The sequence below is a fragment of the Anomalospiza imberbis genome, chromosome 3 (genome assembly GCF_031753505.1).
Source record: "Anomalospiza imberbis isolate Cuckoo-Finch-1a 21T00152 chromosome 3, ASM3175350v1, whole genome shotgun sequence".
Classification (NCBI taxonomy): domain Eukaryota; kingdom Metazoa; phylum Chordata; class Aves; order Passeriformes; family Viduidae; genus Anomalospiza; species Anomalospiza imberbis.
The window spans coordinates 56,549,297-56,610,244 of record NC_089683.1 but is presented as its reverse complement, the minus strand read 5'-3'; the positions used below and the strand labels follow the sequence as shown (position 1 = coordinate 56,610,244).

Sequence of the window (60,948 nt, the reverse complement as noted above, 5' to 3'; positions counted from 1 at the left end):
CTCCCAGCCTTCCTCCTGTTGTTCCAAGCCAGCTATCTCATTAACATGTTCTGCAAATGGCAAACTATTTGTTCTGAGAGCAAATCTCAACAATCAAAGATGAAGGCAAAGTAACTTAAGCTGGTATGTCGATAAAATGCTCTCCATAGTTTGCTGAAAAGCTTTGTTTGTACATTTTAAAATCAATTAATTGGGAGACTTCCATTATCTTCTTTTTAATAATCATGAAATCGACAGAGAAATAAGATGACCTTCTTTACCCCAACTCTGATAAAAGTGGTCTGTGAAAACTGATTCAGAAAACTCTTCAACTCTTAATTAATTTCTATTGGCTTATCACCAACTTCCCTGTCTCTCCACAGTCCCAAATTTGAGTTATTAGATCACCAGAAATACAAATCACAACCAGAGATTTTAAAAGAAAACCCCACATCAGCCTCACAGATTTTCCAGACAGATTATTCAGCAATTTAATATTACTATCTTATCTTCTTTTTCTAGCCTAATTACGTTTCCAGTACTAAACTTTTTGGCTGATTTTGAAAGCAAGGAACTGAGAAAATAGGAGAAAAGGTGATTTCTTGCCAACGGCATGTGGATAAAACCAACAGGGGAATCTCATGAGAGTGTTGCACTCATACCCCTTGCCTGCCTCCTGACCCTCTCCTGCTTTGGGCTTTTAAATCTTTCCCACTCTTGTTTCCCACTCCTGCAGGGTGTGACCTTCTGCCCAGCCTCCCACAGCACAGCTAGGAAGCCAGGGCTCCTACTTTTTGGAGCATCATTAATCTGTTGCCCATCTCAGCATTTTGGATGCATTGTCTTCTGGCAACATTTCTCCCTGCTCTTTGGTTCCCTTCCTGGATGGCCATGAGAGGGGCAGAGCAGATGCAGTCCTGTCCTGGCCTGCCACCCTGGCAGGCTCCTGCCCCAGCTCCGAGGGACACCTTGCTCCTGGCACAGAGTCCAGGCAAGTGATTGTTTTGAGCATTGTGCACAGGCAAGGCAGTAACAGGAAGACAACAGAGAGCTGAAAAGCACCAAAGCACACTTCTTTTCCTTCCTCCTTATCCCAGTCATGTCTGTTGTACTGGAGTTTTTCTTGCTTGCTTGGCTGTTTGTTTCTGGTGGGAAGCAGAGGGGGTTGTGGGACCAGGACCCTGTGGCCACCAGCAAGGGTTTCAGTCGCTGCATTTCACACTATCCCTCTACAACTGGCTTGACTGCAGAACCAGCACAGGCTGATTGTTTTCTCTCTCTCTGTTTCTCTCTCTTTCATTGGCTGCAATCAGCTTTTTTACAGTTCTTTCATTTTCTGGGTTCCCAGTTAGCACTAGTAAACACCAATAACATCAATGCCTCAGATTTTTGCCACAGTTGTGATAAAACATTCTCACACCGGCTGAACTGTGGCTTTTCACTGTCAGCTGAAACTGATGACACTGCAGCCCATCCCTCATAACAACACCATGCAAACAGCAGATCTCAGACTAAAATATTTCATATTTCCACTTACTGGGAACAGTTTTTTTCAAAGACCATATTACACTGAAACAGTTTTTGCAGGCATAACTGAGGGAGCAGGTCAAAGCCCAGGGACCTTCCTGGCACTTCAGCAGCACCCAGAGCTCAGCATGGCAAGGGTGCACTGTCCTTTGGGCAGCCCAAACACAAGCCCTCAGAATGTGTTCCTTCGTATGTTCTCTGGCCACTGTGGTTTGTACTGTGTCTACTGGCTGCGTTACCCTCCGTGCAAGCTAGGTACATACCTTCTGAGATTACCCTAGGAGGCAAAGTTAAACCATTGCTGTGTTGCAGCTGGCATAGATACCATGAAATAAAGGCAGAACTAGAAAGGAAAAATGGATTATTTGACTGGATTTCTTAGTAACCAAGGAGGGTACTACTGTTGTCTAAAATACCTTTTTCTTCCTACTAAAAAAAAAAAAAGAAATTCACTATTGTATTCACTTAACATTCATTTCATTAAATCTATTCATCCTAAGATTTGAGAACTCAATGTAGCGCAGTCTTTTTATTACTTTTTCCTGGGGGTAGTATGGTTCTTGTTCAGGGGAAGGTGCAGTTCCTGACAAGTTTTTAAATCCTCCTAAAGCCTGTATGTGGCAGCAGCTGTGTATAATCAACATATTTAGTCGGAGGACTGCATTTAGTTTAGGGGTTTTTGAACAGTTGCATTACATCTCTTAACTTCCGTCAAAATCAGTGACACGCTATGGCTGATGAGTGATTCAGCAGGAGGAGTGAACCCCAAAGCATCCTCTAGGGCCTCATGTTTGGGACCAAAACTTTCCTTCCTGTCAAGTTGCCACAGGCACTTCTGGCATTCTCTGACACCTCCAGGACCATTACATGTCAAGGCACTTGGGATGTGGGAACAGCTGTGCACCTATGGAGTCAGCTCAGTTTCCAGAGAGCTTGCACTGACCTGAGCTGTGGGTTATATGAGGTGTGGGTTGTTAGAGGAGGTCGATTACACACCACATTATCACAGAGGAATCTTATCACAGCTGAGTTTGATCTATGAAAACATTTCCTTTCCTTCCCCAGCCTAAACAGCCTCTCTTTTTTTTTTTCCAAAACATACAAATAATTTCTATAAAAGCTAACATTACTTTTTGTATATAAACTATGAAGAAACAACACCTCTTTGGATGTGCCAAGAAATTGTTAACAGCACCGACAGCATCCTGTATGGACTCACATGTGGACATTTTACAAGGAAAGTATGTAATACGTGAGAGCAGAGTTAGGCTGACTCGTTTAACTACATGTAAAAGGCACTGCCAAAACCCAAACTCCCCAAGGAAGCAATGTCCCCGTGGCATCCCTGGTAGTCCAGTTTCTGAAGCTGACAGTGAGGCAGCTGTCAGATGGAGCAGTTACAATGTCTTTCATCACATTTTTCTTGCTAAGCAAACATCGATAAAGGGCTTATTATTATGCCTGTTCTACATAAGGAAAAAAATGTTTAGGAATTCTCCTGTCTGGAAATACTGCAAAGCTACCAAGTTTCTATGTCTACCTTTCCCTCCCATGCTATCTGCAGGCATTAGTGTATTACAACAAAAACAAACAAGCAAGCAAGCAATCAGAGAGCACAAACAAGAAGCCTGCAGCACTGCCAGATTATACAACAGTGATTCCCACTGGGGGTAACTTGGACAACTTGCCTTACGGAGGCAGCGGGTCTGCTGAGAGCACTTGGAGGCTCTCCCACCAGGACTGGGACAGAGCAGGGCAGGCAGCTTCCACAGGCAGCTCACCTGCACCCAGGGCAAACTTTCCCTCTTGCTGCCCTCCAGCCCCTGGCCACTGGTGCCACAGAAGCAAGTAAGGATGGAGTGACTCTCAGCAGCGATCAAAATCAAGTCTTTGACTCAATATAGCTGAGACAGTCTCCATTTTTCTACAAATAATTGTCATGGAAAAGAGGGAGGCTTGCCTTGCATTTGCCTGTAAATTATCACGTGCATCTTTGCCATGTAAAGTCCCGGTTCCTACTATCACAGGCTGCAAGGGGCTGTCATGGTTGTTTTCCTCTCCACTACTTCTCACCATAATTTGCTCCTAAGTTACAAGAACGCAGCGATGCCGTGTGTGTGTGCTCAGTGCCCTAACTTCAGCTGACAGAGCAAACCCTCCCCTTCAGAGTGCATTCTCTGCTACAAACCTGTGCGTATGAACACAGGGAGTGGAGGAAAACAGAGACGGGAAAGAGAGAGAGAGAGAGACCCTGTAAGTGAATGGGTAAGGAATGTGCATGGAGCTGTGCATGGGTAGATGTCTGATGTCTCAACTATTTGTTAAAAGGCAAAAGCAATACTTCCGACAGACGGCCCTCCCCTCGCCTGCAATAGGCTCCCCAGAATAGCAACAGCCTGTGTCACTGCAAAGGGCAAAGCATTCTGAAATAGCAACAAAGTTGTTCACGAACCACTTTGTGGTTTGCATTTGGTTTCAGCCAGCTTCAGGAACTTGTTGCCATGAGGAAAACAACCTGCCCTTTCCTGGCCGGCCGGGGAAGGAGCGCAGCACCGTGAAGTGCTCCCGCCCAAGGTGCGAAGGGGGCAGTGATGGGACCTGGGCAGAGCACGGAGGACCTCAGCCAGCAGAGCCAGACGATGAGAGCAGGGGAGGATGAGGAGCGCAGCCGGGGCTGCGGCCGCTCCCGGCTCCCGGCTGCAGCAGGTAAGCAGGCAGGAGCTGAGTGCCAGCTGTTGGCCAGCAGCAGCTGCCCGCATAGCTAACGGGGAGAACGGCCCCACAAAGCCAAGGGACTCTTGGGACGTGCCTTCTCAGTTTCTAAAAGTGCAAGAGGGGAACATATGAGTAAGGAAGGGGACTGCCAGCTTGAATTTTGAATGAAGGTTTGCGTGTTACTTTCCCTAAAAGGCCTCGGTTCTACTGCTCGTGTAGGTGCTGGCTGTTGTGTAAATCCTTTTCCTTCATGAAGATCAGCCATCTGAAAGGTAGGAGAACCTGCTGCCCTCTAACAACAGTGATCTGGTCCTTGTACACTCGGGGGCAGTTCAGCCCTTTCACCAGAGTGAGTGGAGGGAGTCCAGGCAAGCACTGCACCTGTCCATGCAGGGTGTTCAGGGTGGGGGGACAGGGTCTCCCTCCCATTTTTACTTCCCTAGCATTTCAGGAAGAAACAGGGTTTCTGTGCTGGTACCCTCAAAAATCAGCTGTAACACTTATTCTTCAATAAGTTTTTAAGTGCAGAAACTGAATTTCATAGCTCTTCATCTTTGCTGTCCTACCCAGCCAGTTTTTGTCAGTTGCAGCATAGTTTTGCATTTTCAAACTCTTTCCCAGATGATAAGATGAAGGGGATTATGCCCCACAGTCATGATATTTCTCAGCCACAGGGCTTATTATGCCTTATTTAAAGCTGTACCCAAACAGGACATCATGGCCATAAGCCAGAAATGACAATGTCCCAGTCAGATTTTGTTCACTTTGAGCTGAATGAACTGATTAATGCAGGAATATTCAGAAACCATAGGCACAAATGCTTTGTTGGAGTGTAATAGTCCTCTGTCAAGCGATGCCTCCTGATACTGGAATCAGAGGTTAGTCAAGAACAGAAAGTCAGTAGATGTGCTGACACATTTAACATTGCCTTAGGGACTGAGGAGAGCAGTGCAGATGGTTATGGGATAGCAATAAACAGATAGCAAAGTTTCTGCAGCACATGGGTTAAGGTTAGAAGACTATATGCAAATTACACATCTGTCCTTATCCTCAAAAATTAAAGCAGTAACCTGAGGAATATGTAATTACATAGTTAGAAAATAAAAGAACTTGTTGATTCTTACTAGAAACTAACAAAACAAAACCCATATGCCATTTCATGTCATGAGGGGATAGACTACCTGTTGACAAAATGCAATTATGTAGCAGAGGAGTAAGAGAGGACACGGCTATGATGGGTCTTTCTGGGATCTGCATTCCCTGTCTTTCCATCTTTGTCGGGGGGCTTTTGGTCATGAAATTTGAATATTGTTTACAAAGTACAATAATTTGGCTTATACTGTACGAAGTATTCAGTGCTTCCCACCACTGGAGGAGTTTAGATGAGAGGTACATTTCTTTCCTTCCACTTTCTCTTTTAGTCCAATTTACAAAGTATTTGTTTAGGGTTTGCCTTTCACACTTGGGTGGGAGGAGCTCCATTTGCCAAATGATTGTGATTCCACATGGCCCTGAAATTATTTTTGGTTAAGTTAGTATTTTCTGAGATTTTCTGTCTCTGTTTGCAATATAGCTTTCTCCCAAAGCTGTCATTTATTTCTTCCTGTAGGATCTTGTTGGGTGACTGTTTCAGATCCCATGCCAGACTCCTAGAGGGACAGGTAGATCAGATGCATCATAGCTAATCGGAGAAATGCACCTACTGAGCAGTTACTGGATCGAAAGAAACCTCAGGTGTTGGAATAGAGCAACTGGGTAACATATATCTCTTTATACCAGTTATCTCTTTATACCAGACAAGTGGATGAGATAGAGAAAGTGACTGTGGCAGCAAAGCAAAAACATGATTACATGAAAATGGGAGAATTACCTTTTATGAGAAGCAAAACCATGATTTAATTATGCAGCAGTTCCCAATACATGCCATTAAAAATTTATCCTAAAAAAAAGAAAAATCCTTATGTTATACACTTCAGCAAAATATTCCTTAATGACAATTTGGGAGATTTAAATACTATATCCCTTGAAAGACACACTTTTTGTATGTCAGCACTCAGATGGAGAAGAAATATGTTATTACAGTCTGCTTAATAAAATTTTCAAGTACAGATGCTGTAGTTTTAAAATCTATTGTAGATAAAAGTAGATATCATTCTAATGAAAAAAAGATAGATTCCATGCTGTGGATTTATATCTAGGCAATGTATTCAACTCATTTGGATTTTATAACCTGTGCTTATTAAGCAATGGTTGACAGAACTTGAATTCACTTTCCAAAGGTCTAAATAGATCAAAGAAATTGCAAGGATTTAAAGAACTTTCCTGAAAAGAAAATACTTCCCTTCCAAATGGAGACATTTCTCATCTCAGATTAAATCAAAGTAAACAGAAGAAAGTACCATGGTGGAAGAGATTGTCGAGTTCCCTCCTATCAAAATAGATATATTTGCACAGGTTACATAAAGTAATCTCCCTTCCCTCCTCCCAGTAGTTTTCTATATGCACCCTGAATGATCTCTTGGAAGAAAGCAAAGAAAAACTACATCACGGAAATCTCAGTGTCTGGACTAACATGGAGTGTGGTACTGCCAAACTGAGCTGGAAAGGGCCCCTTTCCCATATCTCTCCCTCCCATTAGGTGGGTGAAGAGTGGTGTTTCCCAAATCAGCCTGCTTGCAGATCTTCCCTGGCACTGATCATTTATCCATAATGCCTATAAAATACATGCACAGACCAAATACTGTGCCTTTGGACTGAATGTATTTTCCCAAATATGTGCTTGAAAATAAGTAAAAGGGCACATCCTTAGTACTTGGCCCCATCCAGCCTCATCGTCAGTACACTGTGCTGCTGTGCTACAACTGCAGTTGGTCTCCTTTTCAGGAACCAAGCATAAACAATTCCAACAAATGTTCTTAAAGATAGGTTTGTTTGCCAAGTAGGGCTGCTTTTGACTTGAACATCAGTTGTGAGAAACCACTTAGTTTACATGGGAAACTAGAGAATAGACTTTCCAATCACTTGTCACATACCAGCCCCACACTCATTAGCCATGGTGTTAGTGGCAGACAGAAGGAGAAAATTCTCTGGTAGCTATCATTAAAATATTTTATTCCTCTGGGCTGTACACTGCCATATGTTCTGTTGGCATCTCATAAAAATAAGAGAAATATATGTGTATATATACATATAAAGAAGCTTTTTGTAAAAAAAAAGGAATGCCTAAGAACTGCCAGCAGCATCATTAAAAGTGACACTTAAAAGGATTGTGAGTACAACTACTGCAACATTCTTTATCTGGAAATGTTAAAGCAAAACATATGTTGAAGTCAGAGGGAATTTTGCCTAGAGGAAGGTCATGAAGGGAAACTGAGTAGAGATTTCAAGGTTTAGCTCAGCAGGCAGTTGTGAGCAGGCAAGTTTCGGGTACACCAGTTAAAACAAAGCCTCATGGTGATATAACAATGTTTTTCAGTGGAATAGTGCCTGTGAGGGACAAAAGACACCATGTTAACTAGTGACTTTGTTGCTGCTAATGCAGAAGGACAATGTGTCTCCCTCTGCTTCATGTCAAGATCTGCTTTTCATTTTGGGGTGCTCTAGTTACAGCCCTCCACTATTTCTGTACAACTGTGGGTTTGTGTCACTGGACACATGAAGAAGGATGCCAGCTAACCCAGTAAAAAAACCAAAATAAACATGAAGATATTGATCAAGTTGCTCTACTTGGAGAAGCAAGAAATATATGGACTTAAATGCTTCCCAATCAATTCCCAGGTGTTCAATCTCTACATCCAGCTTGTACAGACTCTCTGACTAAAAATAAGTAACCATCTCAGTTTCTTTATCTAAGGACCACAGGCTGATGTGAACACAGTCTGGATTGTAAAGAACAGTGCTGGTGGTGGACTCTATCAAGATATTTGACTTGACACTCAACTTCAGAAACTGAAACCATACAAAAGTGACACTCCAACAGTTTAAGAATTAAGAACTATGTAGGACACAGACTTGAAAGTATCAATAGGGTACAGTGTTTTACCCTACTGCTGTGTTTCTGTTGGAGAGCCTTAAACTCAGTTTTTGCCCCTCTGTTACTTACTGTTCTCGGTTTCTTGGAAGAAAATAATAACAGATTATTTAACAGGGTGATAAAGGTGATGGGTAATCAAAAAATGTGATATGTCACTGGCTGAACAGAATTTGGATGCCTTGGCCTGCTGACTGCAAGTGGATGTGCTGTCTGGGGTTCCTCTCTGCTAACTTTAGACATCTGCATCTGAGCAAGCCGCAGTTTCCTTTTATAGGCAATGGAGGGAAGTAGACATCAGACCTAATTCAGACATCTAGAAGTGCCTATTTTTCTCAAGTGGTTACAAGAGAAATCTAGAGATGATGTAGATGTCTCAAAAGGTAAGTTGAACCCATCCTCTGTATTCTAATACAGAAAAATGTAATTTTGCATTCCTCATTAGGATGCAATGAGGCAGGCCATATTTCAAGTCAAGGCAGTGCCTTGGAAAGAATCCAGTCAGAGAAAAAGTAGGTTTTCCTGAAGGATAACCAGAAGATAAGCTTCTGTATGTGTCTGTGAGAATCCTTGGACAAATAGAGAGGAAAATGTCCACGAGGACTGGAAAAATTATGTCAAGTTTCTCTTTGGCACTGTGTAATCACTGCAGGAACACTGGGTCCAGATCACAATTTACTGAAGAAGTTGGTGGTCTGAAAAAGTTCAGAAAACAGAGGTTTGAATACTTCAGGGATTGGTAAACTTGTAAAGCTTCACAGGGTAAGTAGCTAAAAAAGGAGATGTCTGTTTGTGAGATGACCCAATGACAGGCTATAAGTTTGTACTTAGTGAACACAGTTAAGTGTGGGGAAATGGAGAATGGGATCTGATGGCTGGAAGCTGAAGTTGCAGAAATTAAGTAGAGAAATAATTTACTGATAACTTACAGTGAAAGCAATTAACCATTGGGATGACCTATGACTTAAAGTTATTGGTTTTCAATCACTAGCCATTTTTAAATCAAAGCTGAATGTTTTAAATTGCCCGGTTCAGATAAAACGTAATTGAAGTGTGTCTGAAGGATCATGTTGTGCTATTTGTGAGTGTCAGACTGGATGAATACAATGCTCTCTAGTTCATAATATATAAATTGAGGTAAAATCCTACGTTAAATATATGTGGCTCAATGATATAAAATACAGAGATACTCAAGAAAGCACAAACATCAGCATTGAACAGTAGTTTGGGCAGAGCACTGCAATCAAATTAGCAGTTTAGTTTCTGATATGCTCATTCCTTCAGCACAACACTGTGTTATCAGCCCAGATTTCCAGCCAGGATTTATTGGAATGGTATATTCTCCAGATATAATAATATACAGCAAGCAGGCAACTGAAAAGTATAAATGGCAAGGAGAAATTATGTTTTGCAATGATAAAACATATATTGCATATGTGCATTGCAGGATGCAGCACAAAGCAGCTTAGCTGTAGTCAGCAGTACTTCCACTGAAGTACTGTTCAATGGGTGAAGGAAGTACAGCAGGACCTAACCCAGACTTCTATTTAAAATAAGTGAAATGGTCTCAGGTACTGCAGATGTAAAGGAGGAAAAAGCTTTAGAAATATTAACAGGTATGGACAACAACAATATAAAAAAGATTGTTCCATCACTGGAGCATTTTGCATATTTGTTTCTTTTATTTTCTTCAAGATGTCCCATCTCCATTCCCAATAAATCTACCACCCGCCCCCAACTTCTGAAAGACTTTTCACAATTCCCCTGTGTCCTTATAGCCCATCAAGACAAAACCATGTACTTCTCCCCTATCTCTTATCTATCTCTGGTTTGCCAGCCACACCAGCTCAGCAGCTGAGTGAGTTGAGGTGCATTTGGTGCACACAGTATCTCAGAGCTGTTGCTGTTTGGCTCAAAGTTAGGAGAGCTAATAGGTGATACTTATCTTAATAGACTTAATGGGCTTACATATCTCCCCTGACCCCCGAGGCATGGCTTGTATTCACACTTGTACTGTGCTACCCTCCATAATAACCTTTCTGCCTATGGAGTGGCTGCAGGGTGGGATGGTGGAACTGTTTGATTCTGGGAGTTGTTAGGAGAACACAGGGTGGCTTGGGCTGCAAATGTGCCAGGGATCCTTCCAGCAATTTAGTGGGGTATGTGGCCACATGCCAAGGTCTGGGCCTGGGCTCTGTCACTGTTTACTTTAGCAGTGCACATGTACTGCTAGGGCTGCTCTCCTTCTCTCTATTCAAGATTTGCTTTTGAAATGTAATATCCTCTGTCAAATGGGACTGATCCTCACCAATGTGCTCAAAATTATTGGCAAGGAACTCTGAGCAGTCAGCATGATCAAAGAGCCTTAACACCTTAGAAAAATGAGCTGAAAATAAACAAACTGTATCATTTCCAATTAGACCATATACCACTCATTCCAGGAGAATTAACTAAACAGAGACTCTGTTATGCTGCAAAAGCCACCTCTCCTCCAACATGCCCCATCTCTCTAACTAACTGCAAAATCAGAAGTCAATTTACTCTTTTCCTAGCTGTGTGGCAGCCAACATTGTGATGCGAGGGAAATCATGCTGGGAGAAAGAACAAGACCAACAATAACAAATTGATATATTCCTCAAGGTTTAGGGTGCAAAAGGCTTCACAGTTAGTAGAATATGATCAGTCAAATCTATCTTGTAACAATAAACAATGAATCACAATTGTATAAAATGAGTTTGTTTTAAAGTGGATGTTCAAAGGCGTATAATCTGCATTGTTTTCATCATCTGTTCCTTGTTCCTGACACTATGGCTGTCAAAAGCGATGCAAAATATTTGATCAAGATATTCCAAAGAATCTGAGTTTAGATGTGAGCAAAGCCAGAAAGTTCATGAGTTTGCCTCAAAGATCAGTTTCCCTAGACTATCCCAGATATCTGCATCAGCCTGGTGCTCACTGAATAAATCTTCAATCTGGCAAAATAGAAACAATGGTACCAGCAGCCTTCATGTCATCCTCAGGCGAAACAAAGGAAATAATAAGTAGTGAGGGAAAACTTGTTACTTATTTGAGTCAAGGTTGAAGCAGTTTGGCTAAGAACGCTTTCCTTGCTCATGGTACTTTAGTTGGGTGGATGAGACTTTCTCAGTTTAGGAAAAACACAGAAAGATTTCAAGGCAAAAATTGCTTTCTCACCATTTCTTTTTGCAATAATATTCTGAAGCAGAAGGTTTAATTATTTAGGACCTGATCAAAACCTTATTGACTTGTGATCAGAAAGATAAGGAACACAAAAGCATTAAAACTAAAGATTTTTACTTTCTTTTTTTTTCAGAAATAGCTTTTTCTGTAAATAGCTTTTATGTCACCACTGCTGATGGATGTGTATTGCACCTAACTGCTCTGCCTAGAAGTTACAGAGAGATTTTTTTTTTACCTGGAAGATAAAATAAAGTTATTATTAATCATCAGAATGTTGCAGAAATCACTCTTTCAAGGTTTTTTGTTTTATCCTCTTATTTCAGGTTGTGGAGCATTCACCTTTCTATCTTCTGCCATTGCTGCCATAAGTGGACTTCTGATGGGCTACGAGTTGGGCCTTATCTCTGGAGCTCTTCTTCAGATGAGCAGCATTTTAAAACTCTCTTGCAAAGAGCAGGAAGTCATTGTAAGTTCCCTGCTTTTTGGGGCCTTATTTGCATCCCTTACTGGTGGATTTCTTATAGACAGATTTGGAAGGAGACTTGCTATTATTATTGCATCTTCTTTACTTGTGCTGGGGAGTCTGATTTTGCTGCCCTATGAATCATACGAGATACTCATTGTGGGCCGGATTGCCATAGGTATTTCCATATCATTATCATCAATTGCAACATGTGTGTATATCGCTGAGATCGCCCCACAGCACAGAAGAGGCCTCCTTGTATCATTAAATGAACTCATGATTGTGATAGGCATTCTCTTTGCCTATATTTCAAATTATGCATTTGCCAGCATATCTCATGGCTGGAAGTACATGTTTGGACTCGTGATTCCATTAGGTGCTTTGCAGGCTATTGCCATGTATTTCCTTCCTCCAAGCCCTCGGTTTCTTGTGATGAAAAATAACGATGAAGCGGCGAGAAAAGTACTGGAGAGGCTACGGGAAACATCAGATGCTACTAAAGAGCTTACTGTGATTAAGTCTTCCCTGAAAGATGAACATCAGTATAGTTTCTTGGACCTGTTTCGTTCAAAAAACAACATGAGGGCCCGAATGCTGGTAGGACTCACTCTAGTGTTTTTTGTGCAGACAACTGGGCAGCCCAACATTTTATTTTATGCATCAATTGTTTTGAAGTCAGTTGGGTTCCAGAGCAATGAAGCTGCCAGTTTGGCTTCCACTGGAGTTGGAGTGGTTAAAGTGATCAGCACAGTCCCAGCTACGTTTTTTGTGGATCAAGTTGGAAGTAAAACTTTTCTGTGTATTGGCTCTTCTGTTATGGCAATATCGTTGGTCACTATGGGCTTAGTGAACCGTAACATAAATGTGAATTTCACCAAGGTCTGCAGAAGCCAGTCTCCAGAGGATTTCTCTCTCCAGAGACCAGGAAACTTTACCATCACCAATGGGAGTCTCAAGGACCTCTTTTCTAGTGTGGCTTCAACAGAAAGATTGTCATTTGATGTACAAAGCCCAGATGTTGTCAGGACAAGAGAACTGAACAGGACTGCCCTGGCAGGAGGCAAAAGCACAACAGGGTCTCAGGTGGAAAGTGGGGAGGTTCCTGTTGTCCTGAAATGGCTCTCACTGGCCAGCCTGCTTGTCTATGTTGCTGCATTTTCCATAGGTCTTGGACCAAGTAAGTGTTTCATTTTTCTAACTGTTTGTAACTTACATTATCAAGTGCTGGGATGACATGCCCAGCTTGGCATTAGGCAGTTCGTAAGTTGGGCAAAGCAGTGTTGTCTGCCAATATGCACTGGTATTGTCTGCCAATATGCACTGGTATTGTCACACACCATCCTGGTAGGCCTGGCATGTACTTTTTAGGAAGAGGTCCTACCCTGTAAAGTCAATGACCTGATCTCCCTTCTGTTCAGTGCAATTAACTTGTCCCTCTTCAGTCAAGAACTGCTGTTAGCTTTGTATAGCAAAATTATGGAGCCCCTGGCAATCTTTCCTCTTTCTAATCTATTGTGTCATTACACTGGGAAGGTTAGGATGTAGGCATTTGCTGCTGCTAGCTCCTAAACCCAAGATGATGATAAGCTCTGGACCCCTGTATGGTATGACATCATCAAATCCACAAAATACCAACCTGCCTGAGTCCCACCGAGGATCTGTCCCTCTGACTGTGTAATAGTCTTCAGATGTAGAAAACACATTCAAGGGACCATAATTCATGAGCAAGCTGTAGTACCATTGCCACTGCTTGGGCAAAGTAAAATTCAACAATACAAGTAGGAGGACACAAAGGTGTGACACTGTACAGCTGACACTGTACTGCTGCATCTGCTATCACACTTGCACAGGTCTCATTCTCTCCTGAGGAGAACATGTCTGTCATTCCAAAGGACTAGAAATTAAATCTCTCAGTTTTCTTTTGTTTTGTTTCAATAGCACTTGCATAATGTTGTACTTTGAAGGGGTTGACTTTTTAAGTCACTCTGCAAAACCCACATGCCAAGTCCATTATTTATTAACAGACTTTATGTGCTTTTGCACTCTGGCTCAAACTTGCATTGCAAACAAACTGTACTCTCCTGTACTATTATGATAAAAAGCTTGCCACAAGGATACAACTCAACAATTGCACTAACAACAACTCCCCTGCAGTATTTATTTATTTTAAACATTGCTCACAGGGAGAGCAGTGTGAGATAAGCATACATTGCCAGGGTTGCAAGCTTGACGGTGTTATTACAGCGTTATTCCTTCTCTTGAAGATTGTCTTGGGGCTGGATTCTGCTTTCTGTGACATAGGTTCAAAAACAGGGGTGAAACCCTGAAAAGAAAATGTTACTTGAACTTTTATTTGGGCGTTTCAAACATATATTTAATGACCCTTAGAGTGGGGTCACATGTTCAGTCTTGGACTCCTGCTGAAATCTGCTTTCCTGGTGACCTGGCTGCAAATGGGTTCTTCATCATTTAAGTTAGCCTAATGTACAGTTAATGAGAGCAATGTCTATTTTCTTGAGGGCTACAAAAACTGATGTGTTTTCCAGGCTGATCTGAGAAGTCATTGAGGCCCGTGCTTGTTTTTTGATCTCTTTCCTGACTTGAGAGCTTAAATGCTTTCAAACAGAAAATGGGAAAGAACAAGCACCCTCTCAGCTCCATCATGGAGAAATCATGTATAAAGCCATTGTGAGAATTTATACTGACAGATGCATTTGCCTAGCAAGTGAAGGCCAGGCCTAGCAGAGATACAGGCATTAGAAATTGCAGCTAAGTCCTTTCAAGGCATTTTCCTGCCTTTAAAAGTGCACTGTACAGTTAAAATTTCAGTTAAAAAGTATAGAAAATGCAAGGGTTGGAGAACCAAAAGATTGTTGAAATCTGCAAAAGATCTATCATGCTTGAATAGTATGGATTGGGATGCAAGGTTATAAGTTGTGTCTCATATGCAGCCTACAACATCTCCTGTTTGGAGCCCTAATCCCTGAATGTGTTTTCAAAGCCTAGCTTTCTTACCCTCAGTGAACCTTTCTTAGTGTAAAGAAAAAAAATGAACCCCTTTGCTTATGTAAAGTAAATAGTTTTTACTTGTTTATGTTTTTCATCTCTAAATCTGGCCTGTGGTCTGGACCAGACTGTTCTCCATTGTCTACTCGTCAGTGGGAAGGAGGCATCGAGGCTGCACTTGCTGGCTGCTGTGTCCAGGCTGTGCCTGGGGCACCTAGGACAAAAGCACAGTAACACCTGCACCACTGTATTTTCAGTGGGAAGCTCTCATGCTCCATGCAATGCCTGCCTCCATGCAATGGCTGGCTAAGGTGAAGGTGGTGTTGAGGACTCCTCTCTTTGTAGATCAAATTGACATCCTTTGGACAAAGAGCAGAGAAGATCTTGCTCTTTTCCTTCCTCACCACAAGGCCATTTCTGGAATAAATTCACCCACTTTATTTTGAGTCCATGCTGCACTATGTTCTGTGGGGATAAAGGAGACTTTATGTACTACCATTAGGAGATGACACACTCTTCACAGGACAGATCACACATTCTGAGCTCTATCATCTTCTTTTGAACTCCTTTGTACTTTTTTTTTACCCTTTTTTTCTTTTTATTCTGGTCAAAGAGATAGTTACAATCCAGATTAGTGTAGCAGACATTTATAAATTATTTCTCTTTTGTTGCCAAATTACATAAAGTAGATTGATTTTTTTAATGAACAAAGTATATGCTAAATATATTTATTGCCTTTTATCAAAACACCCGGGCAGCACAGTGATGAGCATTGAAAAAAAGACAGTAAGAGATAAAAGTCATTTTTGCATTACAAAAGAATTCATAGACTAGCAAGCATCTGCTTAGTCAATTTTTTGATTCTGGGGTGCTCTGTATTTGTATCATCAACGCTTACACAAGATAAAAGGAATATTTTTGCTGCTGTGTTTCACTTTAATTATGTTTGATGACTGCAGTTCAAGTGCTTGTTCACACTCAATTTCACACAATTATGAGGATGTTTTGTAGATGCAACAAATCAGTGTTGCATCACACCACAGAACAGCACATGCCATTTCTCTTGGGGTGTTTGCAGAAGTGTTTCAAGACATTCAGTCATTAGCTAAGGGGGCTTGCTTGGCACCCATGTCTTGGGTTACCCTTTATCTGTGTGTCAGAAAGGACAAAGATCAGCCATTTTTATGAGGGAACGATGCCTGTGGAGCCCAAAAGAAACTACTCCTGGCTGCCATGTGAAGGGTGAGGAGTGTGAGAGTGGCTACTTGTTTGCAGCACTTGTTTGTGAAGAGAAGCATTGGGACCTGCTGTATGTGGACAGGGAAGGGGCAGGAGAAGTCTGAGCCTGGCAGAAGCACTGCTATGCCTTTCACAGGGGTCAGTGACTGCAGGTTCATGAGATGAGTGTGGTGTGGAGGTAGATCACGGATTCATTACCCAAGCTAAAATGTGATCACTCAATGTGACCTTGGAAATTAATTTTACAAAAAGGACACACAGAAGTAATCTAGTCAGGGCTTTGACTGTGCAGGACCACTTACTAAATGGCACAGAATTAACTGAAATAGTTTCAGGGCATCTCATTTGTCAATTGCTCGTTTCAAACCATTTGAGGGTGCAAAAGCTAGAGGTCCTTTCTCATAAAGAGGTGTCAGTTCCTTCATTCACCACTGTGTGTGGTGCAACATGTTGGGATGCCGGAATGAGGAAAGCCATGCTCCTGGGATATCAGACTTATTTTCCAAAATAAGGCTGTAAGTATAGGATTCCTATGTTTGGATAGAGAATGTGCAGGAGAATTCTCTTGGTTAGCAACTGTAGGGCAGCTATAGCCTCTCTGAAACAGTGTGGGTGCCCAGAGCTCTGCTGCTCTCCTCACAGACCTAATGAACAAAATTCAGATGTCAGATTGCACCCATTACCAAAGATCTGCTTTTCTGCCTTGACCATCTCCTTTTGCACCATTTATGATCAAATACTAAGTAGGGACAACTTCCCCCCATATTTCCTGCATATCCCTCTGAGTGAGATGATCTCATCAGTAAGAAGCTGGAAGAAATATTGTAGCACCATACACAGGTATGCAGGGATGCAATGGGGTCTAGAGGCAATGCTCTTTATCAGAAAGAAGTCAGAGTGGCTCCAAGAAATCCTAGGCTGAGAAGCAAGTAATGCAGACTGATTCTGGACCAAACAGAGCATCTGTTTTCCCAGTCTGAATTTGTTCTTGCAAATTAAATGCAAGTGAGCAAAACAGGACTTGGGCAGTACCTCTTTGCACATACTGTGAGAGTGAAGTTCAAGGGAATCCATTAACATCTCAGGGATTTTTTGGTGTGGAATGAGGGATCCCTTTAATGAGAGAGGGATGTCAAATGTATGCATTTGGACTGCATGTATGGCTTTGGTGCCTTGTACAAGAACTCTTCATCTGTGAATCTTTTAAACACATTTCTGTGTAACTGCAAAAGCATTTAGGCAGTTGGCCAATGAACTTTGGAATAATCTGCTGGAGCAAATCACATCAGCTCTGCTGGCTTCATGGCATTTCATGCTGAGCATGCAGATGAAAATCCACAAAAACACCTACAAATGAGACTGAGGGGCAATTTCATGACATGAATCATCCTCAAAACTCCATAATCTAGCTGTATAAAGTCCAAAGGTACATATGTCTCTGCCAGCTTGGGACAAGGATGTTCTATTACTTAATGTCCTGGAGCAGCTGCCAGTTTTGTGTGGCTCTTCAAAGCCAAGGGATAAACTCTAGAGCTATTTTCTTGGAGACAAACTCCTCTTTCTGGTGGCAACTGAGAGCTTGCAGGGATGCCTCAGACCCAAGCACTTAGAGCCTTCTTCATACACACATTGCAGTGGCCACAACACACCCAAGGCAAGTCAGTGTCTGCAGCTGGAGAAGTGTTTCCTGGGTTTCAGGGTTTGGCACAAAGAAATGCATTTGCCTATCCATGTAGATGTAAACCTCAAAATATATTTTAAATATACTTAAGAGTCAACATATGAAGTGCATAAGCAAGTCTTGGAGGAGGGGTTTAGAGCTTACTGCAAACCCTGATTTTCCATGTCGCTGTTGCAGTCCCTTTGAATTGTAGCTCCCAGGAGTGGGTGCTTGTAGGGTTGGCAGTACTTTGGTATTACTAAATACCTGTTAAAGAGTTAAATTAAATATCCATGGGAAGCCTTCTCAGGCTGGCGTATAATGGCCTCTGCAGCCATCTGCTAGCCTCAGCCACCAGGTGAATATTTCTGACTGGAAAACTGGAAAAAAATTACATGCTCATCACTCTTTCTTCTTAGCACCTGTAGCACATTACCTACAAAATGGGACACCAGCTGACTGCTGGGAGCAACACACCAGTGCCCAGGGCTGAGAGGTCCAGACTCTCAGTGGATGCAAAGCATGTCTGCAGGCCATGTACAAGGGGAGGGAGAGCACAAGGCCCACAAAATGGGGACATCGCAGTTTTGGGGACAGCGCTTTCCCCCAGGATGGCTCTCTGATGGACTCTTAGACGCTCACTCACAGCCACCTCAGACTAAAGTTCCTCCTGCATTTGGGGATCCCTAATATCTTCCTTCTCTCCTTGTGTGGATGCAGAGGCACTTAGAGCAGGCAGATTCAAAGTTATTGGAGCAAGCAGAAGAGAGGATAAACACAAGTGAACAAACCAGGGGCTTGTGGTCACTACAGTCACCTCCTTTATTCTAATGCAGGGAAGGCTGGCAGGCCACCAAGCCTGCCTTCCTGTTTTACTAGTTTCACACTGGTTAAATTCCTCCCACGTGAAAGACCCAGGATTGTGGCTTTGTGCCCCCCAGGCTGGGTTCCCCCAAGAAGGTGCAAGGACTGTGGTCTCCACCAAGCCTTACTGTGATGCACCATCTTGCTGCTGTGGGAGCACTCTGTGTGGATCATCAGCCCTGGGAGAAGCAAAACCTGTGCAGAGAAGTTGGTAAAGACAAGCCCCTAGAGAGGGCACACCTTAAGTGACAGGGCTCACCCCCAGATTGGGGTGACCCTGAAAGATGGAAAAGTCTCTCCTCCAACCCGTGCCTCCAAAGAAAGACTCAGTAGTCTTCAGTCGTCCGTTCTCAAGGTAGTTTATTGTGTGTTATCTAAAAGATTTACTTCCTGAGCTGCTGCGGTCCGTTCAGCAGGTCAGACAAAGGCACACACAGACACCCAGCGGGCTGGTGCCTTCTTTTATATCATACATTACGTGTCAAATGTTTATGGTTTTTCCCCAGTGCCTATCACCTATATTAAATGGTGACTTTGTACTCTAAACCAATCTGTGAGTGCCAACATCACCAAGAACATGGAGGTTAGGAAGAAGAAAGAAGGAGGACAGAGCACACCCAAATCCCTCCATCTTAGAACTTCTGACCCCCATGTACAAAACTCAGACCCCTCTGTACAAGGCCTAAAACCCCCCTGTACAGCACTCAAAAATTCTTTCTTTCACTTTGTGACTACTTCTACTATAATATCTAAACTTTTGTGATTTCTTGTTCCTCCTGCAAGGTTGGTAAATTGTTCCATGGGTCAGATTCAAAGCCACAGAGGTTTCCGGCTGCATGCCAGGGTTTCAAATGCTTCTGACCTGGGCCTGGAACATCCAAGATTGTCTGAGGGACATTCTGGGTTCCGACACTTAAGAGCAAATTTTTACTGATGAAAGTGTAGTTTAGGATGGTAGATGTCCATTTCTAGTTTAAATCTAGGCAGATTTGCCATATCGAGTATATCTGAGTTAAATTTATATCAGCTTGAATGAATATTTTAAAACTGAGATAATTTGTACCTAAAATGGAACAGATGTTTCAATGTGTTTGGGAATCCAACTGATGCAGGAGCCAGACTCACATTATCAACAAAGGCTAATATTTTCTCCACCAACGGGGGCTTTCAGATCCCTGCTCTCTTACTCAGGGCATGGTGTGAATAAAACCAAGGTTGTGGGTTCAGTCCCTGTTCAATCCTGGTATGGGCCACTCACTTAAAGAGTTGGACTCGATGATCCTTGTGGGTCTCTTCCAACTCAGCAAATTCTGTGAAACCTGTGAAATCTATGACCTTTCCTTTGGCACAACGCTGCTTTCCTTACTGTCTGTTAAAGGAACTTTAGGATGACCAGGAAACTAAATTAGACAGCATTCCAGACATAGTATGCTTTAATTTTTTGTAAACCCTGAAGTGGTCATGCAGTTGGACTAGATGACCATTTTATGTCCCTTTGTACTGAACTATTCTATTCTATTCTATTCTATTCTATTCTATTCTATTCCCATGTAAAAACCCACTTATTTTCTCTATATCTTATTGTGAGCTGTTGGACTAATTTAAATACAGCTTTAAATCAGTGTTGGAGAAAGTAGGGAAGAAGGAAGAAGGATCAGGCAAGAAAGATGAAGGAGGTTGGAAGAAAGCGGAAGGGTTCACAAGAAAAATGAAATCCATAGAGGTGAAGAAGGAAGTAAATCCATCCTCAGTCCATCACTGTATTTCTTATACAATCTTGAGTGTTTTGTGGTGGTCTGTCTATGTGTGTTTTGTTAGATTAATCAAGGCAAGACCTAGAGCTAGAACACTGCCATAAAGCCCAGAGAACTATACTGGTGGCAAATATAGTCCCTTTGACTTTGGTCCTGTGATTGTTAGATTAACTGGCTATCTGAGTTAAAGCAAGATTCACTAGCACAGTTAAAGGCTGAACCTTTTACGTGTCTTTCACCTCAGTCACTAAATGCATCTATAACAAAACCCAGAACAGCTCGTTTGACACATGATGCTGTACAGCCCAGGGACTTGATCACAGAGGTCATATCTCTTGCCATCCTGACAATCCAGATTGCATAGGATGCTTTTTCTCTGCCCCTTAATGCTCTTGGGCTTAATCTTGGCCACCAAATGCTTGACCTGAAACTGGAAAATCTTGTTGGAATGAGAATTGTTGGCGTGGGAATTCTGAACCCTCCATGAATTTATTTGGCTGTTCCTGTGTTTTGAAATATTGTAAGCTTAATGGTTTTATACTGTCTTGGAAAACACTGGTAAAAAAATCAGATACCTAGAATTCACCTCAATATCTCCTACATTAAAGCAGTATTTGGAGCTTCTAAAAGCAGGTGGTTGGCATATTAATTTGTAGTGCACAGGAATCTGATGTTAACAGACATTCATGCTCAACATTGCCTTGCATGACATTTGTTTACAAAGTTTTATTTTTGAATTTCTACATTTTCCCAGCAGCTGTGGCCTGACCTTAAAATTCACAGAAATTAGAAACATCAACTTTATGATTTTTTGTGTTTTACTCTAGAAAATGGGATAGTGGTGGGGACTAAATCAAGTATTCAAAATCAATCAAGTGCTTAAATGCTATGTTGGAATTTAATGAATATAATAAACCTTGGGAATATGCATGTTCCACTGAGAAACAGTACAGAAAGTCCTATTTCAGATAATAAAAAAAAAATTATCTTGGATTCTTTGTTTTATGACAAGATTCCTAGCACTGTTTATTTGTACTGAATAGTCTTTTAATGCATGCATCCATGTGGTTTGAATATGACACTCCACGTGCTTATCTAGATCATCATTTCTGTGCTATTCAAATGCTGCCTCACATGGCCTTTATTTCACACTGTGTCTGTATTACCAAGCTGCAGTAGAAAGACAAGGCATACCAAAATGAAAAATAAAACAAGGGTTGTAAATTGCCCACTTCTCCCTATTTCCTTGCCCGAGATAAAGTTTATCTGAAGCTTCTTGTTAACACATCAAGCTATCCCAGGAATAGGTTTACCTTTCCAAAGGCTGATTGGTAGTAGTGAAATGCAAGCAAATTTAAGATATTTTTGGATACCTGTATATTAATTCTAGGATTTCAAATTGCAGAAGGTGCTTTCTAAAATATCAGATGAATAGGTTTGTCTTATCTCACTTGATAAAACCTACAAATTTGGGGGGCTTTTGTAAGTGACAAAAAGGTCATAAGAAGGAAAAATTGCTTATGTGATAATGAGACATGGGAATGTCAGTGGGAGCTTCTTAATTGTTTTATTATGTTATTATATTTCAACCCCAAGACTGCATTTAAACTGTATATTGAAATGCACCTGAGATCAGAGTCTTGATTTTCACTGACATTTATGTTCCTTTTTATAACTCTGATATGTTAATGAGGGAAAGTCTTGGTGGATCAGGCCAAAGGCTTTCCCTGCTGAGAGACAGAGCCTTGGCTACTGTGAAAAGAGGGAGAGACCACACCATGCCCCAGCCACTCTTCCTATGTCTCTGCAGTGACAGTGGTTCAATCTGCTGTTGAAAAGGTAGGTGAGTTCCTGTGGTTTGGTGTATTATGCTCCACTTAAAAAGGGATTTAAGTTAGTATCCTGAGCTTGGTGCTCTGTGTATTGCAAATATCTCTTTACTAATAGCTCTGTGTTAGTAAACCCATTGACACAAAGGTATTGCTTAAAAGAAATGGAGACTGTGTTTAAAATTATGCACAGTTTTGAAGTTTAGCTCATATTGGTTTCTTTAACCATGTTCTAGGAGACAAGACCATTGTGATATTGAAATCTGTAAAATGTTTGCAGGTCATCTGTCAAGCTTCATAAAATCCAGTTTCCTTTAGGAAAGAGGGCTGGGGAAGAATTTTCTAGAGGCAAGCTGATCTTGGGCCAGCTTTGTGCAGAAAATAAAACTGTCAGTAGGACTTCAAGTGCAGAGTCAGTATTTTTTTTCACTTGTAAAGCTCATTGAACTCAAACAGGTATTATGAAGTATGAGAAAATACTTATGCCGAAAAGGTAAAAATGTGTAACGAATCACATAACTTACTGCCTCTGCTGAGGAAGGTGAGACTGTCAGCCAAAGCACAGAGAGCATGGTAAGTCAGTGCATGAAGTCAGGAGACTGTTTCTCTCGTGGCATCCAAGTTCCTGTGCCACACTGAGCTCTGGGAGGAAAGCCAGGAAGATTTTTGCAAAAGGGAAAGGGCATGCAGGAGGGCACCCAGCTTCTGCTGCCTTGGAAAATTAACCCTAAGTGCAGAAAACTCTTATGGAAGAAACAGAACTAAAAGACACTTTGTGGTGATTAAACCTTGAGCCTTCACACCTTCCTCCTCACTGCCTTCCTCCCGCAGCAAACAAAGCAAAGCATGAGCAGCCATTTCCAGTGAGGAACTTAAAAAAACCTGTATCACTACAGGCTTCTCACTAAATAAGTCACTGTTGTAAAATGTTGCTTATCCTTTCTACTGGGAGTTTTGTGAGGCATGCACACAAATAAAATCTGTTGCTCAAGAGCAAAGGCCTAAATTATCCCCAGTTGCTGTGTCACAACAGGTTTTTTTCTGCTGCGCAACCCCTCAAGGACCACCAGTAGCTCTTGGGTACCGGAAAAACAGGTTCACTTATCCCACCCACATGGGTTATTTCTTCTCTACATACTTTGTAGAAGAGAAATATGTGATAAGCCAAACTAATTCACATAGAACTTCCTCATTAGTTAGGACTTCTGGCTTCTGCAGTCATTCCTCTGCAAATGCCTCAAAGGATTATCCTGGATTCAATATTCTGAACAAATAAACACCCACAAACAGGAATACATATTTCAGGTTGTAATTAAAAGGTCTTTTCTTGGACTGCAGTATGTGTTTTATTATAGTAAGCATATTCTCCCTTGAAAGCTTATTTAATTTTTTTCCTTTTTCTCTCTTTTTTTTTCTTTTCTGCCACTCTGCACATTGTTCTGTCTTGATGGGAGAATTTGAGTGTCTACATAACAAAGGATGAGAGGAACTTTGACTGTGATATCCAGTTGCAAACAGAATTGCCATCTCGTACATCAGTTCAAAATAACTTTTCTTAGTCTACCTGAAAAGAGGTACAGACTATTACCATATCTGCCAACAGCAAGGCTATGATGCATTCTTCTTTTTTAACTCCAGCTGGTAACTAAGTACCTCATAGCTGCTTGCTCACGCTTTCCCCTGTCCCTTGCCCACTAGGGAGGAAAATTGGGAAAAAAAAGTTAAACCTCATGAGTTAAGAGCAGTTTAATTAAAATATACAAATAAAAAAAATCTAATTATAATAATTTTTATAATAATAATACCAATAATTGTGATGAAAAGGGAAGAGGCAGAGAGGCAGAGAGGGAGAGGAATAAAAACCAAGAGAAACAAGTGATGCCCAACACAATTGCTCACCTCCCACTGACTGATGGCCAGACTTTTCCTGAGCAGTGATCAGTGGTTCCCAGCCAGCTCTTCCCAGCTGATAATCTGGGCATGATGCTTTATAGTATAGAATATCCCTTTGGCCAGTTTCTTTCAACTGTCCTGACCATGCTCCCTCCCACTTTGTTGTGCACCTGCTCACTGGGAATGGAAAACTGGGCATGGGAAACTGAAAAGTCTTTGATTTGGGGTAAGCACTACTTAGCAGCACCTAAAACATCAGTGTGTTATCAACATTGTCCTCATACTAAATCCAAAACACAGCACTGTACCAGCTACTTAAAAGAAAATGGACTCTCTACCAGCTGAAACAGCATAATTCTACTGATAGATTTTCTGCTTTTATTGGGCACTTTTATTGGCCAAGATGGTCTGCAAATCACATAGACTAAGAAAATTCTACTATTTCTAGGTCCTTATGTATCTATCTCTACTTGCCCAGTAATCCTTTAGCTAGGGATAACCTCCTCTAAGAAAGCTCATTTGTGACTGTTTTTTCCAGATGAAAATGGACAGTAACTGAGGACCACTGACAACAGATTTAAGAATATATTGAACACCTTGCATTTAAAAGGAAAGCCCATATGATCCATAGCATTTCTTTTGAGTTCTTGCAGATGAAAATTTGAATAGTAAAAAAAAAAAAAATCATTAAAATGCAGGCCTACAGTGTTGAGAAGGTTAAGGGAGGAAGGATCACTAGGAAAATCAGATGTGAATTGCATCTCACTGCCCTCCTTCTCAAGTGGCCCAGAGCACAGATGATGGAGGTAATGCTTTGGAATCAATATCCTCCCTCATACCCTACCTGCTGCTGTAACATAAGCTGGAGGAGGCATGAGTGATTTCAATGGTCCACCGCGAGGTTCCTTAAAAACCACATGGGAGTGCTCAGCCTGTCTATTAGATAGTGATGCAAATAGTACAAACAGTGGACAACATTTTTTTTGTACTCTGATAGAGCCTCAGAGAAAAAAAGGATTAAATCCCACTTGTCCTAATAATGTTACTGCAAGGAGTCAGCCTAAAGGGTTAACCATTTGAAACAGAACTGTGGTGTACCAGAAGAAAAGAAAAAGAATTTAGATTTGCCACACCATGTCAGCTCCTTCTGGATCATCAGTGGCATCAGGTATCTTGCAACTAGTAGTCTGCTGCTTGGAGAGAAGCACCTTGGCAGCCATAGAATTAAAGTACATATTTATAGCCTTCATCTGCAGAGATCAGGATGCAGACAGAGGCATGAGATTAGCTGAGGCTTCTCCTGACCCATCTCTAAGCAATACAGCAATTCCACTCCTTTTAATGGGCACATGCAGGGTAGGACTTAACCCTGTCAGGCTGGCTCTCTGCTGGCAGCTTACATGCACTTCAAAGTGATTTCAGCTGCACATTTGCTCTATATTTGCCAGTTATTAATTTTGAGCAGCCACTTCAGTTTCATATTATGGGGCAGAGCCAGAGAGAAAGATGTCTCTTGTTAAGCAAAATCATAGATTTTTAATGCCAGTCACAATCATCTACTTTGTCCTCTTGCACAAAACTGTGGGCAGAGTTCAAGTCCACTTTTTGTGGACTTTATCTCCTTTATCTGCTTTGGAAGATGACCAACTCCCTCCCACCCTCTCCTCTTTACAGTTTAAGCATCCCTCACTTTTGCCAGCCCCCCAGATGACTTTCACTGGATCTTCTGTGAAAGCCTTTGCCAGAGTTACATATGTGGGTGCTTGGAGCCGTGCTGGGATAGTGCTGGTGTGTGACAGCAGCACGTGTCCCCCAGGCCCAGCTCTGTCCCAGTGTCCTGACAGGCACACACCTCACTGCCACTGCACACTCTGAAGGCTCCTGCCATCCCCTCTGATGGCACAACGTGCCCTTTGAAATCGAGATCAGCTACTGCTGAACCTGGACTTTAGTGGGAAGTGGTTGGCCACCTGCTATTTCTGGTTATACCCAGCAAAGCCAGAAGCCAGGAAAATGAAAAACCTGTTGGGTTTAATAAGCCTGGAATTAATGTCTGGTCTTGGCAAAGCCAGTCATTAGCCAAGTCCTGCCATCTCATGGCAGCTTTACAGTGACTTGTTTGCATCCTTCCCCAGCACTGATAATTTGTTAGATGGTCTGTCTATGTTACTTCATGGGGTAACCCCTTCCTTATCTTCTCTTGGACCTTGTTTTGTTAACAACCCAGTCCTCCTTTTCAAAATCTAAAGTACTTCTGTCCACTTCCCTCCTAGGCTGTAAATCCAATTAATTACTTTCCAGAGTTTATACCTCAGAAACATGAATTCTTTCAAGTATTGCAATGGCCATTTTCTGAATCTCACCATAAAGAATTTGCTCTCACACAATGCAGGTACAGGCAAAAAAAAATGCTAAGCAACAAATGAATACCAAGGGAATCTAATATTCCACTAATAAGAGCTGCTGAGCAGCTTCCAATTTGCTTCTACCTCCTAGCAGGAAAAGGTCAAAACAAGGACATTTTTCATTCTTTTACCTCACTTGAATGCTGAGCACCCTCAAGCTCACGGTATTTCTCAGTTATTCTCAGATTTTTCTGCTTCTCTGATGTATGTTAATTTCACTTTTAAAATTTTATTTACTGCATAGCAGTAAAGTAAGGAAGTAAAGAAGTAAGGAAGTAAGGAAGGAAGATGTCACATGAAGTTTGAGACATTTCTTTGCTTACAGCCCAGGTATAAAGTTAATTAGTTTGGCCATGTTGGCTGAAAAAAAAAGTCCACTTAATCAGTGTGTTACCTTGCCTCCAACCATATAACTTCCAGCCAATAACAAGTGCTGAGAAACAATGCAGAAGAAGAGGCCCATGCAGCACGCAGTTATCCTTCTGCGTATCTGTAGTTTAGAAAACTTCAAGAAAAATATTGAGGAATTTTTTTTACTATTGTGAACAATAGTTCTGGATGGATCTTTTTTCACACCTATGGAGAATAAAGTTTTGACACCCAGCATTTAATGATTTAACTGACCAATATTTTTCATATTGGAATTGTCTTGTGACAGTGAGTTCCATGGCTGAAATACACATTGTGTGAAAAAGCATATCCTTCTGCCTCACCTAACTGTCGTATCTAGTAATTTCACTTGGATTCTCTTGGTTTGTATCTTTTAGAATGTGACTAAACCCACTGATCTTCTATCCCACAGCAACCCACCTAAGCTCTTTGATACTGAAAAGCACAGTGTCTCATTTGTTTCTAACCCTGTGTTACTTAACTCTTTCAAAATGACATGGTTTTCCTCAGGACTCTTCTTTAAGACACTGTACCCATCCCTCTTTCCAGCTGATATTAGTCAGCTTTATCCTAGCTCCAGCTAGGAGCTCGATACAGTCTAGCAGGGTGATCCTTTCCTGCATCCCAGTGGAATGTTTTCTTTAATACTGGGATGTCACTGCCTCTGTCCCTGGCCTCTCATCCTCTCAGCCAGCACACTCAAAACACTTGGCTGCCTGATGACGATATTACAAGCAACATTTCAGCAATCATACTGTTTTATCTTTGTCTGGGCACAATGCACACCTTTTCTAAAGGCACTTTCCTATTTCTAACAGTTTTCTTCATTCAGTAGTTTATCTGTGCTGAGCTATTTCTCATTCATTTGGTTGTATGTGTATTTTAAGCCTTCAACCACATAGTTTAAACATCCTCTGGAGCACCCCTGAAGCCCTAACCCTGATCTTTATATAAAGGAGGCTTATGTTAATACTGTTCTCATTTCAAAACAAAATGTGGTAGGCTCTTGGCTTTTCCCTTTCTAAAAGAATATTGAATTTTAAATGTTATAACCAGTGTAACAGAGCATCTTGCTCATGGTTGCATCTTGAACTACCCAGGCTCAGCACTGAAGCATTATTTGCCTTTTTTTCTCTCATTAAATATCCAACAAAGTGCTTAAAAGAACCATCATCTCTGGTATGTAAAATGTACTCCCAGACCTGTGCTCAATTATGCATGATTTATTCAGTCTTAATGGGACTAGCTGAAATCTTCCATTACTATTCTGCTTCCTGCTTGTGCAGCCCCTGTGACTTTGTTTAGAGGTGGATGTCACCATCCTGGTCATGGGGCTGTTTATTATATCTGAATCCTCTGCTCTTTCCACTTGGGCAAGGAATATCCGGACATCTAGTTTCTGTGATATTTAATGAAACAGTTAAGTTTTCTAAGCCAATGCAATATTTCTGTCTGCATTTGCAGTGTGTGCTCTTTCCTCTATATTGTACCATAATAAAGGACCATTAAACTGCACAATTTTTCTTTACTGCTGTCAACACGCAGCACACTGCGGGTCAGCAAAGGTGAGTAACTGCCTGCATCAACAAATCCCCCAGTTGTTGAATTGAGCACAGAGAATCATGCTGCCCAGCCCTTAGCCTCGTCTCTTACCTACATCTCACTGGGGATCACCAGCTCTTTTCCCATCCATTCCACTGACACCAGCCGGGGTGGCTGGAGCAGACACTGAAACCTACAGAGTGTGTGCCGTGTGATTGCTATGGCAGCATCCTTTGGAAATACTGCTGGATTACACAGCAGATGGAGGGGTGGGGGGCGGAGGGTGGTATTTGGAGCCTCTTCTCAAGGACAGGTTGATTTCTCCTGTGGAATGCCACTGCTTAGGCTGGTGAAGGCAGTGACTTTGGGAGCATGAAGGTTAAATGTCTGCAGCGTTGTGTGCGCAGTGCAGAAGGCAGCAGCAGTCATTATGAATGGGAGCCTGAACCTAGCTGCTGGCTTCCCCAGAGCAAGTCACATCCCTGCCATACCTACAGCAGCTGCTCCTTTTTGGCAAAGGTACAAATAGTAAACACAATCCCAGAGAGGTGCTAAAAGCAAAGAATCGATAGTTATTGCTGCTTCAGCTTGGGGAAAGGAGTAAACAGACTGTAGTGTCAGATTTCTACAACTGCTCTTTCCCCCCGGGGGAATGAGCCTATCCACTCCTTGCCAGCTAAGCAGAGGTCAGGACCATGCCAGCGGGTGTAGCTACCATCAGCAGACATGAAAAACAGTCCTGGTGTTTTGGTGGCATCTGTCTAAACTAAATAAGTGGTTGCAATAAAAGCAGCTAACCACTATTACAGCTTGATGCAGATCCTCAAGTAGTTTGGTTTCTTAATAGGAAAACAACACAATTCAAACCTCCAGACAAATTATCAGTTAGGCTGAAAGGGCCAGTCTGTTGTTGGAGAACTGCATGGTATTGGAGGTGCCGCAGTGCCACACACTTCAGCGGCAGCATGAACCATCCTCCAGTGCCCAGAACACTGCTTTGTTCCTGGAGGTTGGTTGGTTTATGCCCAGCAGAAAGTGGATTTGGATTATTTCAATCTTTATTTTAATTCTAATGTGACGGTAAATATCCCTTTTGCCAGTTTTTGATGTGTAACACTTTTTGCAGCCAAGCTTGTGTGCTGGCTGGCAGGTCATCTCATGGAGATGAACTGCAGGGGCTGTGAATGCACACCTCAGAATGGCTCCTTTGCCTCTTGCTTACTTGCTGCTTTGCTTTTCAGGTCCTGAAGTGTTGTGACTAACGATACTAGTTTCAATAGCCCTGGTGTTGAGGCCATGCTAAATACAATCATGACATCCCCATGAATTTGCTCAGGTGCGGGGCTAGCTAGCTTGGCAGGGAAAGACACCTGCCTGAGAAGGCAGTTCGCTTCTTCTTTGCTCCTACCTTGTCTGTAGGCACACCACAGAACACACCAAAGATGCTTCTTTACATCAACGTTTGTCTTGTCAGCAGCAAGTGTGTTAAAGCTTGATGTGATCCAAATCATTAAAAAAAAAAAAAAAAAAAAAAGAAAAGCCTCTCTATGGTTGCTGTTAGACGTGGAGGCTGTGTTATGTCCACTTGACTATGCCCAACAGAGTTAGGCAATTGTGAAGTGTGGTCTTGATTCTCTGTTATAAAATTATCACTCTTCTGGGTCACTCCCATGGTGGGAGTGAAGCTTTTAAAATTTCTCTTTAAGAAATATAAAAAACTGGGCTAAGTCGACAAAAAAAATTTAATTCAAGTCTATGGTCCTAAGTAATCTAGAATTAGCCCAAATCTGCACTGTTGACTCTAAACTTGGGGGGATTTTTCCCATTTAAGCTAGTCCTTTTTAGTTTCCTTATGGAGCACCTTTTTTTCCCTACCTTTATCAATGAAACACACTTGGACATACAGGAGCTTGGTTTTAAAATGTATCTTTTAGACTGCCCAGTGCAAGTGTTCTGAGTAAACTCCTATCTGTCATTTTGCAGAAAAAACAGCATAGATGAGCAATTTATAATGGCCAAGGGTCTGAAGACACAGCTCATCTATGTGTACCTTGCTGCTCTTGTGCCAGTCATCTGCTAACCCACAACCTCTCCACACAGCAACCTCTTGCTAATGCATCTTTCTTGCCAACAAAAGGAGAGGGTGAAGGAGAGGGGTGGAGCAGGTTTTTGGCTGGGCCTTGGGTTTGTTTGTATATGGGTTTTTGTTCATTTGTTTTCTGATAATGAGAAACAGTAAAAAAATAGGTCTTTTTTTTTTTTTTTTTTTTTTGCTCTTGCTATCAAGGTTTGCTTTTGGGAGCTAGCAGCACCAGCATTTAGATCACCTGTGATGTGGTGTGGCGTGACATGAAGGAGTCAAAAATCAGTCACTCTCTCTTCATTTATACCTCAACAATCTCATTTATGTGGGGCAGAGAGCTGGAATAGCAAGAATAGTTCAGTGTGGCAGGTTGATTTATAAGGTGGCATAAACACACAGTGCCCCTCTGAGGCTGAAGATTGCTTTGGTTTGCTGCCCCACTTCCATTAGTGTTATGTCACTCGAGAGTTATTTAGTCAGAACTCGCTTTCATACCCAGATGTGTAGCCAGAGCTCACCTCCCCAGTCCACAGCCACCTGTCACTGGCTCAGGCACCCACTGGGCAGGGATGAAGGGATGGTGACCTGAGGTGATGCTGATTGCTGCACATGCTGCCTGTAGAGCATGGGCCCTCACAAACCTAACCCCCTATTCTTTCAGGTGGCCTCACCTGAATCCGTGGACTACCTAGATTTTCAGCAAGGAGAGCCATCCTTCCAAAAAATATTTTTTCTCCTTGTATTTCAGTGTCCTGGTTGGTCCTGAGTGAAATTTTCCCTGGTGGGATCAGAGGACGGGCCATGGCTTTGACATCTAGCATGAACTGGGGTATAAATCTCCTCATCTCCTTGACGTTTTTGACTGTAACTGGTAAGATTTCTCTGTGTCCTTCCAAGCTGATATTCTCCTAGTGGGCAAAATAAGTCTCTCTTATACAAAAGGATTGCTAAAATTGCTGCTGTGAAAGCCCAGGAGACAAGGTCTCTGTTACATCATCTACGTGATGTAACTTCACCGTTCCCACAACATCTTTCTTTGTGCCAGTAACTTCAGCCCCACAGTGCTGGCGGTCAGACCTTGCATATCCACTCCACAAGCTGTGAAACTCAGGTCTTAAAACACCATTTCCCTGGTAGGCTGAAAGTACATAATGTTTAGGATTAAGTCCTGCATCTTCTGAAATCAATGGAAGTTCTGTTCTAGATCAGATGACAGCTTTTCTGATCAGACATTTTTAAACACAATCCCATTTAATTAATTACTTTTCACAGGAATGTCTTAGCTTTCAGAAAAATTTCTTTAGAAAAAAATGTCTTTGTGAGGTAAAAGTCTTTCACATTTGAATGTAAGAAAGTAGAAGACTACCATATATGACTTCTAATTTGATGATAATCAAAGGGGAAAGTTAAATGCTGATGCTGAAATTTCTTGATTAGCAAATTTATTTTTCTAATTTTATATTATATGAGGCTTTGCAAATTTTAGTTTTCAGTCTTATTGTGAGGAAAATATGTGCTGAAAATCAAACTATATAAGAGAGCAGAAATTCCAGGTTTTCCTTACATCTACATTACTCTCCACCAGAGGCAGACAATCAACTCACAAAAAGTCAAGGTAGTTTTCACCCCATTAGATGTTTTTTGAGACAGATTTGAAAGTGAATGTGATCTATTATTAAAATGGGTTTCACATTTGCATTTTCTTTCCAAAAAAAAAAAAAAAAAAAAAAACCCAAAAAACCCCAAAAAAACCCAAAAACCCCAAAAAAAAAACAGGATAGAAAGAAAAAACACATCCTCCATCCTGAAAAATATCTTGATTTAAGCTAGGAAGAATATGACAGGTAAAGTTCACTGTGCTCACACTCTCACTTTAATTGGATCAAGGGTCTTCTTCAAAAGGAAACCATCCAGTTACTCCCACTCACTGCCCATCAGGTCCGGCTGCCAACACTTGCTCAGTCCTTGGACCAGACCCGAGTTATTCCTAAGGAAATGTCCCCAAAACCACCTAGTGCAGACCTCAGGTGCTCAGTGTCAGCTGTTTCACCCGGAGGTCCCCACTTGTCATGCAGCGTTACTTGCTAATGCACATCTTGCTGTTATCCTGGTCTCAGTTTCAAAGTCTGTAAAGCCCCAGTGACTCCCTTGGCTTAACTGGGTCTAATCTGGATTTATGCAAGTGTAAGTACAAGAAAATATGCATTCCTCGTCTATGGTGGAAAGGCAGGATTGGGAATTCTGTTGTCAAATGAATACATGTGGTGGTCAAAGTGGCCAGCAGCATCTGCACGTAGCTGCTGATGCACAGGTACCAGCTGGATCAGAAGCTTCAGCTGCAATTTTCAGCTCATGACACAACTGACAAATGTCTCAGCTGCCCAGGTTTATGTTAGCAGGGAAAAGGGCTAAGGGAGCCACAGCAGAGTGTTGGGTTTGTACACGCTTTACTTTCCAGGGACTGCAGAGTGCATCCCTCGGCCCGAGGATCTACCTGCCCCTAGGCTCAGAAAACCACTAGTTATTGGATGCTCCATTGAGAGTTCACTCTTGGATCACTTTCTGGCACAGCACCCGTGACTCACAGTGGAAATGACAGGTGGGGAGGATTAGCTGGAGACAACTGTAATAGTGTGAAAAATGCTTGGATTTACTCCAAGAAAGAATGTGCACCAAAACCAGACACAGGCAAAAATCCAAGGCACTCATGATCCCCAGTGCCTTCCCACAAACCAATAACAATGGCTACTCACGGTTTTCATCCAGAGTGATTGCAAATAAAATAAACCAATAGGTTCATGCTAAGTGGACCAATATGAACTCGTTAATTTTCTTTCATAAGGAGTATTAGAAAAAGCAAAGCCACACTTCTTTTTCAATATATGTGATCTAAGAATAGCAGCCTGGCTTCTTTCTAACTTCTCCTATGCATTAGGGGCTGTATCCTATAAAATACAGCAACAGGAAGAAAAATCACAGTATTTGAAAATAAAAAAGACATGTTTTCTTCCTTTGTAGAGCTCATTGGCTTGTCCTGGGTGTGCTTCATTTACACAGTAATGAGTCTGGCATCACTGGCTTTTGTTATCATGTTTATACCAGAGACAAAAGGATGCTCTTTGGAGCAAATATCCATGGAACTAGCTAAACAGTAAGTACCAAGTGTGTGACTGCATCCCCTAAGTGCCAGAGGGAGAAAGCCTTTCAGTGCCACATATTGGGAAAAAAAAAAAAAAAAAAAAAAAAAAAAAAAAAAAAAAAAAACCTATTGAAAAAAGAAAACTATTGGGGAAAAAAAAGGAAACTAAAGGAAAATTCTGATTCTCTCAAGGCTTGAGCTTGTACATGTTGATCTCAGCAGCCAACCAAACATTTTGTTGATGCTGAAGGACTGGCCCTAAAGGCAAAGTGTTCTTGGAGCACCCCTTTGAGGACCTGCAACCAAGCCTGGCTCCCCAGCACTTTTGCTGTCTGGCATTCCTGGATGGGGGGGTGACTCTGATCTTGCACTTAGACTGTATGTTTTGAGTTGCATGCAGAAAATGGGAGGGAGAGATCCTGTATTTCAAATTGACTTGTTCTGGGTGTCACTTCAAGGCTCCCTGTGGATTTTGACAGCTGTTGTAGATGAGCTTTTCTTGTGTCTTTACTGTATGCTGTAGACAGGTGAGGGTCAGTCTCTTCTCCCAAGCAACAAGTGACAGGTCAAGAAGAAACGGTCTCAAATTGCATCAGAGGAGTCTTAGATCGGATATTAGGAAAAAATTCTTTACTATAAGGGTGGTAAAGTGTTGGAAGAGGCTTCCCTGGGAAGTGGTGGAATCACCATCCCTGGAGATGTTCAAAAATTATCTAGATCTGGTGCTTGGGGACACGGTCTCATGGTGAAGATAGCAGTGTTCAGTTAACAGCTGGATTTGATGATTTTAGAGGCCTTTTTTGACCTCTATAATAAATAATAATAATAAATTAACCTACAAGTCTAGATACTTTATTTTGGCAGTTAAAGTAATTAATATGTGAACATCTTAGTATCATCCTGTATTTGTAATTTTTTTTGGATTCCAGGAGAATATTTGCAATTTAGCCAGGCTTGAAGGAGCTTGCTTATAGACTAAGTAGTTTACGGACTAAGCACTGTGCTGCTGCTGGCCCCCGGGCTGTCTCTTCCCCTCCTCTTAGGGAAAGGCGTCCATCCCTGCCGGAGCCGGCGGGGCGCGGGCGCTCCGGGCGGAGCGTGCGGCGGGGCCGCCCCCGCGCGGGCAGGCGGGGGAGCGCCGGCAGCCACCGGAGCGTCCCGGGGCATCCCGGGGCATCCCGGGGCATCCCGGGGCATCCCGGGCGCTGGGGTGGCTCTCCGGGGTGCGCGCTGCCGTCCTGCTGTCCTGCCGGGCCCCCATCCCTGCCCTCAGTGTGTGCCGCAGCGAGAGCGCGCTGCCGGCTGCCTGCGGCGGCCAACGTGTGCGGGGTTTTGTGCTTCTGCAGGAAATACGTGAGGACGCCCCTGTGCGGGGTGAGCCAGCGCAGAGAGAAACTGGTACCGGTGGAACTTGCCAAGAGAGAGAAAGAGCAACTCTACTAGACGCGGGGCAAGCAAAGCAGCCTTCACCAAAAGACTGATTAAATAAAAGGAAAATGTTTTGTGATGCTTACACTCTTATGGGACATGTGGTATCGTTATTATACACAAGCTATTCTCTCTTTTATTTCTTGGTAGAACTTCTTTCAATGGCAGTTTACAGCCAGCATTAAAGGATGTTATAGTTCATGACTAACTGGAAATCCAGACTCTGTTTTAAACCAGCATCCCTCACATCCCCTGAGGTTACTCACCTCTTGCATGCAGGAGATGAATGGAAATTGGAATATTGCACACAATTCTCCTATTCATAGTCAGTGACAGTTCAGTCTGGAAGAGTGCAAAGAAGAATAAGGGTGCCAGGGACAAGAAAGAGTCTCAACAGGAGAACCTACCAAAGACAGGTCTGTTTAGGCTAGCAAAAATGGGGCTGAAAAGGGTTAACTGTTGGCAAGTTAGGGAAAACAATGCTGTGGAAAAAATGCTATGTCCAATGCTATGTCCAAAAAATGGACAACTATGGAATGCAAAGGATGACATTAGTGCAGAACTACTGGCATAAACTTTTTATAAATTAATTTAGGATTCAGCTTGACAAGATTTGAAAAAGGATCTTGTTCGGCTGAACATCATTATTTGTAATGCAGAGCACAGTCAACTTGTAAGAGGAATTTTACATAAATTTTCTCAGTAGGGCCAGGATTCAGTGACCTCGGAAATACTCCTCAGGAAACATTGTCAGATTGTTTAATGCGGGACACTAAATGCATCACTCTCCACAAGTAGCTGAAAAGACATTATAGCCAGGTGGGGGTAGGCCTGTTCTTCCAGGCAATCAGCGACAGGTTGAGAGGAAATGGCTTCAAGTTGCACCAGGTGAGGTCCAGGCTAGGCATCTGGAAGAATTTTTTCACTGAATGGGCAGTTAAGCATTGGAATGGGCTGCCCAGGGAGGTGGTGGAGTCAACCTCTCTGGAAGTGTTCCAGAATCGACTGGACGTGGCACTTAGTGCCATGGTTTAGTTGACATGGTGGTGTTTAGTCAAAGACTGAACTCAATGATATTGAAGCTCATTTCCAAATTCATTGATTCTGTGATTTGTATAATAAACTGATATAAACTGACAATAGCCTTACAGAAGAGGAGAGAGGATTTCTTTGGCCTCTCATTTCCAGGAAATCTGGAAACTGAAGGTACCAGAGTTGATGTAAAATAAACAGGGCACACTAGACTTTCACTTTTGGACTCAGAAAGTGAGAATTGTGGTACATGGCAGCACACAGGGAGTTCAGGAAGGGACTGTAATCACTGCAGATCATAAATTATGTCCACTTCTTGGTTACTGCTTAGCAAGTGTATCCTAAAGTACTCAACAAGTCTCTACAAAAGGTTATCCATGTGGCTCCCATAAAAGAACATTGGTATTTTTTTCTTAGTGGGTTAATAGATGTTGTTAGAGTGATCAGTAGATAAATATATATTAGCAGATAAATAAATGGTTCTTTGTTTAAAGAAAAAAAACCAAAACATGCTTTAAAAGCACATTGGCTGTCTCTGTAGCCACTAAGTGGCATTTCTTCCAGCATTTCATTGAGGCAGCTGGAAGACAGACAGAGTCAGCTGGAGTGCAGATATTAGTTTGAACTAAGCACGTGATCCCAATTTATTTGCTGTCTCATAGCATTTAAACCACCTGACTACGTTCTGCACTGAAGGAAAAGTGACTTACTGACACAAATAAAGTTTTACTTCTGAGTAAAGCAGATCAGTTCTGATCAGATTCTCACATGGTTGCACTTCTAGATACTGACATCACAAATTTGTATGCACAAGTCTAGTCAAGACAGTGAGCTGACGTTCAAGACCTAAAAACAAACTATTGAAGCCAAGGCCATTATTTGCCTGAAGTCACAAAAAATTTAGCTACCTCAGGATGAGAGCCTTAATTTTATAGCACTGATATCTATGAAAATCTCTTCACCTGCTTCATTTTTATGCTGGAGGATGGTTATCAGTATCATGCATTCTACTGAGTCAACTTCAGAGTGAGAAATATTAAGGTGACTCTGGGTAGTCTTCCAAATATGCTGCCAACATCATTCTTATACTAACAAGTGCCTGGGATTAAATCTAGTAATATTTAGTGTCACTGTATTTTAAGACTATATTGCAGGAAATTAATCCATTTCCTGATCCTGGACTTTACCAGGTAGTGGACTATTTGCATTTCCTTTTATGTCCCCATATGCTCTGGCTGGTACTCTTTTCTGATAGCTGCCTCCGGATAGCAGATGTTTGGGATTATTGCAAGCTCTTCTAAACTTTTCCTATGCACACCTATTTTGTGCAGAAACAAATAGATAAAAATACCATATTCCTGAAGAAGGGATAGTTTCAATACTGGTTTTACTGATAAGACAGTGATAGACCTTCAGATAACTCCTACAAGTGATGATGCTGTAGTCAAGGATTTTTTAAATCATTATAGCTACAGTCTTAATTGTAGTCCTACAGACTTAGCCTTATATAGCCTATAAATATAGCCATAATTGTACAGTCTTTTATAACAAAGCCTGCACACCTGATGACACACAGCTGGTACTCACCATCTCATCAACTGTGAAAATACAAGGGATAAAAAGGATACATTTTACAATTCACATCCCTGGATCTCTGAAACACTTCACAAAGAAATTTGTCCCAGATCTATAATTATTCAGTATCTTCATCAATGGACTGGATTACAGAACAGAATATGCTTATTAAATATGCAGGCAACACTAACCTGGGAAAGACTGGGTTGGAATTCAAAACTTTGTAAATCCATGAAAAAAGCAGCATACAATTCTGAAAACAAAAGCACAGATTTCTCTGGTAACACTAACTGCAAGTCAGAGAATGATAAAATGGTGCTAGAAACTGCAGGAAAAGTTCCAGTAGCTGTGACAACCTACAAGCCAGCAATGAGTCAGAGTTATCAATCTACTGCCCTTAGTGGGGTGTATAAATAGAACCAACCCTTCTCTGTAAAGGATGTGAAATGAACTTTTTATGGCACTGCCAGTGCTACAGCTGAGCACTGTGGGGAATTTTGCATGGGATCCACATGGAGAAACCAGGGACAGATGAACAGTGCTCTAGGAAACTTGGTCACTGAGGAAGAGATGATTGACAGGTAAGTTTATCCAAAGCATTGCTTCCCACCCTGGAGGTGAGAGCCATCACGCTGGGACACACTGTCTGGCCTGGATCTCCTATTGAGCATGCAGGAGTTGGTAGTGAGAGCCTGGGTGGAGGCAGCACAACACAGCAAAGGAACAAATGCTAACTGGTGATGATGGGAAAGGGGGGCTGTGTGTGCACACAGGAGAAAGCATCAGCAGCAGGGCCTATTCCAAACTGAGGTGGGGACCTACCTATTTAGAGCAGTAGGAAGAGGAGTGATATCTCTGAGAATAAGCATACACCAGCAGATGCCTTCCATCATCAGATGTTTCAAAATGTAGTTTTCATAGTTTAAGGCTCCCTTAGAGCTAGAAGGACAGGTGGGCATACATTTCAAGGGATCTTTTATTTGCTATTATTCTCTTCAATATTACCCTGCAAATTTGGTAGTGTGCTTTTTGGCTCTGTTATGGATTGTTACAAAGGCTTCAAACTGCTAGCATGGATCTAGGCAGCACTTCAAAAGAACCAGTGCCCATTTTAATACATTGCAGCTCATTATTAGCTTTCATTTTTATTCTAAGAGACAGATTTCACACTACGTGACAGTACTAACAAAGCAAAATGTTCCTTTCTCCACAGATAAATTTAGGAGACACATATGCTTCATAAAAGCTCCAGCTATTCACTGGTAGCACTCAAGAGCTTTGTAATTTGATTTGAAGAGGCAAGCCTAATCTACGACAGCTATTGTAGTTGTAATGGCCAAATCCTCATTCATCAGTTTGGGACTACACTTTGTCCCTCAAAACCCATTACAATTTTGTTCATTGTTCAAATACCTTCTGATTTTCCCTTTTTAAAATTGTAATAATAATAACTAGTGTTCCCTAATGGTGGTTTATTCATTGCTCTTTGACTATGCACAAAATCTTTATTTACGTCAGGAGTGCCAAGGTCCACATTTTCTGACACAAACTGGAAAACTTAGGTGTAGCAAGCTTTCCTACACATAGTGTGCTATATTGAACTCAGCTTCATAATTTCATAGTTATAAGCCCTCTTAGAAGCTCAAGAAGTGGGCCCATGCAAATCTCATGCTGTTTAACAAGGCCAAGTGCAGGGTGCTGCACCTGGGTCCAGGCAACCCCTGGTGTCAACACAGGCTGGGAATGAACAGATCGAGAGCAGCCATGCCCAGAAGGACTTGGGAGTTCTGGTGGATGAGAGGCTGGACATGACCCAGCAATGTACACTTGGATCCCGAAGAGCCAATTGTATCCTGGGCTGCATCCAAAGCAGCGTGTTCAGCAGGGTGAGGGAGGGAATTCTGTCCCTCTGCTCTAGTGAGACCCCACCTGCAGTGCTGCATCCAGCTCTGGGGTCCCCAGCACATGACCTGCAGGACATGGACCTGCTGGAATGAGTCCAGAGGAGGCCACCAAGATGATGAGAGGGATGGAAAACCACATCCTTCGAGGAAAGGCTGATAAAATTGGAATTGTTCATCTGGAAACAAACAAAGAAAAGACCTAACTGTGACTCGCCACTACCTGAAGGTAACCTTTAAGAACCATGGAGAGAGCATGTAGTGACAGGACAAGGAGGAGGAGCTTTAAACTAAAAGAGGGTAAGTTTAGATTAGGTATAAGGAAGAAATTCTTTACTGTGAAAATGGTGAACACTGGAACAGGTTGCCCGGAGTTGTGGATGCCCCATCCTTGGATGTGTTAAAGGCCAGGTTGGATGAAACTCTGAGCAACCTGGTCTAGTGGAAGGTGTCCCTGCCTATGGCAGGGGGGCTGGAACTAGGTGATCTTGAAGGTCCCTTCTAACCCAAACCATTCTCTGACACCTACACAGAGTTCCAAAAGGCCTTTATGAACATACCACTTACAACTTAAGGCAAAGTTTTCTTTCTTTTTCTTCTGAGGGATTTGGTGAAGCATTTCCCATACTAGTCCTTCCTTCACATACTTTCTGCACGAAGTCACTATGGACAGCCTCAAGTTCTACACCACACCCTCAGGCAGATGAAATCCATCATGCCAGGCATTTGTTTCCTCCAGCTGTTCTTCCACCTTTCTTTGGAAGCTGTGATTTCTAGTACAGTAACAGCTCAGTTTACTATTTTTAGCACCCCCTAGGACTGAACATTACCTGCAGCAGGCAATAGCAGTGTTACATTTCTCTTCAGTGAGATAGGGAAAAAAGACATACATACATTTATACATATTTATTGTATCTTTTTAAAAGTAGCATTTGCAGTTACTTTTAAGCATTCACCTCTCTTCTGCTTCAAATGTGCACTTACTGAGAGAAACATCTACTGGCTTCCAAGTCCAAGATTAATACCAATAATAATATATGCCAGAATCAAGCTTCACTGCTTGTTGGCAACTCCTGTCATCAAAACAACATACAGTAAGAAGAGTGTAGAAAAGGTCTGTGTTAATCGTTCAGCAATAGGCTGGGGCTGGATCAGAGTGACCATAACATCTTCTCCAGTTGAAGCACAATTTTCCTGAAGTTCACATTTAAATTTTTTTCTTTTGCATTGAGTAGGTGGACAAGGCAGTTGTTTTTTCTACAGTAGCTTCATAAGTTGATAATGCAATTAAGCTATCAGAAAGTGTCCAAGGTAGGGCCACAAGGATGGTGAAAGGTCTGGAGGGGAAGCCTTATGAGGGGCTGAGGTCACTTGGTTTGTTCAGCTTGGAGAAGAGGACACTGAGGAGAGACCTCATTGTGGTCTTCAACATCCTCACGAGGGGAAGCAGAAGGGCAGGTACCGATCTCTTCACTCTCGTGACCAGTGAGAGGACTTGAGGAAACAGCGTGAAGCTGAGTCAGAGGAGGTTTAGGATAGGTATCAGGAAAAAGTTTTTCACCCGGAGGGTGGCTGGGCACTGGAACAGGCTCCCCAGGGAAGTGGTGACAGCACCAGCCTGACAGAGTTCAAGAAGCGTTTGGACAGTGCTCTCAGGCACAGGGTGTGACTCCTGGGGTGTCATGCACAGGGCCAGGAGTTGGACTCGGTGATCCTGATGGCTCCCTTCCAACTCAGCATATTCTACGATTCATCTACAGGAAAACACTTGCTGTAGACCTTTATATTTAGAAATGTCTTCTCTTCATGTAACAACAAGAAAATACTTGAAGTCTGGCATGTAGTTAAGAGAACTGGGAACAAACCAAATTTCATCCTCAGATAAACATACGTAACTACTATAGATTTCAATCTAGCCCAAGCACAAAGTTTTACACATACTACAAACAGAAACAGAAGGTATCAACAAAAGACTATTCTTACATTGTTTCAAATTAATTTGCAACTATACAATTGTAATTGTAATATAAAAAGGGAAGGAATATAACAGAACAGGTATGAAGAGAAATATTTTCCAAACTTTTATTTGTGCACATTCATCAGGTGAAAAAGATAACTTTTACAGCTTCTTTGGTGCCCAATATTCAGCATACAAAAATGTAAAAGACTATTCACAAATAAAACACAAGCTCAAGCTAAAAAAAAAAAAAAAAAGTCTTAAAGGTAGTGCACATCGTGACAGCTTTGCTTATGAATACACAGAAATTACTGCAAAAATAAATAGAATGTCTTTTTAAAAGCAGCAATTTCATATCTTGTAAACTTCCGTTTTTACAATACAGCACTATTAAGAGTAAAATCCGAAAGAACTGGAGTCTATACTGTGGCCATGAGCAAGTAGAAGAGTCTGTATTCCTCTGCTATGGTTGGTCCAGTTTTCCTTTTTTGCTTTTAGTCCAATGTGCAGCAGTCTTTGAAGGTGCTCGGTTAGCGAACCTAACCATCAAGTGGTGAATTACAAAATTTATTTCCTGCTTTCAAACACAAATGGATAAATCTGTTCCACAGCACTTGCAACAGCCTTTACGTTTGGCCCTGAGACATAGTTTAAAAAAAGAAAAAAAAAAGGCAGTAGGAAGAGAAAATTCAAGGAATCAGAAATTAGAACAACAACAGTACCTTTAAAAAAAGCTTAATATTATTAGCAATCACAACTTCATACCACAGACAATAACAAGTTCTCCCCCATTTCTCCTAACTTAATAGTTTTTCTCTGAACACTTTTCATGTCAAAGTCTTTTCTTGTAAATCTGCAAGATGTTCTACATTTGTCGATGGATAAATTACAATTAAATAATACTGTCATTTAATTTCATAACAACTTGGCTGATTTTCAATTGACTGGCTTAAACAGCCCAGAGAAGAGGCTGAGTGGCAGAGGTAAAATAAGTTCTTTTACTTATGTCAATCTTCTAGGAATTTATTACTTCAAGCCTAGCCACTTATCACTCTTGCTTTAAAAACCTACCAACAAAAGCTACTGTTAAATAATGCTGGATTTAACTGAAGTACATTTCAAGCAAGATTATTTTAGGTTTGAAAATTATAGACTTGTGAATAGCTTCATCGCTGATCTCAGGACAAAACCTGCAAGCCAGGGAATGGTTTGATCATCTCAGGAAGAAACATATGAAGGTTATCCAACATGATCTGTGAGCATCCAGGCAAAGAAAAGGAAAAATGACCTAACAGTGCTTGCTGGTGGTACTAGACCACTTTACGCAACGATAAACTAAGATTGCAAATCAGTGAGCAGTAATGTGGTGGAAGATATTAATTCTGGATATAAACTTGGTGATGTAGGTAAAGAACAGCAATTTCTCATATGCTTTGATGAGTAGGAACTCAGGGTTTTTGTAACTCCACTTTAGACTTCAAAAGTTTCTTCCAAGTATAGAGAACTGTTCAAAATTACTCCCAAAAACAGTAACTTAAGCATAAGTTACTTAAGTAATTATTGTTTTACATGCTCAGTCAGAAAGCAAATGGATGACTATAGGATTCTTCCTATATTTTCAAACTGGTTGAGTGAAGCACTCAGCTACAACAAGCCTGGTGAAAGATAGCTGTCTTCTGGGTGGATACTGTACCCTCTTTACATTTGGTTGCTATTAGAAAAGAAAGTTCTCAGGAAAGGAGAAGCCTTTGAAAAGTGAGAATATGAGTTGGCAAATAGTTCCAGCAAAAAAAACGCCACTCTCTCTAAGGGTGAAGAGATGTAAAAACTGGATCATCATTCTAGGGCATATAAGAGAAGGAAAAAACAAAACAAAATGACACACCCCCCCTAAACGACCCCCTTATTTTTCATTTCAGAGTCAAAAAAACAATACTTCTTTCTATTACATCCTAGTGATTTTTATTATCTTTTATGAAAGTAACAAAATCTTTTTATACTTGTCTCATGAAAAGAACTCACCTTCATGGGTTTTTTGTAACATTTCTAATTATGTATCTCAAAATTCTCTGAGGAAGAGGTATTACAAGTACTAGTACTACAAAAACATGAATCTTTAAAAGAAACTTCATCTGAACACACTTGAGAAGGAGTGCACTATGACTAAAAAGTAATTTAAACAATTTTTAGAATAAGAAGCATAAGACTCAGGACATTTTTTTCCTCTAGAAGAGAGGCAAAGCAGAAGCCTAGAAAATCAACAGAGGTCTGAGTTAATTTTTCAAACTCACTGCTACAACTAAACTAGAAGGATGCAAACCTTCTATGTTTACCATATTTACCTTCCTATTTGAAAGGAAAATTCTAAAAATATGGAAGTGATTTTTTAAGCAATGAAGTAATAAGAATCTTACAGAGAAGCTAAATCTCATTAGGAGGCTGAAAAGATATGCTGAGAGATTTTTATCACTGCAGTGATACTAAGGCTTCTTATTTATTTTAAATTTAGTTTCAAGTTTTGTCTAGACCAGTTGCACTGTTCTGAACATATACTGCAATCTTGAAATACTTTTTAGCTCTTCATTTTTAGATTACCGAATCTGATGGAAGTTTGTCTTCTTTAGAAAACACTGATTCCAATATCTTGTTGGAAATGTTCTGCATAAGCATAGGCATTTGTTGAGCAATTAAGATGTGAAAATAAAAAAAATCCTTATCCAGCTTCTGAACCAGTAGCTGAGCTCTAACAACTGCAAGACATAATTGTTGCTAAAGTGACACAAAATGATTTTTTTTGGTTTTGTAGCATTTTAACATGTATTCTCTGAAAAACTGACTTCTTGTACATGGACACTGGTGGTGGACATCTCACAAACAAACAGAAAAGAAAATGAAAAATGAAAATGATGAAGAGAGAAGAAAAAAATGGCTGGCCTCTCCAAGACCCAGGACAACCATGTCTCTGACTACATGGGAAAAATCACTGATGCCTGTGATTCAGTGGTGGTTCTCTTAGCTGAGCTTTAACAGAAGAGAGCACAAGTCTGTACAACTGCAAATATTGGTCAGGTTCATTTATGACAAAATGCTATACTATCCTATGAGTTTCAATAAATCTGAAGTTTGGAAATATGTATATATGAAAGGGATGTTAATGCTAAATGCAGTGTAGTTAACATCTCTACAAATGGAAGAAAAAAGGAAGAAAATTGAAATATTTAAATAAACAATAATTACCTGCATTCTTAAGTGCTATCTTACTTTTGGTTTCATTAAAAAAACAGACTGTGTACAACCAGTCTGTCATGGTTTGACATGGAAGTGATTTTTTCAGGAAGTTGGGTCAAACCAATCAGTGGTCAAGTTTGGATATTGGCACTTGAAGTGACCACTGAAGATAGGGATACGCCTCTGAGAACACAGGGGGTTAAAAGCAGGAACTCCCAAGAGCTCGCTCTCTTTGGTTCTGGTCAGGGTGCTGTGCAGATCTCCCCTGCCCAGCCATGGGGCTGGGTGGGGGAGAGGAAGCCATGAGGCCTGGTCGAGGTGAGCTGAGGGGTAGAAGGACTGGAACCGAGCCAGCTCCTGTGGACGGAAGGGTGGAGAGAAGCGGAGATGTCTTTGTCATTCTCGCCCCCAGAGGGAAGAGACAGAGAGTCCGGACGGCACCTGTAACTTTGCCGGCGCGGAGGAGAAGGAGCGGGGTGAAGGCGCCCAGCCTTGGCCTTGGGAATCGGCTGCTGGGCAGAAATTTCAGCCATCCAGGGAGTCTGAACTTTTAACCCTTTCCTGAGAAATGAAGGCTTTGTAAAATATTACTCCTCCTTGATTTGAAGTAGAAGCGAGACAGTCTGGGATCCAAGATGATGGAAGAAGAAATTCTTGAGTTGGAAGGAGATGATTGGAGTGGCTTGTGGCTGGACTTTTCTTGTTAGCCATAGATTGAACCAAATTCTCCTAACACAAGCTGCACTTAGGGGGGTGCGTTGGTGTGCCAGGAGACCCGTTTCAGTGATTACCATCAGAGGAGTAGAGAGAACAGAAGAGAGTTGGAGAAGGTGTGGAGAAGCCCCTCTATCTTCAAGGAAGAAGAAGAGGAGAAGAAGACCTCTGTTCTTGGACCCTCAGCCCCAGGGGAAAATGGGGGGGAATGTAGACCAAAAATGAGAAACTGAACTGTTGTCTCTTTTGGTCCATGGCAAAGCATCCTTAAAGGAGCCCTATGAGCAGTCTGTCCATGCACGGTGGTGAGAGCACTGTGACATGGAAAGGAGAGTGTCACCATGGCAGATTTTCTCCGGGCGGTTGCCATGTGTGACATGGAAACACAAGGGTGGCAATTGAGTTTCCTGGGGAGTCTGTGGCACAAGAGAGACTCCTGTCTCCCTTGAAAAATTGAGTATTTGAATATCTGAAGGGTAGCAACTTGATCAGGATCCTGGGTGGTGTCTCACTGTTGAGTTTGTTTGGAAATTAGGTGGGAGGAGGAGGGGTGTTTTGGAAAGTCTTCATCCAGGATTTAGTGTTTGTAGTTTTTTAGTAGTAGTAGTTTATTAAAGTTCTTTTCTTTGTTACTAACCTTGGGCCTGCTCTGCTCTGTTCCTGATCACATCTCACAGCAATTATTTAGAAAAGTACATTTTCATGGGGGCGATGGCATCGCGCCAGTGTCAAACCATGACACAGTCTAACTAATTTTTTGAACTGCCCAATAATAACACTTTCCCTACAACTCTTCTGGCACTTTCACTCAAAAACAAACTAGGTGCTAGCACAGGGAAACTAAATCCTTTCAACATTATCTTTTGACTGTTTTAAACATCTTGCTTTCCCAAACCTACTGGCTCTGAAGTTAATTATTCCCAACAAGTTAAATATTTATTTTTGACATTAAAATACCTGTAACTGTGATACTGCCTGTGGAAAAAATCTGTAAGGTAGCTCTGAGAGATTTTATTCTGTAACACACGGCAGGATGAAGTTCTGGTTCATAACTAGAAAACAAAATGAAAAGTAAAAAAGAGAGATCTAGAACTGAAAAATAAAAGCTTAAGAAGTATTCCAGGACTAAAATTCTTTAAAATCCTACGTACCTCGCATGAGGTCTGTTATTCTTTGTAAATTCTGGCAATCTGATCTCAAAGGGCATGTTGCACACTGCTAAAACATTCACAACTTTAAAATCTGTGAAAATTACCTTTTCAAAAGAGATGGAAAAAAAAAGACATTAGAAATTTACTTTACAACAAGTCAGATGCATGGGTTGCAAAAAAAAAAAAAAAAAAAGACAAGGCTACTACTTAGAATATTTTGATGAGTCAAAATTAGAATCTTGAGACTGATGCTTTTCTAATAGGCAACTAAAGAGTACTTAATGGACTCAAAATATTTACATTATCCTTCTGTGGTGGAGTAACTGCTGAACTGAGTTGTATCATGGTCACTACAGCAGTATGGTTATAGTACAGTTTAAGGATGAGACACAGAAACAACTCAAACTGCTGTACTAAACACCTCCCCACTGAAAATCAACTAAATTTAACAGCTCATGGAATAGCAAAGTAAGCAGAGAAAAAGATTAAATGTTGTTGTGAACTTCTTTAATGCCTTGTTGCTACATACTGTTTGTATTAAAGGTAAGAATAAGGAAAAAGGTGACAACTGTTTTGCTTTAAATGTCCAGTGGCCAGCAGAGCAAACTGTTTTTCTACTCTGTAACTTTCTGAAACCCAACTCAAACAGTTTGAATAACTTTCAGTTATTCTCTACTACAGACACTTTAGATTACAACAAAATAGCCAACAGACAACTGCTATACAAAGAAACCGCACTGCTGACAGGTCTGTGTTGGCAATGTCACTGGGGAAACTTTTGCTCATTTTCTGAGGTTGCCTAAACTTTATATGGCCGTTCTTCTTCAATCTACCCTTTTTAGAAAGATATTAGAAAGATAGTTGGAAAGATGGTTAGAAAGATAGCTAGAAATATAGCTAGAAAGAAGCAACTTAAGTCTTAAATCCACTTAATTTTCAAAATATAAACTGCTCATTTTTTGACAAAACTTGGTGTATTCCACCCTGGAAGTACTGTGCACCTCACTGACTTAACATTCCATTCCAACTTTAAAGGGCTGGGTCCAAAGTACACATTTGTGACAAGTAGGAGCGTCAAACTTCTGCTGGGCTGTGATGCAGCATTACCAGCATAGGCTGCCACCACTGCCTTTATATACTATAATCAAATTTATATACTTTTATTTTATATACTATAATCAAAATTAAGTCTTTCCCTGAAAATGACAGCTACTGTGTCTATTTAATTGTCTGTCTCTAAATTGAACCTGTGTGTAAACAGCACAACAGACTATTAGGAAGTTTTAGAGTACCAAATCATGTAATTTTAAGTGGTTCATGTTGCTGTTTTTCAACCCTTACTACAAAATGCAAGTGGTGTTTCTGACTGGTAATGTTAACCCAAAACCAGATAATAGAGGGTGTTTCCTGTCCTAAGTACTTTATTTGGCATATTTCCAGCTGTGCAACATGACAGTGCAGGAGCACTTTTCTTCCTTTTTCTTTAATTTAAGAAGCTCAAACCTGCCCTTATTCACATGGAAATGTATCTGCTATTCCATTAGAAATTAGTGAAAATTATGTTCAAATTACAGTAGTTTCAGCATTTTCCAAATAAATCTTTTGAGATATTATAAATTCTATCTAAGACACATCTGTTCATATATTAAACAAATGTTGTTGTTCATTATCCAGTGAAGAACCACTGTTCTGAGCTGCCAAAAAAACCTCAAATCCACAAAACAGAACAGCTTCTTTTTAACCAGCATCTGGAAAATGTATTTGGACACAAAAGGGCCATTTGAGTGAAAAGACATTAACTGCTAAATCACTATGCTTCCTCTTCTTTATTTCTTTCTAAAAAATGAACTACCAGCATTGCTTGAGTCATACAAGTCCTTTCTCATCAGAATTACCTGAAAACCTAGTTTCTGTAGACTACGAGCTAGTCGTCTGGCACCAAATTTAGCTTCTTCTTCACTATAAAGAAGAAAGAAAAGGATCTAGCATTAGCAGAATTAGAGTATATAGTTGTGCACACACACACACCACAATAGCTACTCAGACTACAAAAGGAACCATTATAGAATATAGCACATCAACCATGATCTCATGGACAGCCTTCACTTCATCCTGCTGCAAGTATAACATTTTAACTAGATAGACATTCCAATGGAATCCTCCATGCCCTGTTTGTGGAGTATCTTGGCACTTGACTCAAGCTGAAGCGAGAGACATGTTTTAATCATACATGATTTTAAGTACCCTTAACAGATAAATAAGATCATTGGTAGGCTGGAGTTAACATCCGGAACAATCCTCTTTAATTTTGGAACAGAGATCAGACACAGAAATTATGCAAATTTACTACTTTAACTTACCTTTTCCTTGCTTTGAAATGCAGACCTATCTTAAAGGAATTCAGCTCTTAAGAGTTTAGTGAGTGTCAGATGTCTCTGAACTGAGAGTCTGCTATTGCTTCTTTCCAGTCCCTCAACACTGTAAAACTTGATTAAATTCAGGTGGGGTTTTGTGAAAAAATAGAGAGATATCCTCAGGAAAGGTCATCCCTTCCCAAGTCTCAACTTCCAGCTAAACACACACAATTCTTAAAGGCTTCTTAAATCTCTCTAGGATTTTCTTAACAAGGCAGTTTTCCCTGCTGCTCTCCCAAGAAAGCTAAACTGATGTTGTTTAAGATTTCAACACTATCTGACACAAACACTTCACATATAAAACTTCCTCCCAAATACGTAGCTTGACAAAGATCTACATGTGATCCAGTGTGAGCTGATTTAAGCAGCAGCAAGAACCACCTCTTCTTCATTTACAATGCTGTATTTTAAAATACACAAGGATTTAGAGCTAGAGAAAGAATCTTCATGAACTCACCTTGTGGCTCCTGTGCAAATAACTTTTCCTGAGGACCAAATTGTGGCCGTAATCCTAGGTTTCCTAAGCTTCATTAAAACCTTCTAAAAAAGAAAAGTAATAAAATTGGAAATTAGCAGTAATTCAATTTCATACTAGAAAAAAAAAAATTACCTGTTATCCAAATCAACTAAAGTTACACTAAAGCTTCCTTTAGTTTTGATAGGCTTGAACTGCTCCTTCATCTCTTTCAGTAATTAAAAAACCTAGCTCCTGAGAAGAACAAAATAAGCATGAAATAGCCAATGATTCAGTGTACACAAAATAGATTAAATGAAGGTATTTTTCACTGAATAAAAAGCTGAAAACTAAAAGTACCATGCTGATTTTTTTCTTATTGCAGTGATTTGACATTGCTGACTCTGTATCAATATATATTTTCTTGACACAGCCATCAAATTTTGGGAGGCAAAACAGATCCTGAGGTGTAACAGGCCTCATCACATACCTTGTACCCAATATTCACCTCACCAAGTGCTGTCTCCCGAGACAGCATTTCATCACTCACATTTCTGTACAAGTAATGTATTAGTAACTAAATACCTACAGCAAGAGAAGTAGAGAAAGAAAATTCTGCTTTTCTCTATCCACCATACACAGGTATTAGGCAGAAGAATGTTTAGCTTAAGGAACATTTCTAAAAACAGATAATTGAGGTATGCTGAATCTCTTACCCCAACATCACGCTTGTATATCACATTTGCTCCCTCTAATGCAATCTTCCTCAAGTTTAAATGACATCTTGTTCTAAAAACACACACTACATTTGTGATTAAAATGTCCAGTGCAACATCACTGTCCGCATCCATTGGGGTGATTTACAACTCAATTTTCCCACCAGCTCACTACGAAGATCACATCCTGAGAAGCAAAAATGATAAAATTAAACATAACAATAGAAAATTGCCTGTTAATGTCATTGTATACATTTGCTCCTTAAAAGATACAAGAAGCAGAAGTCACTACACTCTGACTCATTTAACAATGTGAGGGGAGGGGGAGGTCTGCATCCTTTGTGCTAGAAAATAGGATGTAACTTGTTCAAAGCCATGCTGCCAAACTTAACAGAAATTAAGTGCATATACATACATATATATAAGAGTATTTTAAATTGCCAGTTAAATATTTTACAATTCTTACTAAGTATGTTAAGACACTGTAAAGATTACTGAAACTTCTTCCATAGCTCCAGTGGATAATCTTTCCTCAGCTTGTTTGAGGATGTCATTAGACACCTCAGGAAAATACACTTCTCTGACTGCTGAAGCTGATAATTCTGAACAGTTTGACATTTGTGTTGGAATGGATGAGCCTATGAATAACTTTGAACTAACACCGGTTACACCAACTGCAGTCTGTAGACAGCCTGCTACCACAGCTTTCTCATCTTCATCCAGCACTCTTGGCCTATCTCTCCCAATAATAGCTCAAAGCAAACTACACAAAATGTCCTGGTGGCAGCAGCAGCCTGGGCTGTCTGCATTGCCCAGAGGAAGGCACTGTATGGGCAGAGTGAGATGGAATGTTCCTGAGGAAAAGCACGGGTAACAGTGATGGCACAGGATGGCTGCCCAGTGCATGCACGGCAAACCTAAGGCACTCAGGAAGCATCCAGGCTGCCCATGCTCATCAAAAACGGCACTCATCACACACACCTCAGCTGGGAAAGAGAATCCTATCACCAGCAGCTGGGCTACCACTCATCCCAGCCCAAGTACACCTGACATCTCTTCTGTAACCATACAAAGCCAAGACAGCAGGCATCTCAGATAGATCTTAGGTGAAGAAATGACAGGGGACAAGAGCAAGATCATTGGTATACAGTGAAAAGGACTTATATAAACCTTCTAGCAGTATTTCATCCAAAATAAACAAAAAGGAAAGCAAAGAACAAAATCAAAGAAAAACTGTCACATATGTGAAATGCTCCACATGGTCATTGCCATGGAAGAAGCAGGACACTATGCATCAGGGCCAGTAACATACCTATCAGACTATGATGTATTTATATCACTTTCAATGTTTTGGCCTTATGTTCTATATTAGAAATCTTCAAGATACAACATTAATGTTATTATCAGTATTTTCATCTGACTATGCCTTCCTAAACATCATGACATAGTCTGTAATGGAGAACTCAAGGTGCATCTTTGACTACCACTCACTGACAACACAGAAATAACAAACTACATGGCAGATGTGCACAACGTACTGCGTCAACTGCTGTGGTGGTTACTGCTTACACTCTGCAACTTGTTCCATGCTGAAAGAATTATTCTGTAATTGTTGGCTTGTCCAATATAAGAAAAGGCAAGATGGATGATAATACAGAAAAGAGATGAAGAAACAGCAAGAGGAAAACAGAAAAACCAAAGGTTACATGTGGGGGTGGAGGGAATGCAAGCAAAGAAGAGAACAAACAGTAACTAATTAGTACTCCCAGATCCCTTTTAAAATCTTTTTATTGAACCAAAAATTACATGAATCCTCAAAGTTAGATATTACTTATCCCATCTGGTTTTGATGGACTACTACAGATTAGGAAAGTAATTTATGGAACCAGATCCAAAGATAGCACATGAGCAGATTTTGAATGGCATGCAGGCAGAGCCAGAATGGAGCTGGAACCCGTGGCATCTTCAGAGCGGCATTTGTTTTCCACCCTGGCTCCAACTCCTGGCTCTTACTGGAACCCAGGAAAGATTGTCAACAAGATACCTCCAATCAGCAGCATCTCACAATTATCAGCAAGCATCTGCTGGCACACTCAGCCTCTACATTCTGAAAGAACATCAGAGTCATGCATAACACCACGGAAAGGTTGCTAACATCTAAGCAACCATAGTATTGTATGATAATGTCCCCATAAAACATGACTTATCTTAAAAAGATCCAGGGAGAAAAGTCACATGCTCATTCAGAACAAAAGAAAAAGTGGTTGGAAATAGAGGAAAATTACAATTTAAAAGGAAAAGATCTATTATTAAGGCAAAAGGCAGCTGTGGAGCTGTCAGTAAGGATGCTTTCAGCAATTACAATGTATCTTGGTTAGAAGTACAATCTACTTGCGTAGATACAAAGAGAAGAAAAATTACACAGATTACAGTGGTGTGTTCCCACTGTAATTAGCCATGCTCTGAAAGCTCAAGACAACAGATACTAAGGGATGGGCTTTTAAATTTGAAATTGTATATATTATGTCAATGATTTTGAACACAGCCATTCCTATTAAGCATACAAACACAATGTTAAAACTCTTCCAAGGCATGGTTTGGAAAGATTGGGTAAACCAAAATGTTTCTAGGCTTGGATACTTGTGATCAAGCAGTAAGCAAGCGTTAACATATCACAATCTTTGACTTAAGCATTCATTTTAATGTCTCATACCTTACTTACAACAAAGGAAAAAATAATCTACAGAGAAGATGTCCTGTTACCTTCCTTTCAGAAGCCTTAAATAACTTCGGATTCAGAGGAACCACGAGAAGAAAAGCAACTTAAACTTTCTTAAAAAATAAAAATACATGGACTACATAAAAAAAAATCTGACGAACATATTTGCAAAAGAGGTCTAATAATGTCCAAGAAAGAAAGATGTTGCTCTTATTTACACATATCTCCAGCAAGCATGACCAGCTGGAACATTCTGATCCTCCTCTTTCCCAGCTGTCTCTTGTATTCTCTGCTATTCATACACACTACCGTAGCACTGACTGTTATTTCCCAAAACCTGAATTTCTGCATTTCCGTATCTTTTCTGCAAAATGGGGAAAATAAGTGCTCCTTACTTATAAGACTATTTATATTCCATACTTATGCAGTTATACTTGCAGAACAGAGGTTGAGTAGAAACCAAACATCAGGTTCTTTCCAGTTTTGGATTTGCAAATGCTTAAGTTGATTTTATTGAGCTCAGCTTAGGTTTTGGTAATTAATTTTGCACTTTGAAGGTTGTCTCATCTGAACGGTAGAATTTTGGCAATCCAGATCTCATTTCTAAAATGATGTTTTGCCAGCTAATGCTGATTTAATAATTATATAATAAATTTGGAAATAATTTGCCTACATGTACAGCATTTCTTTTAGATTATATACTTCATTTGACTTTCTCCAACACAAGAAACTAGGTAACTTTGATTTCAAATTGTTTTGCACCAGCTTAACATAATCTACCCTGACAGAGGAAACAAGTTGAAATACATCTCTGTAGAAGTTTGCATTATTTTGTTTTATCAGGGAAATTTTAGAGCATCGTTCTTTCTTTTCGACACAGATTTCAGGGATATATCTGGAATATTACCCTAAGAGAAAAAAAAATGAAGGAAATAAAAGTAAATAGATTAAGCATGATAACACAAAAATAAAAACAACAACAAAAGCTAATGCAAGGATATTTGACACTGTAATGTATCCTACACTGAAACTAGAGAAACTCCACAGAATAAGAAATACTTTGGAGGGAGGAATGAACACTGAAGTCTTAAAGCATTACCTCTACATCCACTGTTAGAATCATAGGCGTACTATTTTAGATACTTTATAAACACAAGTGAAGACAAAACACCCTGCACGGAAATCTTATAATCTTAAAAAAGCCAGCAGTCTGTCTTCAGAAAGTTCCAAACCCACCACAGCACCATCATCAAAGAAAAAGGAAAGGCACTTGGGATGGGGTATATAAACAAAGTATTATTTTAAGCTCTTGACTACCTTTGATCCAAGAAACTCAGGGCTATAAAGGTAGATGGGGGATATATAACAATGGTTATGTTAATGTCAGAACAGTTAAATAAACACCTTTTTCACCATCAGCCTAAGTATAAGCAACTTTTACTGGTTATTTTTTAACCTTTCTCCAAAGCAGTCCACAAACTGACCAGCTCCACAAACAATTCCAACAGCCCAGCTGAAAGGATATTGGTCACTACTGTGTCAGTAGACATTTGTCAAACTAAGGCCTGAAAGATATCTTTGAAGAAGTTAACATGAACCTCTACAGGACGTTTCCATATGAGAAGGGAGAATAAATAAAGCCTGCCAGGAATGGAGAGAGATGATTACATCCTTCCACTGAAGACGTACTTTTAAAGATTTTTGTTCAGCCCCTCAGGAAACAGGTCCATATGAAACGCTGGAGGTGACACACCTCTGAAATCTGCTTGAATCCTTAAACACGGTAAGGTCACAGTGGCTACTGAACGACTCCCTGAAAACAAGAGCAACATAGTTACTATTGTCTGTGCAGAACATCCTCTGCTCCAAATAACTTTCTTAGTTACAGCCATTGTGCTGGTGGTGCGTGCTTTTACTTTCTGTTGCAATGGCAAGTTAAACTGTGCCTAAGCAAAAGGCCATCTTGAAGCTACTATTCTCACCTTTCAGGATTTGCAGAGTCATGACTATTTATATTTGGGGGAAGAAAATTTTCAAATATGTGCAAAGCCAGTGTCAAAGCAGGGATTTTTTTCAATTAGATCCATGCATTGCATGATAATACCAGCTATATCATAAGCAAGTAGCACATCAGTCCTGCTCTTGGATAAGCCTACTGCACCTCTGTAGGGTTGTCCAACACAAATAAATCAATTTGCAAGAATAAAACCAAAGAGTATATAGAGCAAGACAAGAATGCATATTTTAAATAATTCATTACACGCCATTTCCCTCAAATCTTTCTCTCATCTAAAGGTCCATTCGTATTCAAAACAAGATGCATTTGAACTCAAGTTCGTGCCATCTTTCCCTTAGAACATCCAAGAATGCCAAGCATTAAGAAGAATCCTTTTTGTCTTTATAATAAGTGGAAAAATCATCGTAAGTACGACAAAAGTCTGAACCAACAAGTTCGGTGGCCATTCCAACATGATGAAATGTCGTAAGAAAAGTAAAAATGTTTAGCTGTGACAAAATATTTTAAGGCAACGGGTAAGCCTCTCACTCCCTCCCTCCCAAACATTTTTACCATTTGCGCGTCCCAGCTGAGGAAGCACGAGTACCCTTCCTACTCCCGCTGCTGGGAATCTCACTCAAAGCCCTATATGAGCCAGCGTCACAACGCTCTGGTGAACAACTATTTCTCCTCCCCCCTCAACCCCAGCCCGAAACTTCTGCGGCCAGCACTGCACAAACAAAGCGCAGGCAGCAAGGCGGCCTGGCCACGCCGAGCTCCGCCGCTCGGCAGCGCCGGCTTGTGCGGGCATCGGCCGCCGCAGGGCACGGGGCCGCCACAAAGCCCTCGGGGCCGGGCGCGGGCCGGCCGGGGAACGGGCCATTCTCCCGCAGGATGCCCTGCCCCTTCCTCCCTCTCCCTGCCCCGGCGGCCCCGGCCACGCACGCCCTCCCGACCCGGGCGCGATCGGCACCGCGGCGGGAGGCACCGGCAGGGCCGCGGCGAGGCGGGGGAGGCCCCGCGCCGCCTCCCTCACCTCGGCCGGGCAGGGGCGGCGGCGGAGAGGGACGGGACGCGGGGGCTCAACGGCGGCGGCGGCTCCGGCCGGGCCCGCGGACCCGAGACGGCGGCGAGGGGGAGGAGGAGGAGGAGGAGCGCGGCCCGTCGGCGGGCGGCGGCCGTTACCGTGCGGGCGGCGGTCGGGGCGGGGCAGGGCAGGGCGCAGCGCGGTGGCGGTCAGTGGGTGCCGGTCGCCCGGCGGCGTTCCGGGTGTTGGGCCGACTCCCCGCGACAATAAACATCCCCCAGCGCCGCGGGCATAGACGCGGCGCGGCTAGAGCGGCCGCCGGAAGTCGCGGCGGCGGGAGGGAGGGAGGAGGGGACGGAGGGGGCCGCGCTTGCAGCGCTTCCGCTGTCGTCCGCCGCCCCCGGAGCCGCGGTACGCCCCGGGACGGGCCCGCCGTGCGCGGCTCCGCACGGAATCGCAGAGCGGGGCACGTCGGAAACGACCGCAGTGGGTCATCTGGTCCGACCTCCCTGCTCAAACAGGGTCGTCCCAGAGCGCGTGGCACGGGATTGTGTCCAGACGGTTCTTGAGTATCTCCGGTGAGGGAGACTCCACAACCTCCTTGGACAATCTGTTCCAATGCGCGGTCAGCCGCACAATAAAGAAGTTCTTCCTCATGTTCGTCTGGAACTTCCTGTGCATCAGTTTCTGCCATTGACTCGTATCCTAAATCCTGTAAAACTGATAGCAGGCTCCAGCTCGACCGCGTCCAAGGCAGCGCGTTTGCCAGCGAAGCCGCTGGAGAGCTGATGCAGTTTTCAGCTCAGACGCTGAGAACACTCGTGGCACGCACGAGGCGTCTCTGTGGGTGCTGGCCTTGGCACCTCTTTAGCGTGCTGCAGCCCCCCTGGACTCTGGCCTGGCGGCTCCACACGCACTCTGACCGAGCCGAGCGGTCAGCCTTGCTCTGACGGGAGCCAGCAGGCAGTAGGGCTCGCCGCAACAGCACGCTGCCACTCTTGCTGCTCCATACGTGCATGTTGCACTGCAGCAGGACTGGTCAACGCATGGGGCACGCTTAGAGGGCAGACCGAATGGGACATGAGCACACAGTGTGAGTGCCTGGATGGTTCTGGTTGTCTCTGTCCAGGACGGTCTTTTAAATCCGGCAGTGTCCCACCGGTGCTGTCTGTAGGGAGTAGAGCCTGTGATTAACTACCTTTCAGCTATACTTACATTTTCTCTTGGAAAATCTGTTGTGCTTTACATGGGAACCCAGCAATGTGCCTGCAGTGTGGCCCATTAAGAACTCACCACCCAGACTGATGAATGAAACAGATGCCAAGTTGACTTCAAATTTAGAAAGAATATTGGTCTTTATATGAAAATTATATAGTTTTATATTTATATGAGTGTACTGCAGAGTATTCACTGAATTGAAAATTTCCTGAAAGTGAGGTTCTGTAATTATGTACTTTGCTTATGTGACGTGGTAGCAAAATAGCTTTAATTAGGATAGAAGGAACAGTATGAAATTTAAATTTTGAATTCTTTAGAGTTGGTGTGTTTTCTTCTGCTAGATTCAGTTTAATCCTTGAAATGCATGACTAGGTTCCCCTGTCAAATATAAGTATTTCAAGTTCTCTCTTCAAATCATCTGCGAGGACATGGTTTGGCTCTCCTATTCCCAGGTTAGTTGCACACCGGCGTAGGGCAGCGCTGCCACCCTGTGGCTTCCTACAGACACGGATCCCCCGCCTTCGGCTGAACACAGGCAAGCAAGGCATGGTTTTGGAAACCAGGATTCTGAATTTACCATAGTTCAGTAACTCTGGACGGTATCTCCAGCATTTTTACAGAGTGCCTTCAGGCTGGTTTTGTTCTTTATGGGCTTTAGGCTCTGAGTCATTACAGTTACACAGCCAAAGTGGGGTAGAGTGCTGTGATGTCTTCACTCTGACAGTTCTTTCAGATTCTGGATGGCTGTATCACAACAGATGCTGATTTTTTTTTTTTCTGAATAGCCGACCACATTGGCAAGTTATGAAGAAAATCTTTGTAAACCCCGATTTTGCTTGAATTTTGATTAAGCTTATTTTTTTTTCAGCATGATCTTAAAGGTCTACAGAAATTCAAAACAAAATGTCTGCAAGCACACACTACCACTGTCTGCCTCCACATGCTTGCTCTTTTCAGGGTATAACTTTTTTAGCACATAGTCCTCACAATAGTGCAGTCATTCCTGGATGTTAAGAAAATTATTTTTGCTGATGAAGAGATGAACCCTAATAATTTCAAAGTTTTGACTGCTTTGTCAGCCTGTGCTTTTCCTGTTTAGACTAGGACATGTTTAGAAGATTGCATCTTTAGATATATATTTGGAAATTGTGCAAATATAAGCAAGTAACTATGATCACATAAACGTGGAATGCAAATAAGTTGATTTGGCACCTACTGAATTTGACTTGTAAGTTTATCAGTTGTGCTGCAATTTTATTCTATACCTATATAGTTTACAAAACTGGTTGTCCTCTCCTTGTCTTCTCCTCTTCCTGGTCTCCATTCCTCCATGCAACTCTAACTTGGCTGCATGGCTTCCTCCACTAGTATGACTGAGATGCCAAGGATCTGGATCTTTATGAGGTTCTAACTACTTACCGGATACTGTATGACATCAGACAGAGAAGGCACAGAGGCCATTTCTGATGCTGTCACTTCCTTACTACGTGATTTCATTCCCCTATGCCTTTATTTTGCAATCCCTTGTTTGGGAAATAAAGAGGAGATGGAGATGTGGGGAGGGTGTTTCCTGTGCTTGGACATTCTGCAGCATGGAATCATGGGCTGCTTGGGGCTATCAGTAAGAGTGCAGTAAAAACAAGGTAACTGAACTTTATTTAGGACACTGCACATGTTTTTTGTTCAGTAATTGCAGCAGTGAGACTGAATGAAGATGAAATTTCATTATGTGGTTATTCAGCTGTATCTTCAGGTTTCTGTAAAAGGAAATCACTCTTCAGACTGAAGTAAAATATTGGTTATCTGTTTTTGTTTTCCATTTTTACAGGATTAACGTTCAATCAGATAAGATCCTGTGCAAGGTAGACTATGGGAAAGTGTAGGGGGAAGAGAAGAAAACTGGATGACCCCCTGAGGCAGTCCACAATGAAGGCTGGATGGAGAGTTTTATGCAGCTATGTTGTAAATACTGTGGTGTCTGAGTGGAAGACTGCATTAAAGTATTCATGTTTGAAGAGGAAGTACCCAGGAGCAACCAGTGTCGTGGATGTTCCATGGAAATGATCTTGTGTGAAATGGTCATCAGCTGCAAACATGATACTGCAGGTTAATTATGAGACATCTCTGGCTGGCTGCCATCAGGGAATGAGCAAGAAGACAGTCAGGGAGGGAATCCTTTGCTCCAGGGCTTAGTTTATCAGGTGAAACAGTAAACTCAGCTGTGCCTTCTCACACCTCTCTGATGATGTACAGTATGATAACTCATACCAGCTCTGTTGGACAGTTACCTCCCTGCTGTAAGTGGCACTTATACCAGCTCCACAATATTCAAACGTTGTTTAATTTTACAATATGTATTATTTCATATGTTTGTTTATAGAAGAGATAAATATAGTTACTACATAGTATGTAAATATTTATGTTACATTTTTATATAGTGTATATATATATTGCATAGTGTGTATATCTGTATATTGCATAATATATATCGGTAGGTATACTTTTAAATATAAAATAAGCATATTGAGAAAACGGCAGTGAAGTACCTCAACATAAAAGTCAAACTATCAGAATGAGACTTCTATTCAGTAAACTTTACAATAATTTAATACATATCTGTAGTTTCAGCCTCTATGACTGAATGGTATTTACAGATTATGCATGCTGACTTCTGTTGGCAGTAAGAGAGAAGCGTGGTGAAAGTGGAATCAGAAGACTGAGTGTGAGGGAAATAAGGAAGAAAAATTTGTGGGAAGGTAGTAACATTGGTTCCTCAGCAGCTTCCCTGCAGTGCTGTGTCTATCTGTAGCCAAACCGAGGGTGCTGGCCTCTGCTCCCCCTGTCCAGCTTGCTTTCTACCCCAGCAGAACAATGTTAAGTACACCTACTGCTGTCTGAATTCTTCCCATGGATTTAAGTAGAGGAATATCTCAGTTCCAGATCTTGGAATGAGGTTAACTTGGTGCTAATTGGCAATGGTGAGAAAGAGATACTATGAGGGCATATATTCAAATGTTAATGTCAGGCAACTCACAACTCAAGTAGAAAAGGTACTGCAGAGTTAGGTAACAAATGAACAGAGGTTTTCAATGTAATTTAGGGTATGATATTGTTTAAATCTCATGTTATTTTGGTTCTTGAACTTGGCCTCTTGCTCCTAGTGACCTTTAGTCTTCATGTATATTAGTTATGAGATACAAATAGCAAAGAGGGTCCCAACGAAGAATTTTTGGCCCATAAAAGGAGAAAGCAGTTTGATCTAGAAAACAAGTGAGAAGAGCATGAGACTGAGGTGTGACAAAGGCATCAAGTATCTCAATTGCTGTGGCTTCTAAGGCTGCAGTGACAATGATAAATAAAACAAAGCTGAGGCTTATCTTTCTTTGTGCTTGGGTTTTAGCAAGGTCCTTGCTATGCCTTTGGCCTGTCTGACTTTTTCTCAGAAAGTATCCAAGCATGGTTTTGGGGTAGCATATGCCAGGGACTGTTCTTAACCTTTGGTAAGTAGAATAAAACTCAGTTCTGTGTGAATGTGTCCCCAGCCATAGCATTGACTGTTGGAGGCAGAGCATGGTCCCTAGCCTGGTTTATCTATTCTAGTAAGTGATATAGATATAGATATCCAGCCTGAGAGGATCACTCCCCACACCTTACTGATTCCTATCTTTGTACTGAGTTCAAAGAGCAAACATCCCTGCT

General features: G+C 41.5%; 2 protein-coding genes across 7 annotated transcripts; one reads left to right on the top strand and one right to left on the bottom strand.

The window, feature by feature from the left end:
• The first annotated feature begins 3,920 nt into the window (after positions 1-3,920).
• SLC2A12 (solute carrier family 2 member 12) lies at positions 3,921-35,355 on the top strand. Of its 5 annotated transcripts, none has more exons than XM_068184526.1 (5): positions 3,924-4,212; positions 11,776-13,092; positions 31,329-31,451; positions 33,599-33,731; positions 35,066-35,355. In XM_068184526.1, the coding sequence occupies exons 1-5, from the start codon at positions 4,098-4,100 to the stop codon at positions 35,160-35,162; spliced, it is 1,785 nt and encodes a 594-aa protein (XP_068040627.1). In that variant the 5' UTR covers positions 3,924-4,097; the 3' UTR covers positions 35,163-35,355. The 5 variants fall into 5 exon arrangements, 3 of the variants coding, with proteins under 3 accessions (XP_068040629.1, XP_068040627.1, XP_068040628.1); XM_068184527.1 differs by having other exon boundaries at positions 3,939-4,080; XR_010997255.1 differs by lacking the exons at positions 33,599-33,731; positions 35,066-35,355 and adding an exon at positions 20,296-22,277 and having other exon boundaries at positions 3,921-4,212.
• A 6,368-nt stretch (positions 35,356-41,723) lies between these two features.
• TBPL1 (TATA-box binding protein like 1) lies at positions 41,724-56,816 on the bottom strand. 2 transcript variants are annotated; one of them, XM_068184532.1, is made up of 7 exons: positions 56,041-56,191; positions 50,290-50,476; positions 49,577-49,659; positions 48,601-48,664; positions 46,706-46,809; positions 46,512-46,606; positions 41,724-42,250 (listed from the first exon to the last, which is right to left on the bottom strand). In XM_068184532.1, the coding sequence occupies exons 2-7, from the start codon at positions 50,422-50,424 to the stop codon at positions 42,180-42,182; spliced, it is 552 nt and encodes a 183-aa protein (XP_068040633.1). In that variant the 5' UTR covers positions 50,425-50,476; positions 56,041-56,191; the 3' UTR covers positions 41,724-42,179. The 2 variants fall into 2 exon arrangements, with proteins under 2 accessions (XP_068040633.1, XP_068040634.1); XM_068184533.1 differs by lacking the exons at positions 41,724-42,250; positions 46,512-46,606; positions 46,706-46,809; positions 48,601-48,664; positions 49,577-49,659 and having other exon boundaries at positions 50,335-50,476; positions 56,190-56,816.
• Between the last annotated feature and the right edge of the window lie 4,132 nt (positions 56,817-60,948).

Excerpts from the sequence above, each read along its gene's own strand:
- TBPL1 (XM_068184532.1), bottom strand. The coding sequence starts at position 50,424 with ATGGATGCGGACAGTGATGTTGCACTGGACATTTTAATCACAAATGTA. Across the intron at positions 49,660-50,289 it reads TATACAAGCGTGATGTTGGG|AAGGTTTTAATGAAGCTTAG; the intron begins GTAAGAGATTCA and ends TTTCTTTTTTAG. Across the intron at positions 48,665-49,576 it reads ATTTGCACAGGAGCCACAAG|TGAAGAAGAAGCTAAATTTG; the intron begins GTGAGTTCATGA and ends TCTTCTTTATAG.
- SLC2A12 (XM_068184526.1), top strand. The coding sequence starts at position 4,098 with ATGGGACCTGGGCAGAGCACGGAGGACCTCAGCCAGCAGAGCCAGACG. Across the intron at positions 4,213-11,775 it reads CCGGCTCCCGGCTGCAGCAG|GTTGTGGAGCATTCACCTTT; the intron begins GTAAGCAGGCAG and ends CTCTTATTTCAG. Across the intron at positions 33,732-35,065 it reads TCCATGGAACTAGCTAAACA|GAAATACGTGAGGACGCCCC; the intron begins GTAAGTACCAAG and ends GTGCTTCTGCAG.